This window comes from Lathyrus oleraceus, chromosome 4 (assembly GCF_024323335.1).
Source record: "Lathyrus oleraceus cultivar Zhongwan6 chromosome 4, CAAS_Psat_ZW6_1.0, whole genome shotgun sequence".
Taxonomy (NCBI): Eukaryota; Viridiplantae; Streptophyta; class Magnoliopsida; order Fabales; family Fabaceae; genus Lathyrus; species Lathyrus oleraceus.
Window position 1 is genome coordinate 483,263,592 of NC_066582.1, and position 72,089 is coordinate 483,335,680.

The 72,089-nt window shown below is 35.7% G+C and overlaps 3 protein-coding genes across 3 annotated transcripts; 2 read left to right on the forward strand and 1 right to left on the reverse strand.

The window, feature by feature from the left end:
* Window positions 1-11,971: 11,971 nt before the first annotated feature.
* LOC127138106 (uncharacterized) lies at window positions 11,972-14,179 on the reverse strand. The gene is made up of 2 exons (XM_051064505.1): window positions 14,037-14,179; window positions 11,972-12,962 (listed from the first exon to the last, which is right to left on the reverse strand). The coding sequence occupies exons 1-2, from the start codon at window positions 14,177-14,179 to the stop codon at window positions 11,972-11,974; spliced, it is 1,134 nt and encodes a 377-aa protein (XP_050920462.1).
* A 9,875-nt stretch (window positions 14,180-24,054) lies between these two features.
* Window positions 24,055-26,589, forward strand: LOC127076399 (uncharacterized). The gene is made up of 3 exons (XM_051018042.1): window positions 24,055-24,286; window positions 24,360-24,536; window positions 25,981-26,589. The coding sequence occupies exons 1-3, from the start codon at window positions 24,220-24,222 to the stop codon at window positions 26,343-26,345; spliced, it is 609 nt and encodes a 202-aa protein (XP_050873999.1). The 5' UTR covers window positions 24,055-24,219; the 3' UTR covers window positions 26,346-26,589.
* Window positions 26,590-49,944: 23,355 nt separating this feature from the next.
* On the forward strand, window positions 49,945-52,773 carry LOC127076401 (3-epi-6-deoxocathasterone 23-monooxygenase CYP90D1). Its single transcript, XM_051018045.1, has 7 exons — window positions 49,945-50,297; window positions 50,520-50,844; window positions 51,004-51,399; window positions 51,479-51,568; window positions 51,654-51,839; window positions 52,119-52,240; window positions 52,422-52,773. The coding sequence occupies exons 1-7, from the start codon at window positions 50,083-50,085 to the stop codon at window positions 52,510-52,512; spliced, it is 1,425 nt and encodes a 474-aa protein (XP_050874002.1). The 5' UTR covers window positions 49,945-50,082; the 3' UTR covers window positions 52,513-52,773.
* The last annotated feature ends 19,316 nt before the right edge of the window (window positions 52,774-72,089 follow it).

Sequence of the window (72,089 nt, forward strand, 5' to 3'; positions counted from 1 at the left end):
CAGTGAAGTCGCCAACAGACGAATTCGGTGTCTTATCCCTGCAGAGCTGATCAGAGCTTTGGATTCTTCAATCCCCAGCAGTTTCTCACCACCGTACTTCCCCAAGCGGTTGTTTCAGGACATACACTCCCCAGTAGAGTTGATAGTACCAGACTACATATCCCCAACGGGGTTGACAGTGCCAGACTTTATCTTCCCAGCAGAAGTGGCTGCTCCTTAGAGTTCGATGCCAGATCGATAATCCCAATGCCAGATCCATGGTTTCTTTCCTTGAAGCAGAACCTCGGTACCGTATCAGTGTTTGCTCCCCCTGCTGAGTCATCTCTCGCAAATCGTGGTTGCCAGAACCATTGTAGCATTCCTCAGCAGCAGGCTTCCAATGTCATTCTTTCCCCGATCAGAGTCTCAGTATGGCCAGAACACCGCATGGCTAGTCATCTCCCCACAAAGTTCATTATGGTGTGTATCTCCAGCAACCTGGCCAGGGTCCAGAAGATGGTGATCATTTCCCCAGTAGATCCCCTTGCCTCAGCTTGGCATTCTACCCAGCATTTCGCATCCCTGCATGTAGAATCATATTGCATTGCATCCTTCCAAATCGCGTAGCATTTCCATTTTCATGGAGCATTACGCCATTAAAAAATTCAAACATACGCATGTAAGCATAAAACATTCTCGGTATCCCAAGTGATAAGCTAGAAGTTGTTTCCAATACTCAGACTGAAGATTGTTCATGACTTACCTTTGTTATCCCCAGCAAGTATCATTGGCCCATGCGCCGCCTCTATTATCATTCCCTATTTCTGTCAATGCTGACAGGCATGAAGTTTTCCGATGTTCAGATCGAAGAAGTTTCCGACGTTCAGGTCGATGCAACTTATGGCATTCAGGCCAATTTTCCGGTATCCAGACCGAAGTGGCATTCAGGCCAGTTTTCCGGTATCCAGACCGAAGTGGCATTCAGGCCAGTTTTCCGGTATCCAGACCGAAGTGGCATTCAGGCCAGTGTTCCGATGTTCAGATCGAAGAAGTTTCCGACGTTCAGGTCGATGCGACTTGTGGCAGTCAGGCCAGTGTTCTGATATTCAGATCGAAGTGGCATTCAGGCCAGTGTTCCGATATTCAGATCGAAGTGGCATTCAGGCCAGTGTTCCGGTATCCAGACCGAAGTGGCATTTAGGCCAGTTTTCCGGTATCCAGACCGAAGTGGCATTCAGGCCAGTGTTCCGATGTTCAGATCGAAGAAGTTTCCGACGGTCAGGTCGATGCGACTTGTGGCATTCAGGCCAGTGTTCCGATATTCAGATCGAAGTGGCATTCAGGCTAGTGTTCCGATATTCATATCAAAGTGGCATTCAGGCCAGTTTTCCCGATATTCAGATCGAAGTGGCATTCAGGCCAAGTCTTTCCGATGTTCAGATCGAAGAAGTTTCCGACGTTCAGGTCGATGCGACTTGTGGCATTCAGGCCGATTTTCCGATGTTCAGATCGAAGAAGTTTCCGACGTTCAGGTCGATGCGACTTGTGGCATTCAGGCCAAGTTTCCGATGTTCAGATCGAAGTCATTTCCAGTATTTAGACTGATGAGCGGCATTCAGGCCATGGTTATTTCTGTGTTACCATTTATTTTGGTATCCAAGTTAACATTCTTTTTCGGTATTCAGACTGACTTTCACCGTACCAGACAGATTCTTCTTTCAAGACCACCTCTTTGCCGATTCTGACAGACATTGTTACTTCACTTCACTTCAGTGCAAATTTTTGGGCTTTTATTGTATTCAATCCCTTGATACCTCGAAAGCACGAAAGCAGCTGTCATCTTCTTTCCGGGTCTCCAGTTGATTGAATAGGGGCAGCTATAATACCCCAAAATTTACCCTTCATTTTTCCTTAAAAAAAATAAAATAAAAACGGAAAAAAAACGAAAAAAAAAAGAAAAAAAAAGAAAAAAGAAAAAAATTTAATTAATTAATTAAATAAATAAATAAATAAAATATAACAAATTATTTTGGACTTGGGTCTCCCTCATTTGAGCCCACTACCCACGAAAATCAGTCTATAAATACTGAAGTTTCAGTAGGGGAGTTACATTGGGAGATTCACTGGAGAAAGAAGGAAGAGAAGCAAAACACTCTGAGGTTTCCTTGGAACAAAACCCTGAGGAAAAAGATAGTGAGAGAAAAGCCAACAGAGTTCAGAGCAACCTCCAAACCCTGAAGGGAACTCAACTTGTAAACCTCACGGGTGCAACTCAATTTCAATCAAGCTCTCCAATCAGGTTTGCCCTATATCCATCATCTTTATGCCTTTTATTTGAATGCTCTAAATGTATGAGGTATTATGGGTGAATTTGATACCTTTTTTTGTGAGCCTTTTGTGAATTTTGATGGAATTATTCATGTGGTTACATTTTGATTTAGGGGCAACTCTGGGTTACCCTATTTTGTTTATTCTAACCTGTCTTGTGTTTCCATGGCATTGTTTTCTCTTGATTTCATCCTGCTGCTCTAACCCTTTGTCGAGTTTTGTGAGGGCTCACATGGCTTTCGCAGAGACACTCGCGTGGTTTCCCACTTTATTTGTGGGATACCCCCTGGAGTTTTATTCTGATTATTCGTGTTGACTGATTTCCTTTGACGGTCCAGCTGGAGACATTTCAGGGTTTCTTGCCCCTTTAACTGCTATAGCTTCGGATCTTTATCCGTGTGGTAATTTTTTCCCTTTCTCATACTTTATCGCTTTCTTAGCTGGAAGACCTCGATAGGAGGCAATGTTTGAGCCCCTTGGTGGCATTTTACTTTGAGATACATGTTTTGTGTTTTGTATTCATATCCCCGCAGGTAGCGCGGTTCCTTTGTCAAGGACTGCCTTTTTGCCCTCGAGCATCCCAAACCCTAAAACCCAAAGCAACACGTTTACTCCTTCTACTAAAGGCGAGTAAGTCTCCAAAGGTCGAGCATCCGGTAGATTGCGTAGTAACGTCGTTCGTCCAAAACCCAATCCACAACCCCGTAGTTAGCCAAACTACGGCTTGCTCTGATTCTCATTCCAGATGAGATACGTAGGCATACGATGCGATGCCTTAGCGAGCATACATCCCCCCAACCCATAGGTCAGTCGAGCTACGAAGACTCTGATTCTCATATTCAGATGAGATACGTATGCAGTGGATGCGACATCCGCGCGAGTCATTTTCATTTAACCCCATTTTTTTTGGCAAACAGCACAAGATAAACCCACACCCTTTAGACAAGAACTACAAAAGTGGATCCCGTAGAGTACTACGGATGCGTAGGGGTGTTAATACCTTCCCTTCGCGTAACCGACTCCCGAACCCAAGATTTGGTTGCGAGACCCCGTCTTGTCCTTTCCTTTTTCAGGTTTACTTCGAGCGTTTCCTTTCCCTCCCTTGGGATAAATAACGCACGGTGGCGACTCTTCTGTCATTTTCTTTCGCCGGTTGTTTTTTCGCGCACTGTATTTTTCAGGTTGCGACAGTAACCTGAGAAGCTGAGGACCTTAGTAACCCCTTTTACCCCACTTGGTCTTTAGGATGTAGTGCGATGACTATGAAGGTGTAAATCTGAAATAGTTGATACGCGATACTACACTCAAATTAGATTCTCTTGAGAATATTATTAACTCCCGAGTAATTGGTGTGTTGGTAATATCCGAAAGATGGGTCAATGATTTTTGGGAACCTTTGTAGAACCCGTTGTACAGGTACAAAATAAACCCATAGTACATTTGGGATTGTTAGACCCATGGCCTCATGCTCGCAACGTCGAACCTTTGAACCCTATTTGTGTGTGACCCTTGTTTGTGTGTTTGTGCATTCATGCATCCATGCATCATAAACATCATTTTTTTAACAAAGTTTTCAAGGAGCTTAGGAACTTTTGTTGCAAACATTAGGTTTATCATGGATTTTGGAAGGAAAAAGACTCAAAAGTACACTTTCAAGAGTCCTAAGTTAGAAGACCTAATGAGATTGGGATCTTTGGTTGTTGACACAGAGGCTTTCAGCAAAAGATATGGACATTTGCTCTCTCTTTTGAAGATCAACATGGCAGATGGACTTCTTTCTACTTTGATTCAGTTTTATGATCCCGTGTATCACTGTTTCACTTTCCCCGACTATCAGCTTATGCCAACACTTGAAGAATACTCTCATTTGATTGGTGTTCTTATTTCTAGTCAAGCTCCATTTTCTGGTTTGGAGGAAGATCCCAAAGATCAAGACATTGCAAAGGCTACTCACTTGAAAATCTCAGAGATCAGGGATCACATGACCACAAAAGGAAAAATGCTTGGTTTGACAGCTAAGTTTCTAATGAACAAAGCTCAGTATTTTGCTAGAATGAGGAGTGTGGATGCTTTTGAGGCTGTTTTTGCTCTACTTATCTATGGATTGTTCCTATTTCCTAGTTTTGATGACTTCGTTGCCATGAATGCCATCAAGATCTCCTTAATAGGAAATCTAGTTCCTCCTTTGCTTGCTGGTGCCTATCATTCTATTCATATGAGGAATTCTTATAGTGGAGGAATGATTACATGTTATGTGCCTATGTTGTACAAGTGGTTTATTTCTCACTTGCCTAGGTCTCATGCTTTTTGGGATCTTAAGGATGGTCTTTTATGGTCACAGAAGATTATGTTGCTCACACATTCAGATATTGTTTGGTATAGTCGTGACTATGATGGAGTTAGTATCATTGATAGTTGTGGAGGATTTTCTAATGTACCTCTCCTTGGTACAAAAGGAGGTATCAGTTACAACCTAATCCTAGCTCGGCGTCAACTCGGTTATCCAATGAGAGATAAGCCAAAGAATATTCACTTGGAGGGTTTGTTCTTTAAGGAATGTGAAGATTGCAAAGCGCTCAAAGAGAAGATTGTGCACGCTTGGCGCCATGTTCATAAGTTAGAAAAGAAAGTCTTAGGGAAGACAAATTGTGTCTCCTTAGAACCTTATCTTAAATGGGTGCAAGATAGGGCCATCAGCTTGAAGAGATTCACAAATTGTTTTATATACACATCATGGTATCTTACTTCATAAGAGAGATGAAGAGATTCACAAGCATCAATGTCGAAGAGTCGAAGATTGATGCTCCAAAGAATTGATTCTGAGTTCCTTTTATGTTTTTGGTGTATTTTGCTCTCAAAATGGATATTATAACCTAAAAATATGAAGTACAAAAGTATATATACTAGGCTGAAAAAGCAGATTGTGCTAAGCCCCATCAGAGCGTCCTTCGCACGGCTACGTGACAAAAAGGATCAAACCGCCATAAATCACGCTGAGCGCGCGACCTCCTGCCTGACCATCTTAAAGCGTGCTTTGACCATGCTGAGTGTGCAACCTTTTGTCTTGCCTCCTTTAAGCGTGCTTTGACCGCGCTGGGCCAAAGTTCAATTTCTTGATTTCCAGCAAAAATGCATCTTGAAGCTTTTATTTTGACTTTTAAGTATCCAATGCTTCAGCTATGTAAGGAAACCAACAAAATGAAATGAATATGATCAAGCTTTACAACATTTACACGATAAAACTAAAAACTAATTATTTATACTAAAGTTAAGGTTTTTCCAGGAAATTCCAATTAAACCAAGTGAAAAGGGCCACAAAATACTCTTGATTATATACAAAATCTGGCCCTTATCAACTCTTCCCAACTTAAAATTTTGTTTATCCTCAAACAAGAGTCTCAAAAACCTAAAGAAACAAGTGACTTCGAAAATTTTCAAGTTCAACAAGAATTGAGAAAAGAAAACAAATGCATGGTTTAAATTTAAAAAGTACAAGCAAAATGATGCTTATAACTATACTACACTGACACCATGACCATGAAACAAGTTCTATCCATAAAAGACATGTCAAACATTCTTAAACAATCACAAGCTCAAATATGAATCACACCTAACACACATCTTCAATTTGTGATGAAGAACAAAAATGAGGGACTTAGCTCACACACAACAATCTTGCTAACATCTAGATCAACTTATGCATTCATCTAAGCAATTCAAATTGAAATCATAAAGCGCGAATCACAAAGAATTTCAAGGGTTGTAATGTGGCTTGGTTAACAAAAAAGGGTCATTTCTCAAGGTAATTGAAACAAAGTTACCTAAACCTATGAGAGCATTCACTTCTTAATTTCCTAAACATTCACAGCCTTGTTTACCCTTTTCTTTACTCATGGTTACACCTTTGAACATAATTTTATTTGCACATAATATTTGCCACTTTATCTTTCCAAGACTTTTCCTTTTTTCTTTTCTTTTTCATATTTTTATTTCTTTTTCCACCTCTTTCTTTTGCAATCTCTTAGCAACCTACCTTTTTCTCCCCAACTTGAATACAACCAACAATGTAACAAGAATGCTCCCAACTTTCTTAGGCAAGGGATAAAATTACAACCGTAATTTATTGTTAATGGTTCAAGTGTTTAAAAACAAATTTAGAATCCATTCAAAAATCCATGATGAACTAATTGTATACACAAGTTTCATAGTTCAACACCAATATGGATCCTGAAAATATGGCTCAAAAGGGTTAATGAATTCTCGCTCATTCACATGGTAGGTTACTATTGGTCAAGTGGTTTCACTCAAAATCAAAAAAAAATCCTTGATCATTTTCATGTTTTAGACAATTCAACACAAATGCAAGATTAAACATAAGAAAACCGAGTTAAAACATGCATTGTTGGTCTCTTGTGCATATAGTATAATGGAAGGTCGCCTCATAATTAGGTTATGAACTAAAGTGATTCAAAAAATGGACAAGAATCTCAAAAGAATGGATGACATGTTATTTGCATAAATTACAAGTTTCATATTCATGTTATGTTTTAGAAAGCAATAAACATGTATCTTGCCTTTGTACATCTTTTCAAGCATTATCATTACCATTATATTTGCATACATCACTATCAATCATGGAAGCAACAACTTTGCTTCTTCAAGTCAATCAAACTTGAAACAAACAAAATTTTAAAAACTCCAACAACTTTAATTTAAGCTAAACTACATAATAATAATAATAATAATAATAATAATAATAATAATAATAATAATAATAATAATAACTACACAAATTAAACTAGCAGCTTAATTGCATAAAACCAAAAACCACCACAAAGATTATGGTGTCCAAAAAGTCAATGTGACATGTAATGCCACCAAAGGATTACAAATCCTTATACATATAAAGGATGGAACAAAATCAGTCTAGGCAACAAAAATAAAACATAAAATAACATGATTATCCATCATCAGTCACTCATGATTTTCCCTTCTTCACTTTCTTCTTCAACTGTTTCCCCATTAGTCTCCACTTTAACACCAACTGCTCCCTCCAGCTGAAATGGCATGCCCTCAGGCCAATTAGCATGAGCTTGGAATTCGTTTAGAGTACCAAGTATATGATCAACACGAGGCTTCGTAATTTGCAACTGCAGATGATGCATGGAATCATGTATAAACATGAAAGCTCTTTGGTTGGCTTCAACCATGTCCCATGTGTAGGAACAAGCAGCTTTTCATCAAAAATATGTTGTTGAGCAGGATGGGCTTGTGCATTTCTAACACGGGCTTGCCTTGGCAGACAATGTCTCTCTATGTACTTGTCATTAACTTCACCATTAATGGTTTCATGAACCACATATGGAAGTGAAACACGAGCCTTCTAGCACAATCCCATAACCAAACTTAGAAAAGCTAATGCAGAAGGAGTTCTGTTACCCAAATGATGACCGCTTGAAGTGATCATTTTCATATCATTAACAATTATCCTTGCCACATCAATGAATACCTAAGCAACCCTCTCACCTTTGACCATGGTCATGAAGAAGTAAGGCATACCTTCAATTGGAAACGCGTTTGCATAGAACTCCCGAACAGTTTCGTAGTTCAAGATGGTTGGTGGACTCATCAACTTTTCCCAATTTTGTCCCTTAATGAGAGCTAAACAATCTCTATAATGACCCCAATGATCGATATTAAATGTCCTCTCTGACCAAATACTCCGGCTAGCCAACTCTCTATACCTAAACTCCTGTTCAGCCCCCAAAAACTTGATATGGTTGAAAGGACCGTCTCTAGGTCTATGTGCAGAGGATGTCCCAACAGTTGTGTTTTGCTTTTAGGAAGCGTCGAGTTTAGGACCCATCTGCAAAAATCAGAAAAACCAGCACAAACCCATTATAAACAAATATAAATCTTTAAAAAATCTGTCTGCACTTCCTCTCGATAACACATCAAGGCTAAACATCACAAAAAGAATAGAAACAAGAAGTTGGACAGCAACATGCGTGCTAAGTGCCACATTCTGTGCTTAGTGCAAAAACGCGCTTTTGTGCATTATTTGCATAGAGCTTCTCAACCTAAACAGTCTAAACCACAACTATTCACAAAGCTATCAGTCACAAAGTAAATAATTTCAGCATTTATGTATATTATTCAGGTCTAAACATGGATTATCAATCACAAAGGGAAAATTTTCTAACATGTAAATTGAATATCCAACTTAACATACCTATATGAACAACTTATGAATAAATACGAAATTAACATGAACATACACTGTTAGTTGATGCAGAGAGGATGAATGCATAAACTTTGTGAAAATAAACCAAGAAAAATGCAAATAGGTTTGAGAATGTGAGTAGAGAGAATGAGGGCTAGGGTTTCAAATGAGAAAGAGTGAGGGAAAATGAGTGTTGAGCGTGGACTCTTGATTTGCAGGAGTTTTTTAGACTGGTGGGCATTGGCTAAACTGGGCAAGGCCCAATTAAATCTAATTTATTTTACTGCACTCGCAGACCGCGCTTAACAGGAAATCTAGCGCTTAGCACTCTCAATAATTTAAGCTTTTATCAGACCGCCCCATGTTGCACTTTGAGCAATTAGACCACACTCAACATGTGCAGAGAATTACATAATTCCATAAATGCCTCAAAATGGGCTGATTTTCACCCGATTTTACCCCGACATACCTATACTACTATTGGAAAGCTATAAAAAAACTTACAAAATTGGGTTGCCTCCCAACAAGCATTTGTTTAACGTCAATTAGCTCGACGGTTCTGTGGTGATTTCAAGGATCGCCAAGAGGGATTATTGTTGTCAACCGACCAATCTCACCACCGAGGTATATTTTCAACCTTTGATCATTCACTGCCCAACTTTCTTTTGGGATGGGATCTTCCAACATGATTGCTCTGTAATGCTTCAACTCTTTGATTTGGAAAGGACCCGACCATTTGGACTTTAATTTACCTGGAAACAGTTTCAATATTGAATTGAACAATAGTACCATCTGCCTGGGTTTGAAGTTTTTTCAGACAATTTTGTTATCATGATACCTCTGAACTTTCTACTTGTAAAGCTTATTGGAATCATAGGCTTGAAGTCTCAGTTCATCAATCTCATGCAGTGGTAACTTCCTCTTTTTTTGGATAACTTGGGATAAAAGTTTAAAAACTTCAATGCCCATAAGGCCAATTGGAGCTTTGTAAGCGGTATGATACGCCCACAAAGCTTCATCAAGCTTGAGAGACCAATCCTTTCTTGAAGCAGACATTGTTTTCTCCAAAATTTTCTTTATTTATCTATTGTACACCTCAGCTTGGCTATTTGGTTGCGGATGACATTGTGATACAACTTTGTGTTTAACACCATAATGCTCCAAGGCTTTCTCTAATTGTGAATTGGAAAAGTGTGAACCTCAAACACTAATCAACACTCTCGGAGTACCAAAATGGGTAAATATATTTTTCTTTAGAAACTTGATCACCATTTTTCCATCGGCCTTTTGTGAAGCAATCACTTCAACCCACTTGGAAACGTAATCTACCGCCACCAAAATGTACTTATTTGAGAAGGACGCGGGAAATGGGACAACAAAATCAACACCCCAACAATAAAAAACTTCCACCTCTAACATGCTTTGTAAAGGGATTTCATTTAGTTTGCTTATTCTTCCGACCCTTTGACAACTATCACAATTCTGAGCATGCATGTGTGCATCTTTGAACAAGGAAGACAAATAAAAGCCCGAATGAAGAACTTTTGTTACTGTCCTTAGAACATATAATGACCATCATAAGGTGAATTGTGACAGTGCCATAGAATACTTCTAACTTTCCTCTTTTGTAGAAAACCTTCTCAGAAGATTATTAGCTCCAATCTTAAACAAGTAAGGCTCATCATAAACATAGTATTTTGCATCAGAAAGAAATTTCTTTTTTGACTCCAAGTCAAATCCTCAGGTACCACCCTAGTTGCTTTGTGATTTGCTAGATCGGAAAACCACAGTCTTTCATGTACCATGAGTAATTTTTCATCTGGAAACTCCTCCATAACCTCATTTTCCTGCTTGTTTACCTCAACAGTCACCAACCTAGATAAATGATCAACCACCAAATTCTTTGAACCCTTTTTGTCAAGAATTTCTAGATCAAATTCTTGCAACAAAAGAATCCATCTAATAAGCCTCTGCTTTGAGTCAGGTTTAGTGAGAAAGTATTTTATCACTGTATGATCAGTATAAACAATAACCTTTGAACCTATGAGATAAGACCTAAATTTCTCTAATGCATACACTATAGCAAACAACTCTTTTTCTATGGTAGCATAATTAATTTGAGCTTCATTCAAAACCTTGATCGCATAATGTATAACATGATTTTTTTTTGTCTTTCTTTGACCAAGAACTGCACCAACCGCATAATCAATCGCGTTACACATTAGTTCAAAATCAAGTTTCCAATCAGGAGCAAGATTATGGGTGTAGTTATTAGTTTTTCTTTTAAGTCCTCAAAAGAAATTAAACAAGCATTATCAAAATCAAAAGACTTATCTTTGTTGAGCAGATTGCTCAACGGTTTGGCAATTTTTGAGAATTCTTTGGTGAATTTCCAATAGAATCCTGCATGTCCCAAAAAGCTTCTGATTCCTTTAACTTTCAATTGTGGTGGAAGCTTCTCAGTCACTTTAACCTTTGCTTTGTCAACTTCAATGCCTCTGGAAGAGATCTTGTGACCAAGAATTATGCCTTCAGTGACCATGAAGTTTCATTTCTCCCAATTTAGAACCAAATTGGTTTCCACACACCACTTCAGTACGGTGTCCAAATTCCTCAAACATAATTCAAAAGAAGGACCAGATACAGAGAAGTCATCCATGAATAATTCAATGCATTTCTCGACTAAATTAGAAAAGATGGCTTGCATGCATCTTTGAAAAGTTGTAGGATAATTACACAACCCAAAAGGCATTCTTCTATAGCAAAAACACCAAAAGGACATGTAAAATCCGTCTTCTCGTGATCTTCCGAGTTGACGGTAATTTGATTGTACTCGGAATAACCATCCAAGAAATAATCGAATTCTTGACCCGACAATATTTCAATCATTTGGTCCATAAATGTTAAAGGAAAATGGTCTTTTCTAGCGGCTTGATTGAGCCTCCGGTAATCTATACACATCCTCCATTCCGTCACGGTTCTTGTCGGAATCAACTCATTCTTTTCATTTGTAGTCACCGCCATCCCTTCTTTCTTGGGTATCACTTGCACAAGACTCACTTAAACACTATCCGAAATAGGATAAATCATGTTGGCCTCCAATAATTTCACTATTATTTCCTTGCTACCTCTTTCATAGTAGGATTCAAACGACGTTGTGGTTGAGCTACCAACTTGTAATCCTCTTCCATCATGATTTTATGGATACAATAAGCCGGACTTATTCCTTTCAAGTAAAAAACACCCAACCCATTGCCTTTTAATTTTTATTCAAAACTTAAATCAATTTCTATTCTTCATTATTGGATAATACCTGCGAATAATCACAGGTTTGTGACCGCCCTCTTCAAGAAACGCATACTTCAAGTGTGATGGTAGCATCTTCAATTCAAGTTTAGAGTCATCTTTCAATTCTTCAACTTTGGCTTCAAGAGGAGGAATTTATTCTAATGCCTCAAGTTCTCTTAAGCATTCTTCAATCTCTTTTTCTTCATCTTTATTAAGAACTTTGAATGCATCGGTAAGAGTTTTCACAAGTGAAATGGATAAATGAACTTGTCTTTTCACATCCATAATGGTTTCATTAGTGTCATCCATTCGGAAACAATCTCTTTTATCTTGTGAGTGTTTCATGGCTTTAAAGAGGTTAAAACACACGTCTTCATCTTGAACTCTAACCTTCATTAATCCATCATCAATATCAATCACCATTCTTGCAGTCTTCATGAAAGGTCGGCCTAGAATCAAAGGTGCATTATCATCTTTTTCCATGTTTATAACAAAAAAATCAATAGGAAACAAGAACTTGTCCACCTTTACTAAAAAATCTTCAACTACTCCATGTGGACGAGTGATAGACTTATCGTCCAATTGTAATGTCATCTTTGTTGATTTCATTTCAATGTTGCTTAACCTTTGAACCACGGACAACAAAATCAAGTTTATGTTAGAACCCAAGTCAATAAATGCTTTGCCAATGTATACATTTCCTATGGTGACAGGTAATATAACCCTCCCAAGATCGATTTCTTTCCGTGGAAGAGTTCTTTGAATGATGGATCTACAAGTAGCATCGAGATTGATGGTTTCTTGATCCGTATACCTCATTTTCTTTATAAGAATGTCCTTCATAAACTTAGAATAAGTTGCCATTTGTTCAAGAGCTTTAGAAAATGGAATATTTATCTGCAAACGACTAATATATCCAGAAATCTTGCATAATTCCTTGTATTGTCTTTCTTGGAAGGAGCATGTGGATAAGGTAAGTGTTGAACCAGAATAATCTTCATCTTTTCCTTCTCCTCTTGAATTTTCTTCTTCTTTTCCTCTCTCCTTTTTCTTTTCTAACTCTTCCTTTTCATGTTTCTTATTTTCAACTAATTCTTCCTCTTTATTTTTTTCTAATTTAACCTCATCTTTTCTTCTTCTATTTCTACCACAACTTCCTCATTCTCAACATCATCACCAATGCCTTTTCCAATTTCTCTACCACTACGAGTTAGAATGGACTTACAATGCTCTTTCAGATTATCTTGAGTATTTTCATAAAATGTTCCTTTTTGTTGATCAACTAATTGCTTAGATAATTGACCAACTTGACTTTAAAGATTCTTGATGGCCGCCTGATTGCTCTTTTGATTTTCCATAGACATCTGAATGAATTAATTCAAAGTGTCCTAAATCTTAGAAGATCTTTCTTGGGATTGAGGATTCTGATCAAAATTATGATAAGGATTTTGTCTATTGGATGATACTCCTTCTTGTATCCTCCCTTGGCCATATTGTGCATTATTTCCTCTTTGTTGATAACACAGTTAGTTTGATATGGTGCCTGCCTTTGTTGGTAATGATTTTGATTTCCCATATAATTTACCTCTTCATTAACCGAAGGATAATAACCTATAGGATGATCTCCATTGCATAATTCCCAAGAAACAACTTGTTGATGTTTGATAGAAAGCTCGTGCATCTCTTTGAGTTGTTGTGGAAGCTTTGACATTTGCTTCATAAGTTCTTCCACTTGTTGAGATAACAACTTGTTTTGCGCCAAAATTGCATCATTTGTCCCCAATTAAATAATTCCAGCTTTCTTTTGAGTATACCCTCTATTGTGTTGCCTTTGGTGATCATTTAGTGTCTTTCGGTCAATAATGCCTATTGCATCATCTGCATTCTTAGACATGAAAAAACCACCAACAATTGCATCAAAAAGAAATTTTGGTTACGATTGAAGTCTATTACGAAAGATATGGATTTAAGTAAGTTCATCAAAACCACGATTAGGACATTTTCTTATCATTGACTTGTACCGCTCCCATGATCATTAAGGGATTCACTTAAACCTTGAGAAAATACTGCAATTGAAGTCTTGGCCTCCATAAATTTGTTGTGTGGAAATAATCTATCAATAAATTTCTCCTCTAACATATTCCAATATGTCATTGTTTAAGTTGGTTGATCAAGATAACACTCTTTCGCTTTTCCGATCGAAGAATGAGGAAACAACCTCATGAACACTTGTTCCTCTCCAGCTTCTGGAGCATCAAGTGTGTCGACAATCTCATAGAATTTGTTGAGATGAGTATATAGATCTTCATGTTCAAGACCAGGACTTAGAGCAATCTGTCTCCATCTCATGATTTCTTTCATTTTGTGCAGGTCGAACAACATGAGAATTTCTTTTTGGGCTATTGACACAAGTCCCTCTTATGATTACTTCTTCCACCATAGCTTCTTCACCAAATAGGAGTTGTTAAAGAAGTAGAAGTTGAAGTTCCTTCACTTTGTTTTCCTTGTTTGGCTAGTTGTATTCTCTTTTTGGTTTTGCTATTGAGCTTCCGAGCCGTTCTTTTAATCTCAGGATAAAAAAGAAGTTGATCTTTCGATAACTTTCATCGCATAAATAGAGTTCTGAAACACTAACCATACAAATTAACAAACATGAGATATTTAAAATAGAATAGTTTATAACGGTACAAAATGACTTAAAATAATACAAAGTGTTGATATGCTTGCAATATCTAAATGTTAATCCCCGACAACGACGTCATTTTGTTGAAACAGTTTTCGGTGGGTAAGTATTTTATATCGTCTCCACATGGATTAGTGCGATATCACTTTTGTTCTACAGTTAACAATATTGTAAGTAAGGGTTTCAAAGGGTTTTCGATTGTGAAAAGTAACATTCACTAGAGTTTGTAACAACGATAAAAAATTCGAACTTTAATGATGTAAAAAGTATGTCAAGATTAGAATTCATTAACCTATTTCACATGTATTTGATTAATCTTGACAAAAGGAGGTTTAGATACACATCATGGTAGCTGGCTTCATAAGATGGATGAAGAGATTCACAAGTATCAATGCTGAAAAGTCGAAGATTGATGCTCCAAAGAATTGATTATGAGTTCCTTTTATGTTTTTTGGTGTATTTTTCTATCAAAATGATATTCTAACCTAAAAATATGAAGTACAAAATTATATATACTAGGCTGAAAAAGAAGATCGCGCTAAGCCCCATCAGAGCGTGCTTAGTGCGACTATGTGACAAAAAGGATTAAATCGCACTAAATGTCGCGTTGAGCGTGAGACCTCATGTCTGGCAATCTCAAAGTGCCCTTTGACCATGCTAAGCATACAACCTCCTATCTCGCCTCATCTAAGCACATTTTGATCGCGCTGAGCCCAAGTTCAATTTCTTAATTTCCAACAAAAATGCATCTTGAAGCTTTTCTGCTGCCTTTTAAGTGCTCAATGCTTCAACTATGCAAGAAACCCTACAAAATGAAATGAATATGATAAAATTTTACGATATTTACACGATAAAACTAAAAACCAATTATCTATACTAAAGTTAAGGTTTTGCCATGAAATTCCAATTAAACCAAGGAAAAGGGCGATAAAATACTCTTGATTATATACAAAATTTGGCCTTTATCACCAACTAAAACAAAAAAGGAAACATAACAGATTTATCTATCAGACACCAAAGTCTTCAACCTTCGGCTCTTCTTGTCAATTCTACAACAACTCACCTAAAAACAACAACATAATTGGGGTGATATTACTAAATCTCTGTGGAGTTCGCTATCTTATGGGTCCACTCGGCTCTATAGGATTATGCTACTATTCTCGCACTACTAACAGTACTCTCACATATTAGATATACAACGAGAATTATGAAGCCCACTTCTCAACATACATGAATGTTATACTCACGACAGAACTTGTCATGTAGCTCAAGGGGATTAACCCAAAATAATCATAGAGATTTATTCGTCTGATATGGCCAATGGTATAACCCATCATCCATTGCACGAAAACATTGTCCATCAGATATAGCCAACGACAATACCCTACCTCCACTACGGAGATACACTATTTACCAGATATGGACAATGACACCCCTAGCTTCCACTGCGTGGTGATAATAAATCCATCAAATATGACCAACAGTAGTCTTACCCTCCACTGTATGTATTACACGCTCCTTCAAATATGACCAATGACACTCTTAGCCTCCACTAAATAAAAAGAATCTATCCATTAGATGTGACCAATGGTAGTCATAGTCTTTACTGTATGGATTACATAATCCACCAGATATGGCCAACAATGCTCTTATCCTCCACTGAATGGATATTCCTAAATCCTAAAGTCCTTTCCACCTGATATGGCTAACGACAGTACTCAGCTTCCAGCATGTAGAATACCATTTACTAGATATGGCCAACAATACTCATAGCATACACTACATGTAATAAACTTTAAAAAGTTACATTCACGAAAATTCTAAGGCCTTGACATTCACCTTAGTGTTCCACTTGATTCACTTTAGAATCAATGGATGTTGGTACTCGCTAAACTCGAAGTGCCATCGCACTTCCTATGAATTCAGACTGTTGGATCCTAACTCAATCCTAAGGTATCACTACTCACCAAGCAACCTCATTTAGGTAAGCATATGCATTTTCATAGTGTTATAACATTCTTTCCCTAATTAATCTCTTTTAGGGATAAATTTCTCACTTACCGATTATTTCATCAGGCAAACATATACACATTCCTACAACCATTAAGGTTTTCACTTTAACCTAATGATTACTCTATTATTCACTGGCGATTAAACGATCGGCTTAATCATAATATATCTATAATTCCATGTATCATATAATACATACTTCGGTTATGGTACAAATACAATCTTATAACCAACTACGATTTTGTAAACTGTGTTCCATTTCTAGTGAGTATTCAAGTGTCTTTGTCAGTTATTTTAGACGACACAAGCACACAACGGGTAGAAATACGTTCCATTAACCACTAGGGTATCATACATTGTGTCCCTCTATCGATGAGTATCCAAGTGCTTCTGCCAAGTATCTTAGGCTACACAAGCTCACTGTTCAACTGCATTCAGTGAGTATCCAAGTGTTTCCGTCAAGTATCTTAGGCTACACACTCACATCGTTATTATACGAGACGACACGTCTCTAATTAGCAAGTAGGATTTCATAAGTTGTACACGGTTTCAGGAAAATCCCAAGTATCCTCGTCAATTATTTTAGACGATACTTGCATACCATTTTGTATCATAAGGCGTTGTCATTGCCATATACACCGTTAATTAACCAGGCATAATATTTTTCAATGTGCTCATATTACATTTTTACTAATAGTTATAAAATGTATCTATTTGACTATGATACAAATTGATAGATTTTAAATTGACCAGATAGACACAAATTATAACATATTATTATATTAAAGAATAATCAACAACGATAAGAACGATGTATCATGTAGGATCTGAGATACGGACATAAGAAGAATGAGTATGAGAGGATTATTACCCTCATTGTCGTTTAGGGTTTTTATAGTATGTTAATTGTCTAATGGGGCGACACTTAAATAGCTAAACGGCTGAGGGCAAAGACCTCTCATTGGGCCCAACTGAATGTCCAACCCATCATGGTCCATTCAGACACAAAATCGAGTCAAATAATTCATCAATAATTAATGTTTTATAGGAATTGACCATAATATAATTTATTAATAATTAATTATGTCAATTCATATTTTATTAATCAAATAATTAATCTAACTATATATATATATATATATATATATATATATATATATATATATATATATATATATATATATTCAAAAATGTTTGTTTGTATATATATTGCGGTAGAAGGGATGCGTTTGGCTCACATTCTAGCATTTAAACATATGTTGTATGCTCACGCATGGGAGGTTTAAGCGTAACTTATATTACGGTAGAACATAAATAACATGTCCTTTTTGAAAGAGTTTAAATGTTGCCCTAAGGCGAAAAAATTTATTTGATTGGTTGTGATTGATTTTTGTCTGAGGATGAGTGTTGAAAATTGCCTTAATTTGAATTGCACTAAAGTCTATGGATGAAGGTGAATAATTTGGGCAACTGGGTTAAGCATCCCGTATCCAAAGATATTCAGAATAAGGATAAAAATACTCCCTCTTATTCCTTCTCCATTGCTTAAGGCTCGTGGCACACAGTTCACATTATAACTAACATGTGTTTTGAAAGAGAATAGTCTTTTTGTTTGTTTTGAAAAAGATGAGGCAATATGCTTGAAGGATGAAGCTCAACAGTGATCAAAGTCTTGATGTACTTCTGTCTCCAGAGTCTTAAATGTGGAGTCTTGACTTGAAGGCAAATGCAAGTGTAAAGTGTCCCAATCTAATCAAGTGATCAAGAGACTTATGATTACTCAATTGAATATAAGTTCTACGGGCATCAGAATTTTTTTCAGGATAAAGTCAAAACAAAGGCCAATATCAAGTGTGATTAATTGATCAAGAATGAACTTGATCAACTAATCAAGGGTATGATCATGCTAAAAACTTATTAAGCACATGGATTTATTTGATTAAAAAATAAGGTCATCAAGTTGGAATAAACCCTAATCTTTAATGAATTTAAAATTTAAAATTAAAGAGCTAAATCCAATTAAATTATAAAGTTAAACTTATCCTAATAGGATTCATACATTTTTTAGTGTTTATTTTCTATGTATTTTAACATGAGATTGTATGTGTATGAAAAAAGGTGTGACAAGAAGAAATAAATAAAAACAATAGTGATTAATCAACAATTAACTACTGCAGTAGGGTGCATAGGAATCGGTTTGACTTTGGTCAACTATTTGACCAAAAAGTCAACAGTTGTTCAAAAGTCATCTCTAGGTCAAATGTAGGTTTTCTTGTATAGAATTTACTTTAGGAATTTTTGTAATGTATTTGATGATTTTGTAATGGAAATTGGCCTTTTGAATGTAGTGTATGCCTTGTATTTCAAGAAAGTATGATTTCCCTCAAAAGTTGAATTTGAAATGTTAAGTCTTGAATTTGAACTTGACATCTTTGACTTGAATTTAAATTGCAATGCATTCTTGAATGAATTTGAATACCAAGTCTTGAATCAATTGAGCAACCAAATAACTAACCATGTAAGATCTCAACATAGAATGGTCAACAAAAAGTCAACCTTCCATGGTTGACTTTTCTTGACCAAAATCAACCTTGAAGCATGTCTTCCCAATCAATTGTCCATGATGTACTTATCATAATCAAGATGTCTAGATCAAGGATTGAGGTTTCACAAAGATTCAACTTAAGAATAAATATCAACCACCAATTTGTTGTGTCCATAATCCACAATGTCAAGATGAAGCGTAATGACCATAAACTTGCAAATCATAATTTAGTGCCTTGTATCTTAAATAACGAGAAACCTTTGAACTGATGATGTTATTTTGAAAATGAAATTATAAATGAATGTCTTATGATGGATGATTAGGGCATGTGAATATGCAGATGAAATGAGCCATGGGTTAGATGAAATGGAAAAGGTGGGGCAAAGTTTAGGGTATGACAATTCCCCTATCACTATGAAACCTCTTAATCTTCTTACTAAATTGATTTTAAATCTCATTCACATATACCTTAAACATGTCAAGCGCTTCACTTTTATTCTTCATTAAGTATACATAAGTATAATCAAAACAATCGTCAATAAAAGTGATAAAATAACATTTACTATTTCTAGTTAAAGTTCCATCTAATTTACATATATCAGTGTGTACAACATCTAGGGGATCAAATTTTTTTATTACTGATTTATATGAAGTCTTAGTTATTTTAGCTTGACTACAATATTCACATTTTTCTAAATCATTGACATTCAATTTCAGAATTAAGCCTAAGTTGCTTAAATTAGAAATATTTTCTTTATTAATGTGACAAAGTCTAGCATGCCAAATATTAAAATCACACAAAGAGTAAACAGAAGGAGATATTTTATTCAAATCAACATTCAACTTAAACATGCCATCAGTGGTGTACCATTTTCCAACAAAAATACCATTCTTAGTGGTGGTGTACAAATAAGCCCCAATAGACGGACTAAACTCTGCCTTATTTAAAAAAAACCAGGAACAAGATTCTTCATAATTTTAGGAACATGCATGATGTCCTTCAAGATTAAAGTCTTTCCTGAGGTGAAGTTCAACTCAATGTCTCCAATTCCAGCAATATTAGTGACGTGAGCATCTCACAGTAAAACTTTCTTATTTTTAGCATTTGTCTATGTCTTGAATATAACATTATCATATCAAACATGACGAGAGGCGCCCGTTGTTGGTGTAAGCCCTAGAGGCCAATACTTTTGGTACTTGTATCAAATTATTTATTAATAATAAAAAACTTTTTCTTTATTATGTTTGTTTAATAAAGTCCCTAGAATAGCTCTCCATTTAATGTATCAAGTGTGACTTAATCATGAGATCCCATTAAACATAAGGACATTATTCTTAAAGTATCCGTAGTCGAACTTTATTATGAAGTGGGATAACATTAAAGCATTAAGACTATTATGTATATAGACTGATGATCACATCTCATGGATCATGGATAAGGAGTTAACAAGTCTTAAACATAGGTATGAATATTAAGAGTAATATTTATACTGGATTGACCCGCTATGAGAATACTACATTGAATGTTATGCAAAGTGTCATAAGTTATTCTCATGGTTATAATGGTGTATACCACCATTCGACCTGAAACCACTATGGACTCTAGATGTAGAGTCGAGTGCCTTATTGATGATCAAACATTGTCCGTAACTGGATGACCATAAAGATAGTTGATGGGTACTCCACGAAGCATGCTGAGGGACATGAGTGACCTAAATGGAATTTGCCCATGTAATAGGATAAATTTCTATGAGCCCAATATTGAACTGGACAAGGATGACATAGTCTATGCCTTGTGTTCAATATAGACATAAGGGAAAAAGGGTAATTGTACATATAAGTATTATCACAAAAGGATTTGTCAGATCACATGACATTTTCGTGTCTTGGGTAGCAGTGATGTGTTGCTAGATACCGCTCACTATTTATTATGTTAAATACGTGATTTAATATAACTGCTAATGTCGCGAAAACCTACAAGATCACACACAAAAGGACAGATTGATGAGAGATAGAGTAACTAAGGAACACCATAAGGTACGATGCACTTAAGTGAATTGTAGAACATCGTAAGGTACGATGTACTTAAGTAGAATACGGAATTTGGTAAGGTACCACACACTTAAGTGATTTTGGCATATCATAAGATATGGGCCACATACACTTAAGTGGGCTTTTTAGCTTGCAGCCCACACAAGTGGTTCTATAAATAGAACTCTTGTGCAGAAGCATTTGTGCAGTTGTAATTTCATTTCTCTCTCTCTCTCTCTCTCTCTCTCTCTCTCTCTCTCTCTCTCTCTCTCTCTCATTCATTCGTAGCATCTAACATTGAGATTGAAGGAATCCGTTCATGTGGACTGAGTAGAGGCGTTGTCACCATTCAATGTTCGTGATCGCTCCGTAGATCTGCATCAAAGGTTTCAATCGCCACAAGAGGTAACAATTCTATCACTGATCATGCCCATTCGTAAGGATCACTAAAGGAGAAATTTTTAAATTCCGCTGCGTTTTGGATCGCTCTTCTCCTTCACCCGTGTGTATCTACCAACCATCACTTCCACCAACCATGTTGATTTCGATGATCATATCAATGAATTGCTCATCAGTCAGGTTAACTTGTGCATTAGAGCCAACAACAGGTTTAGGCACACTTTCACATCTCTTACCATATGACCCGATTTTTCGTATTTGAAACAAGTAATAACCAAAGCTTCATTTCTCTGAGGTGGTGGTTTTTGCCTAGAAATATGAGCAGATGGGGCCCTAGAGGGATTCCCATTCTTAATTCGGTTCATAGAATTGCAATTATGATTCTTTAATGGTTTTCCCATAGGCGTCAGAACTGCACCAAATTTCCTTTTGTTGTTAGAAACAACTAAGATTTCATCTTTCTGATCTTGTCTCTTAGCTTTCTCTTCAATTCAGAGGCGTGTGCTCAAACTCTCGATTGAAAACTCTTTTTTTTTTTAAGCAAATTTTTAAAATCTTTCCAACCAGGGGGAAATTTATCAATGATAACAACAATTTGAAACTGTTTGTCGAGGGGCATACCTTCTGTAATTATTTCATGAGCAATTTTCTGAAGTTCGTGGCATTGTGCTTCCACATACCTTTTATATACCATCTGACACTTTAAGTAGCGACTTACAACGCACTTCTTTGTTTCAGCTTCCTCAGTGTCATACGTCTTTTGTAGAGCTTCCCATGCCTGTTAGCAGTCTTACAGTTGTTGTAATAATCATACAGATCATCAGCAATATCGTTCAGAATGTGATTTTTACAGAGATAGTTATTCTTAAAATTCTGTACGAAGATATCAAATGTCGTATGTGATGTCACGACACTAATATCAGGACTTCACACAACAATAATAGTAAGCAGATAACAGATGTCATATACGATGTCACGGCACCAGGTTCATGACATGTCACACCAGAAACCATTACAATGTAAAAAGTAGAAAGTAAATAACGCAAGTAAGTTGTTAACCAAGTTTGGTGCAACGTCACCTACATCTGGGGGGCATCCAAGCCAAGAAGGAAATTCACTATAACAATATTAGTTTTAAGTTCTAAACAACCTCTGGTTTTACAAACTTCTCACCTAATCACTACCCATGGAATTTCTATCTAAGACTCTCCTAGACATGAGACCCTTCTCACTTCCCTTCAATCATACAACCGTGATAACAACTGAAAAACAATCAAAGAACAAAAGACACACTTCCAATGAGGCAGAATGCACTCTTGCTTAAAAGCTCATGAGTGATTCATAATTACAACTCAATAAACTCAGTCCAATTCAAGTATCAAAGAGATACTAGATTGACTCACAAATAACAACGACAACTAAACCCTAACAATGACAATTTCCAGCGCAACTTCGTTCTTTTCTTAGGTTTATAATCACCCTTTAAATAGCCTCAAAATAGCATGAGCTTCGGGCAAAAAAAATTAGCAGATCCAAAACAAATCAAATCAAATCTGATGTCTCCTTAAATATTTTGACATTTGTTCTGCATACTATTTGATCAAATCAAATCTGATGTCTCCTTAAATATTTTGACATTCATTCTGCAGAATCAAATCTGATGTCTCCTTAAATGTCTTGACATCCATTATGCAGAATCAAATCTGATTTCTCCTTAAATATTTTGACATCCATTTTACAGAATTAAATCTAATGTTTCCTTAAATTTTTCGACATCCAGTCTGCACCATCTTCTACATAATCAAATCAAATGTTTCCTTAAATGTTTCGACATCCAATCTGCACAATCTTCTTCATAATCAAATCAAATGCTTTCTTAAATGTTTCGACATCCATTATGCACAATCTTCTCCAAAATCAAATCAAATTTTATCTAATGTTTCCTTAAAATGTCTCAACATCATTTTTATGAAACAAGTGCACAACTAGAAACGAAACAAGAGTTCCTAAAATAAACCTTCTTGGACAGTCATATATGATAGTTGAATATTCAGAGAATCTTCAGATATCTCATAATAAAGTAAGTCTTCCAAGAAGTAAAACAAAACCTATAGAGATGTCCGATCAATATGTCACGACATCTTGCTGTGATACAAGTTCTAATAAAATTGTTGACAATCATAAAAACACAGAACTAAAAATTCTCATGCCATAGGTCGATTTCCTTCATGAGTTGTAAATCACTCGCAATAGATTCATCAATTTTAGCATTTCCATATGAATCCATAAAGTTCTTACCATTACTACTTTAGTAAAAATCTTTAAATTATATTTTTTATTCTTAATATAATAGTCACATTTTATAAGATTTTTTTATATATATTTGACTTTACTTTAAAATAGAAAATAAGTCAACACAAAGAGAAGGCAAAGGTACTATAGTTTATCTCAATAAAAGTTACTTTTAGTTTTTCTATTTTTTTATTGAACAATTTCTTCTAATTTAAATTGAAAATTTAGAAAAAAAAACATTTATTTCTCCTTAAAAAAAGACTTTTGCCACAAGAAAACTAATGTATCATTATTAGCCAACAAAAAAAAAATGTTAAACTAAAGCTAACACATTAAATTAAAAAGAAAAGTTTTGTAAGAAATTTTAGGGAAAAAAAAGAGTTTGGTAGTTTGGTTGCAGTGCATGGGAAGCAGAGTTTGATCTGTCTGGTGAAGAAAAGAATGAGTGAAGGTGGTGCTGCTGCCAATGGTTCTTCTCCAAAGCTTTATGCTCACAAGCCCCGAAAAGGTTTGTTCTCTCTCTTTCTTTAAGAGAGATCTCTTCTCTTGTTTCGATTCATAGTCTCTGTATTTGTTAACAGCGCAACTGAAGCAATTTCGAGGGCAACACAAACCAAAGGAGTTCTCTTCGCCACCGGTGATGGGAACTCAAACGGCTACCCTCCCGCCGCCACCGCCACCGCCGCCCAAGGAATCCTTTATTCGGCGCTACAAGTTCCTTTGGCCTATGCTATTGGCTGTCAATCTCGGAGTCGGAGGTAATTTTTCTTAATCCTCAAAAACCCTAAATTCGATTTTTTTGGTTAGTTTTTTTTTTGTCCTTTTGCATCCTTGAATTTTTTATTCTGTTTGTTGAGAAATCGGGGAGGCTAAATTGAAACTACAAGTTGAGTGTTGTTTAGTTTGGCTTAGCTGTGTTTGGTTTTGATGCATTCTGTATATAAAATGGGGTACCGGTACGATGCTCAATTAGGTGGCATCTGACTTTGACAAGTTGGTTCGGGAGGGTGATGTTTGAGTTAGTTAGATCATAAGTTCTGGGCTTAATGGTCTTCAGACCATCAAAATATGTTGGATGGCTTATTACATTTCGACTTGGTATTTGAATTTTGAATCCAATATATAAAGTCGGAATGTAAGAATGGAGATTTCCCAATCTGCAGTGAGTCCAATTCGTTGAAATCTTAGGGGAGGAGATGGTTATACTAAATGTGGGGTTTGAGTGGGGACCAGGAAAAATGGGAAGAGATGAGTTGGTTATGAATGGGGAGGGGACATGATTTTGCAAGGTAACCAGATATATGGTTTTAATGTAATCGGCCTTGGTCTGGAGCAGGAACTTAAAACTTGTAGCTACTTTTAGTGTTCTTCCTTTACTCTTTGTTATTCTGAAGTTTGATCCATGTTACCGACCCCACTTAGTGGGCTAAGGTTTAGTTGTTGTTTCTGTTGTTGTTATTCTGTTTATACTTTATATTCATCTTCTATTGGTATACTCATGTTTCTGCAATTTGAATTCAACTTTAATGTAGAATCCTTTATCTCCTTTGATGTTATCCGTGTTCTGGTTTGTACCAGAGAGTACCTTATGTCTTTGTTGTTGCGATTCTTGTTTGATTCTTATTTTCTAAGTAATGATGGTTGAGGTTGTTGGTAGCATCATTTCTTAGATCTGTTGGCTAGTTTTCTATTATTGCAAATTTGAAGGTTCTATGGTTTTGGCAATCATTGTTATAATATATAGTTTTCTTTGCATTGATTCACTCAAACATGTTTTGACTAACAAAAATAATCAAGTTCATGCCTATCTAACGTTTGAAACAGTATTATTAGATTACAACTTGCTGTAATTCTTACAATTTCATGATTTATCAATACATCAATATACATATTTACAAAAGATCTATTTCTGTGTAAAGGCAGAGGTGGGGAAGGGAAGAGAGGGAAAGGGGAGAATTTTTTTAATAAAGTGTGTCTGGTTCGACTAGGAGAGTGGAGAAATTTTAATGGAGGAAAGTACAAAATTACATTTTAATTCCATGGTGATATTTAAATTGACATTAAATGAAGTGACATTTCAGTCCAAATAAAGAAGAATTATGATCTTCTTCCAGAACCCTCTGTTTTGGAGGAGAGCTAAAATTGGCTTTTGGAGGAAACTTGTTGCTAGATACGTGACTGACTAATGTTTGAATTCTGTAGTTTATTTGTTTGCAAGAACAAGCACAAAGAAGAAAGATGCTGCGGAGGAGGAAAAAGATGCAGCAAATCAAATTCCAGCTAATGGTACAACAAGTCTCGTTTCAGCTAATGGTACATCAACTCCCATTTCAGTTAAAGATGCTCTAGCTCTTCTTGCTGAAAGATCTGTCTCCCCACCATCTTATGCAAATCCCGCGATCAAACGAGAACCAATTCCGGAAGGCCAACAACGGGAACTCTTCAAGTGGATATTGGAAGAAAAGAGGAAGATCAAACCGAAAGATGAAGAGGAGAAAAAGAGAATTGAAGAAGAGAAAGCTCTACTTAAAAGCCTTATCCGGTCAAAATCTATCCCAAGTATCTAATGATGATGTTCTCCTATCTTTGTCCAAAGCGAAAAAAGAAATCAAGAATGTTTTTGAATTCGGATATACTTGAGTTGATTCCTTCAATGGTTCTCTTTTTTGGTTGCTTGGTTGGTTGATGAATTTTAGATTGTACATTTGTTTAGATTGTCATAATTTGTCATTTGAAAATTTGGGTGTGGCCCATTGTTTATTTCTTAGTAGACAGTTATACAAGAAATCGATGTCACTTGATGTCCTATAATTAGGGGTGTGCATGGTTCAAAACCATAATCAAATTGAACCAAATATATGGATCAGTTTGATTTTTAAAACCGCTTTGATAAAACCGGTTTATATTTTTAAAATCGGTTTATGTTTGGATCGGTTTGGTTAATAACCGGTTTGTACTAAAAAATTAATTTTTGTTTGGATCAATTTTAAAACCAAATTTCCCTCAAATTTAATTTTCATTCCAATAACTTATTAACTCTATCCAATCGCTCTTGAAATCAATCACTATTTTTAAATCTCAATCTGAAAAATCAAAATTAAGTAATTACCTATAAGATAGAAAAAAAATCAATTTTAAAAAAAGAGTTTTATAAATCGGTATTTTTCAAATCAGTTTTTTATTTTCTTTAAAAAAACAGTTTTATAAAAAAAACAATTTTATAAAAAAAACAATTTAAAAAAATTATAAAAATAAATCAAGTTTAAAAAATCATACGATGCAGTTTTATTGACGGTAGTTTTTTGCAGCTTCTCAATTTTATTTAAGAGGATAATGATCAACAATGCCACATTTAATTTTACAATAATAAAAAAGTAAAGTAATTGTCACGTCATAAAAATAACTTACTAGTTGTAAGGAGAAATTAAAATGATAAAATTTTCGTTGACTTTTTTCAAAACTCACAAATAACTAGGGACACTTGTTTTCAGTTTGTTTTCTTTGCAAATATCCAAATATACACGAAAAAAACATTGAAAAACAAATTGTATACTAATACTATATTTTCTATACAAATCTTTAAAAACAGAAATCAATAGAAACAATTCACAACCAATTAAAGCTAAGAAAATGGAAAAAAACAACTCCATAATACAACACATAATTACAAATTTACTACTCACAGAATTTGACTTGAACATGGTTAAAGAACACCAACATGAAAGCAAACATCACAACTTTCGATACCATTTACAATACGATGCAGGTTTTGATGAGTTTGGAATTTGAAGAATGATGAAGAGAAAAAAAAAATGAAAAAAGTTTGGATTTTTGAGAATTAGGGATTCTGAAATTTGTGTTTTAGATTGATTTGAAATGATTAATGAAAAATGGTAACCGTTTACTTGAACCGGTTTGTAATAATGGTTACCGGTTTTTTTTTTTAATTTGATAAATGGATCACCAATTTCAAAATATAATTTTGGGTTGGGTTTTAAAGTTTGGATTAATTTGGATAGGAATTTGGTTCATGGTTATTGGTTATTTTGCACACCCCTAACTATAATACATTTGTTCTGTTATAAGATATCATGTGCATTTTCAATAACCTTGTTTGTTAATGAATAAAACTAGATTTGAGTTGCACTTTAGAGGAATAATCACATGCCAAGTGAAGAGTTTGTTCAAAACTTCAAAACTTCATATGTTGAGGCTTTATGGAGAGATTCACATGGGCGTTATCTTGCATGCTCCAAGAGAATATACAAATAAATGTTCTCAACTATTTTGTTTAGTAATTACTTAAGGCTTAAATATACTGGTCTTTATAATATGTTAGATTTTTTATTAACTAGTAAAATGAAAAATTAGATACACTATGAAAAATATATTCCCTCTGGTCCTATTGATTAAGAAAAAGTAGATTCTTGTTAATGGTCTATGCAAACAGTCATGACAAACTCATCATGTTATTATCAACTTATGGAAGATCTTAATGAACACTACAAGTCTACAATAGTGCGCGGACAAAAACTAAGGGTACATCAGGTCGGGCTTACTTTTGAGATCCTTGGAGAAGAAGTTCTGTGGCACTCTTCATCTTCTTATTTTTTCTCATCTTCAATTTCTGTGGTACTCTTCATCAAATGTTTTAGTTATTTGAGAAATGTATGTATTGAATCACTTTTCTTTTGCAAAATCACCATAGCTCTTTGTGATTTCAACAGATCCACCTGTACTACAGTTATTATTGAACATGTTAGAATAATTCATGTCATGAACTCTTGGAAGTATGCTATAATGAATGATAAGCTTTTAAACGTAAGCTATAAGTAACTTACTCCAACCATCTGATTCACTAAAACGAAAATGGTAAAATCACCTATCATAATTACACAAAAAGCAGAACCAAAAATACTAACTAGTAATCTCTTAAAGGCTATCCGAGACATCCATGTGTACCACCTCCAAAGGAAACGTAAGAGAATGCCCATGCCACCTTGTCTTCTTCCCTCCCTATAGCATATCTATCAGGGTCATTAAAAATGTTGGGTAAACTGTTTGCAAATGCAGGGATGTAGCAACTATATGACCCTTGGGAGTGTCATACTCTTTCCCTTCTCTTGTAGTGACACTTAAATCACTCTGAGCTACGAATCAGTCTCAAGGCTTCTTTAATGCAGCTGTACACTGTGATCAACTCTATCGTCGTCTTTTTATTTATTTATCAAATAACATTTTTTTTTGTGAGCAACAAGACACTTTGTAATAAGTGTGTGAGTTATTTTACTTATAAATGCTTAAGTCTCAACATTTCTAATCAATATTAAGTTTTTCTACACATATTTATTATTCTCAATAGTTCTTTGATTTTTCGGATGCTTCTTTCATAAAGATATAATGTTTGCAAAAATATCAGCAAGCTTGTGGAGAACACTAATTGGAAGCATTATGTTGTCTTCATGCTCATACTTCAAATCAACTTCACCACTTAAAATTGACAGATGATCAGATGCTCAAGCTCATACATCAAATCAACTTCACCACTTAATCCCTACTTTGAGAAATAGTCCTCTAGTTTTGGTTTATTTTTAGAAACAACACAACTCAGCCAAAGAAAGCTACAACATACAAATATATGATTATTAACATAAAGAAACAAACTATCAAGTCAAGTCTAAATAGAATTCAAAAGATTACTCAACTTATCATATATTAGAATATAATCGGGTCGCAGTAAATTTTTTTTGGTTACATTGGGAATTTGGCTCCATGAAAAATGTGGAGTTAATAATCATTGATTACTTTTTCCATTCCATTTTAATTAGTTTTGTGTATGAAGGTGGGTTTAAGCCTTTAAGGTTATCATCCAAGTTTACTACGTCGCGCATGAAAACTTAACATATTTATTCATAAATAAAACAAAAGAAATCTGATTATTTGATAATTTTATTTAATAAGTGGTATTTCATATATTTAAATTAAAATTTAATAAAAATTATTATATTTAAAAAAATTTAAATAACATAAAACAACTGTCCTTTATTTTTAATTTTTTTTACACGATACATCATTTTTCTAATAAATAATAATTATATTTAGATTAATATGATTCTATCCAATGTCTTAATATCATACATTTAGTAAGGATGAGAGGATCGTAATTCATGGCACAAATCACACCCTTCATTTCTATTTATTCTATTAAAGTATAGAAAGAAATCACCGTGTATGGCAAGTATATCTATACCCAATTGAAATGGAAATTAGGTAAACAAAATATTAATGTTTCACAAAAATTGAAGATGACAATTGTCTCCAATTTATTCTTTGTTTCCAATTAAGTGTTTCTTCTCCGAAGAAAATGTCACAATTGAGATAATTCTGTATCAACTTTGGAACTTCTTTTTATTCAATGTTTTAGTCTTCTTTTTATTCAATGTTTTAGTCTTTTGAAATCTGATGCAATTTATAAAAACTTTGTGGCGGTTGTTGGTGATTTGGTTATGAAATTACTCTCCAATGTTTTTCTTTTCTCGGCATATGAGTCAAGACTCTAGGACTCTAGGTCTTTTCCTACCCATCAAAAGAAATTAGGAAAAAGAAGGAGAGTTTGAGACAAGTTTTATCTAGAATATTTTGGGCTCTAAAATCTAATAGTTTTACCTTTCAAATAATAATGACAATTTTTTGAATGGATTAAAATGATTGCAGAATTTTAATTGATAATGTAGAATCATGTGAGACAAATTCATGATCATGAAATTTATTACTATTATAAAATTACTATTAGTTTAAATTATATGTGAATCAATTTATTTATTTATAATAAAATAAGATTAAAGTGAAAATGATGTAAGACTAAAAATAAATTGAGGTGATATTGTGAAAATTTTCATGTTTTAATTAAATGAACTTGATCTCATGCGTTCAATATTTATAGCCATATTATCACACTATTATTATTTTCAATTCAAGTAGTTGTCTCTTTCAATATACATGATATACCTAATACATATCACATTTTTTAAATTTCAATACAATTTGATGTGGATAATTAATATATACAATTTATCTGATATATCTCATTTTTTTTAATTTCAATATAAGTTGTTGATGCATAATTATTATCATGCATATCATATTCTTTTATAAATAATTTTATTAAGACGTATTATCTTAAATGGAATAGATTATTAAGACTGATGAAATCTTTATTTGACACTGTTTACATACTTTTTACACTTTGGTTTGTCTCCTTGTAGGGGAAATGTTCTTAATCGAGAGGCATGGAAAATTTAAAGGATATTTCAAGAAGTTTAAGACTATCAAATAAGTTCAAGAATTTGTTTGTGTACTGATCTACAAAGAATATATGATATACCTTTTAGATTAAAATATTGTTTAGTTTTTACATGATTCTTTCAGATTCATTGATGTAAATAGCATTTTGAAAAGTTCTAGAATGTGATTATGTAGTAATCTACAAAGTATACCTCTTAAATTAGGATATTGTTTAGTTTTTTTTGTTAATTCTGTTTGATTCTTTGACATAAGTATCTTGGGTTTTAATAAGAATGTGAAATGTGATTTGTTTTCATTCATTGAGTTTTTTTATAAATCAACGGACTTTAATATAATAGTGTATAAGTCCAAATTGGTATTTTAAGAATGTCAACAAAAGGGCTCACTTGACAATTGTCCGGTTAAAGTGAGATTTCTCCCCCAATTCTAATGTTCATAATTGTGTTTTGACCAAATTTAAGATATTTGTTTTACATTGAAGTTGCATATCACTGTTATTATTTTGATCACTTGTCTTTTAATCTTTTGATTTTGATTAATGATTTTATTGAGTCTCCTCGTTGATTGCAATTGTCTGAATTGATTTTTAGATATGATTTTTAGATATGTATTTTAGCATGCATAAATCAAAGTATTTGATTATAGCCTACTCAATATGATTGAAATCAATATATTAAGTTTTTTAATCAAGAACTATGTTTGAGAACGATTCAAGCTATAATTATAGTAGAATCTCAAAAATCCTTTGAAATTTTGTAAAATTGAGGTTCTGTATGTGTGATTCTAATCACAAAGTTTGTATGACTCGAATCAGACTCAGTTCATAAAATTGAGGTGTTTTATTAGTTAAAGAGTTTAAACACAATTTACTTAGCGTTAGTTAATTATATGACTAGGGGTATTCTATTGTTTTCGATAACTTGAGTTGCTTAATTGAACATAAGGCAAGTAAAAGTTTTGTGTTTACGGGTTTTACGATTGATAATATCTATTTGTTTGACTTGGATGATATGTCAATGTATGGTACTAAATGTTTTGGCACTAAGAAAGAAGATTACGGGCTATGACATAGAGGTCTAGGATGTACATTTTGACTTAATAAACAAGGTATCATATAAGAATCTAGTAGTTGGTCTACCAAAAATAATTCTAAAGATAAACTTTGTGATGCTTTCCAAATGGGAAAACGAATGATATTGTCTTTTAAATCGAAAAAGGTTGTTTCAACTTCAAAACCTCTCGAGCTTTTCCATCTAGACTGCCCTTCAAATACAATAAGTTTAAGCAGTAACTATTACAAGTTTATAATTATGGACGACTATTCTAGATTCACTTGAACGCTCTTCTTATCCCAAAGCTTTCATTAATTTTTTAAGCTTGTCCGAAATCTTTGCAATTTGAAAAGTATCACACTCCCGTTGTGATCATGATGGTGAGTTTCTAAACCATCAATTTGAGAACTTTTGTAATGAAAATGAGGTTACTCATAACTTATCATGTTCGAGAACTCCATGACAAAATGGTGTTGTTAAGCGCAAAAATCGTGTTTTAGAAGAATTGGCTCAAACAATGATAAGCGAAATAAGTTTGCCTAAGTATCTCCTATTAGTTACTAAAAGGCAGGAAAACCAGTATCTCCTATTTTTGTGTGTTTGGGTGCAATGTTTCATTTTAAATAATGGAAAGGACAATCTTCCTAAGTTTGATGCTAAGTATGATGAAGGTATATTTCAGGGTAGTCGTCTTTGAGTAAATCATATAGAGTTTAAAATCATAGAATATCATCTGTTGGAGATTCGTTCATGTGGCTTTTGATGAATCCTCACCCTGAAAGACGAGGAAATGTTGATTCTATGATATTTCAAGTGTGATAACAAAAAACTGGATCAACGATGACATTCCAAAGAGGATCCTTCTTCATCAACCAGAGCGGAAATTATTAAAGATAAAGAGGAAAGTGAACAAGAGGAAGATAAAAAAGAGACCTCACTATAACTACCTCTAGATTAGATTGTTACCAAGGATCATCTGTGGATAAGATACTTAGAAATATCAAGAAAGGTGTAAGTACAAGATCTCAGGTTAACAATTTATGTAAGTATTCTTCTTTCTTCTCCCAAATTGAACCTAAAACTATATTTAATGCTTTACTTGATGAGGGATGGCTCCTTGATATGTAAGAAGATCTCATTCAATTTAAATAAAATGATGTATGAGACCTTGTTCCATGTCCATCTGAAGGAGTTGAGTATGTGGAGACTTATGCTCATTTTGCTCGTCTTGAAGCAATACCGCTCCTTTTGGCATTTGCCTGCTGCCTGGATATTAAGTTTTATCAAATGGATGTTAAATAAGTTTTTCTTAACAACTTTATAAACAAAGAAGTCTATGTCTCTCAACCACCTAGTTTTGAGGATTACAAAAATCTAGATTACGTTTTAAAACTTAAACGAGCCATCTATGGTCTCAAACAAACTACTAGAGCTTGGTATGAGCGCCTTTGTGGATTTTTGATCAAACAAGGATTTTATCATTGCAAATTAGATACTAATTTGTGTTTTATAAGTAAATCAAAGCATGTTCTCTTATCTTCCATCACCATCTCACCAACTTGTTACTGCATTTATCTGTAACTGTTAGGAGTTGTAATTTGATGTTTTGTAGAAAAGCTAGTATTCATCTGTGTTGAAGTAGCTAGTCAAAGTAGTAAGAGTCATCTGTATTGACAGAGTCGAATACATCATTTAGTTGTTGTGTTGAAGCCAAAATATAACTTATATGTTTTGGGATTGGGTTGTAAGTTTTGAGCTTGGGCATTTGTTACCTATATATAGGCATAGCTTTGTATTTTTCAAATAACAACTTCATTGTAATCACTTAAGCGTTTACTCAATAATATTCTCTCTTTTCTCCCTTCTTATTCTTCTTGAAACCCTAATTGTTCCATCAGTTCCAACAAATTGGTATCAACGAGCCCGATTGTGATTCAGAGAGAACCTGTAATGGCAAACGATAATATAACATCAACACAATTTCCAGCGAATCTACCGATTTTCAAAGGTGATAACTACTAGAGGTGGGTTGCGCAGATGAAGGGCATGTACAAATTTCAAGATGTGTCTGAAATCATGAATGGTGGAGTACCGACATTGGAAGTGAATGCAAATGATTTTCAAAAAGCTACGCACAAGGATCAATGGAAGAAAGATGGAAAAACTTTGTTCTTGACTCACCAATGTGTGGATCCTAACGTGTTTGAGAAGATTATTAAAGAATAAACTTTAAAGGGAGCGTGAGACAAGTTAAAGAACTTGTACGGAGGAGACGAAAAACTGAAGAGGATGAAGTTGCATACATTGAGAAAATAATTCGATATGACTCAGATGAAGGAAGATGAATCAACCTTGGAATAATTTTCGCATGTGGTGTTGTTAACGAACCAGATGAAGGTGTGTAGTGAATCAATCAACGATTTATAGAAGATTGAGAAAGTGTTGAGATCTTTGGCTGCAAATTTTGATTACATTGTAGTGTTTATTGAAGAGTCCAAGAACCAAGTTGAGATGAAGTTGAAAGAACTTCAAGCTTCATTAGAGGTCCATGAGATGAGGCTGAAGCAGAGGAAATCAAAAAGGGAGAAGGTGGCTGAACAAGCATTGCAAGCGAGATTCACCAAGAATTCTGAAAAAGAGAAAGCAAAACTGAGAAAGACTTTTACTAGTGATGAGAAATCAAGCAAGATGATTAAAAAATATAAAAAAAATCAATCATAATTTTTTTTAAACGATGATTAAAGTTATAAAAATTAAAATATGTGAACTAAAATTTCATTTAAGCTTAATTTATATTAAACAATGTTACTCATAATGAAATATCTACATACAAAGTATTAACTTATGAAACACACAGATAACTATACTATAATAAATTGGTACTTTCATTTTCTTTTTAATTGTAAAAACAGTTTATATATAAGTTCTTTTATGATCATATATAAGCATTCATTTAATTAGCAGTTTGGTAATTAATTAAGTTTATATCTAGTTTTCCATTGGGTGGGAGTAATATTATTTCCTTTTGAAACCATGTTCTGCACAAATTTTGGCATTTAAAACAGTCATATAAAATTGGTAGGAAGTTTGTCTTGTATTGGAGCAGCTTTGGTAAGAGGATAGTTTAGTATTTTTATGGTGAAGCCATTGTATCAGTTATTGGTCAGTACGTTGGAACCCTCTCATCATCAACATGTCTCTCCTTAATATCATTTGTTATTTCCAATTTCCTAAACCAAGCATATTCTCCATGAGGTGCTGAATAGCATATTCAACATGTTGGAGGCTTGAGGGAGAGATTCACATGACATTGGCTTGATGTAAGCATGTACAATTCTCTCAAGAAAATTCTCATATCTATATATTCTCAAAAGCCTCCAAAATTCTTTTATTTGCCAAATTTATCATCTTTATAATATATCGATCATGGTCTTAGATTTTATGAGGAGTGTTCTCAGGAAGTTTTATTTTTAATTCTTTTATTGATCAGAGGTTACGACTTTTAGAGATACTTTCGTATTTTAATTGTCTTTTGGTAAGAGTGAAACTGAATTAGAAAAAATCAATTAAATCGATAATTCAAATCAAATTAAATTAAAATAAAATTGATTATTTTCGATTTAGTTCTAAAACCAAACAAAACCAATAAAAATTAATGTGTTTTTATTCAGTTAGTTTTTAAGAACCGCCAAACTGATGAATTGAACCAATGAATATAATTACTCTTTAAATCATTTATTCATCCATTATTAAATTTAAATTTTGTATCGATGCAACCATTCTCTATCTTTGTTTACACTTAATTCCTTTCAGCAAAACGCACATCTAAAACCAAACTCTAAAATATAGAAACTAAAAACCATAAATCACAAAAACTTACTTTTACTGAACTGTTATTCTCGCTGTCCGTCACAACTGTTGATCTCTCTACCGATGTTCCTATGTGTTATGGTCGCTTTCTTCTTGTTCAAATTCTCTTCTTTAATCTTTTTTACCACTTGTATTTCTTCTTCTTCAACAAAATTTTTTACGGTCCTTTTACAAATTTGATGTGAGAAACATTATCAATTGAACATGTGTTCATCATGAATGGAAGATGGAAACAGTTAGTTATGCATCAAGAAGAAGAAGAAGAAAGTAGTTACATTCAAGAAGAAGAAGGAAAAGAAAAATACTGTACCATTCAATGAATAATAATGAGTTATAATGTTGTTTATATATACAAGAAGGTGGAGTAGTGTAAGCTAAGGTGGAAAAACTGTACAATATAAACTGTTAATTCTAATATCCCCCATCAAGGTGGACTTTGGATATTACAAAGGCCAAGCTTGGATAGAAGAGAAGTGAAGAGTGGAGAATGTAAAGGCTTAATGAATACATCTGCCAGTTGTTCTTTAGTAGAGATAGACATCAAGTGAATGAGTTTGGACACAATCTTTTCTCTAATGACATGACAGTCCAATTCAATGTGCTTACTCATTTCATGAAATGTAGGATTATGAGCAAGATACACTGCGGATTTGCTGTCACAGTAAACAGAAGCAGCCTGAGGAATTTCAATGAGGAAATCACGAAAAAGAAATTGAAGTCATTGCAGTTTATAAGATAAGGAGGCCAATGCTCTGTATGCTGCTTCAGTGGAAGAACGAGAAACAATGTTTTGTTTCTTAGATTTCCCGCAAATGAGTGAGGATCCAAAGATAACACAAAAACCTGTAATGGATTTTCGTGTTTCTGGACATCTGGCCCAATCTGAATCTGCAAAACCATATAGTTTGAGAGAACTAGTAGCAGGAAAGAAAACTCCCTTAGCAGGTGCAAACTTGAGGTATCTTAGGATTCTAGTGGCAACTTGGTAATGGGGAGCAAGACGCTTTGCAACATATTGGCTCAAATGCTGTACAACATAAGATATATCAGACCTGCTATTAGTAAGATAGATTAGTCGACCAATGAGTCTCTTGTAAGATGATGGATCAGCAATAGGTTGGCCAACTGAAGCAGACAATTTTAGATTGGGATCAAATGGTATGGATGATGGTTTGGCTGCCAAATAACCTGTGTCTTCAAGCAGATGGAGTGTGTATTTCCTTTGGTTCATGAAAATACCTTTAGTTGACCTAGCAATCTCAAAGCCCAAAAAATATCCCAGCTTGCCTAAATCTTTGATGCTAAACTGTTGATCCAAAAGATGCTTAACAGAGTTAATTTCATCAGGGGAATTACCAGCTAGAACTATGTCATCCACATACACTAGTAAAGCTGTGAAACTGGTGGAGGTGGATTTAACATACAGAGAGCAATCAGCTTGAGATTGTGAATAGCCAAGAGAGATCAAAAAGGAAGAAAGTTTAACATACCATTGCCTACTAGCCTGCTTCAAACCATATAAGGATTTGTGAAGTTTGCATACCTGTGAGGGATTGGAAGTGACTAGGCCAGGAGGTAATGTCATATACACTTCTTCATGTAAATCTCCATGCAAAAAAGCATTGCTAACATCTAATTTCTCTAGGTGCCAACCTTTGATTGAAGCTATAGACAAAAGAATTCGAACTGTGGTTATCTTAGCTACAGGAGAAAAAGTATCAAAGTAGTCTACTCCCTCCATTTGTGTGTAACCCTTTGCCACAAGCCTTGCTTTATATCTTTCTATGGATCCATCTGCCTTGTATTTCACCTTATAGACCCATCTGCATCCAATTGGTACCTTACCAGGTGGAAGATCCACTAATGTCCAAGTATGGTTATCATCAAGAGCTTGCAATTCAACATTCATAACATGCTTCCAACATTCAAATTTGTTAGCCTGTAGAAAACTAGATGGTTCAGGGTTAGAGGAAATCGAGCAACAAAAATGAAGGAAATCTGGGGAGCAATTGCTGTAAGACAGAACTGAAGACAGAGGATAAGTAACTTTAGAAGAGGAAGGATTTGCAGAAGTAGAAAAACAATGATAATCAACAAGATATGAGGGAGGATTAGAGGCTCTAGTAGAGTGTCATATAAGAGGCTGATCATCATTAATATTCATAGGAGGATGAGTATGACTGATGGATAAAGGGGATGGTGGAGAGTTGTGGACATGAGAGCTTGAGCTGAGATTATCATTAATGAGGAGATTGGAAGGAGAGTCTGAGTTGAGAGTATGAGGGACATTGGACAAGGTATTGTCTGATGGTTGCAGTGCATGAAGGTTATTGCCTGATGGTTGCAGTTCAGGAAGGTTATTGTCTGATGATTGCAGTGCAGGAAGGTTATTGCCTGATGGTTGCCGTTCAGGCAGGTTATTATCTGATGTTTCAATGGGGACTGTATCATCACATAAAGGAAAAGCAGGATTTGTACTGTCAATGGGGGCAGAACTTTGGCTGTCTTGGGAATGGATTCGAGTTTTGAAAGGAAAAGTGTTTTCATAAAATATCACACGTCTTGAGAAAAATATACTGTGATGAGTCAAGTCATAAAGGATATAGCCTTTAGTTCCCTCTTTATAGCCTATAAAAACAGTCTTGCGTGCCCTAGGGTCAAACTTGGTTCTATGAGCCATAAGAGATGTAACATAACTTAGACATCCAAACACTTTAAGGTGAATAAGGGAGGGAGGCTCTTGGGTCAATTGTTGCTTTGAGACAATTTTGCTACAGAGATAAGATTGACATTGAAAGAAGGAATGTAAAGGACATTGTGCAGTGTTAGAGATGGTGTAAGTTTGACAGAACCAGAAATTGAAGCAGACAGTTGAGAACCATTAGGTAAAGTGACAGATATAGGAGCAATATTGTGATAACTAGTAAAGGCTGAAAGATTAAAGGATATATGATATGTATCTCCTGTATCAAGGATCCACAAAGAATGAGGCTTACCATTGGCATTGGAAGACAAAGAATTTAGCACAAGAGGAGATGTAGACACTGAATTGGCTGTGGAAACAGGTTTTGATTGTTGAAGCAGTGCCAAAATGTTGTTGTATTGCTCTTGAGTCAAGCCATAAGAGGAATTGATGGAACTTGAACCTGATGCAGGTAACTCTGATGCAGTGTTGGTTGTTGCAGATTGTTGAGAACTGAATCCATTGCCTTTGATCTTGTGTTTGAATCCTAATGGATACCCATGCTTGATGAACAAGTATCAATGGTATGGTTATTTCTCCCACAATGAGTACAAACACGATTTTGACCTCTTGAACCAGCTGCACCCGAATATTTTCCTCTGTATGAATTGAATTTGTTTGGCTGAGCATCATGAGATACACTCAAGGCTATACTCTCTTCATTATTGCCAACACTAGGAAGAACTGCAGAATTAGCATGATTCATTTCTCTTTCTTGCTGAATTACCAGAGAAAAGGTTTTATCAATATCAGGTAACGGATTCATCATCATGATTTGGCTCTTGGAATGAGTAAATTTCTCATTCAAACCCTTAAGGAATCGAATCACATAGTCTTGATCCCTATAACGACGAATTGATCCAGAAGCACCACAAGAACATGGAATTGCACAGGAACAAGATGGAATAGGACGATAAGTTTCCAATTCATCCCACAGAACTTTCAAATGAGTAAAATAATTGGATACATCTAAGGTACCTTGACAGAACATGTAAAGATCTTCTTGAATGTCAGATATGCGGAAAATGTCACTATGAGAAAATCGAACCTGCAGATTCTTCCACACACCCGCAATTGTGTCAATCCATAAAATCGATCGTGCAATTGGTGCAGAGAATGAGCGTTGTATCCACGCAAGAACCATCGTGTTGCAACGGATCCACAACGCATAAAGAACGTCTGAAACAGAGGGTTTTGGAAGAGTGTCGTCGATGAATTTTTCCTTGTTCTTGGAGATCAACGCGATTTGCATTGAACGAGACCAGGTGTGGTAATTTTTGTCATCGAGCGGTGAAGAAACGAGAACAAGAGTCGGATTCTTGTTTGGATGCAGGTAATAAGGATTAGCAGAGTTGGTAGCGAAATCCGTAAAACTCTGAGCAGCCATTGTTGAAGAGTTAAGGAAACAAGAAGGAAGAAAAGAGAAGAACAATGACTACCAGAGCTGAGATAGCTCTGATACCATATCAATTGAACATGTGTTCATCATGAATGGAAGATGGAAACAGTTAGTTATGCATCAAGAAGAAGAAGAAGAAGGAAAAGAAAAATACTGTTCCATTCAATGAATAATAATGAATTACAATGATGTTTATATATACAAGAAGGTGGAGTAGTGTAAGCTAAGGTGGAAAAACTGTACAATATAAACTGTTAATTCTAATAAACATATTCGTGTTTTGTTGGTTCTATTTATTAAGCTTTTAAATCTTTTCTCAACCTTTTGATGCCAAATGTAACTTTTATATTTGATAAAGAATTTATTTCATGATGCAATGAGAACTATGTAATCCTTTCATTTTAATTAAGAGCAGTTTTTAATTTGTTTGAAAATATTGAGTGAAATAAATTATATAAAATTATTATTTTAAAAATAATAACATAAAAATACATAAAAAAATATGATAGAATATATTGATGAATATAATATTTTAAAAAAAATTATAAACTAATAAATCGAACTTAAACCAAATCAAATTAGTTAAATTGATATATTTTTAAAAAATATTAAAAATCAAATCAAATCAAATCGATAAAATATTAATGATTCGAACTTTTAAAAAAAAATCTAAATTCGGTCTAAAATAAGCCAATTACTCCATAATCTTTGGGCTTTAGCCCTTCCTTTTCAAAAATAAAATAAAATAAAATATGAAATACATTAATTTTTTTTTAAGGATATCAATTAAATAAGTAAAGTTCATTGTACCAAAAATATGTTTGACAGAGAGAAGGGCAACGCCGAGCAATCTTTGTTGCTTTAATGATATTAAAATATGTTGATGTTGAATTGATTGCTTAATTTTATGTGAGGTGTTTTAGCTTTAAACTAAGACATAAAAGCTGAACTAATGATTTGAGTTTAACATAAAAAATCAACATAATCTTGAAAGCGGCAATTGTTGACTACAGTCAGAAAGAGTTTATATAGGTTTAAGCAAAGTTGGTATTAAAATTAATCATCTCAAAGAAAAAGTGACTTATGATAGCAACTTTCATATGATAATCATCATTTTACTACATGCAGAAAAATTCCATATTTTATGCTAAAGTTGGATACTTAACTTTCTCTTGCAATTTGCAAGAATGAAAGGAGGCCATGGATATGAGTCAAACAAGGAAAAGGAGAATGAAATATAACACAATTTCATTATATTTGTGTATATTGGATTTTACTAGAACAAATAAATGACGGTTATGAATTAGGCCTCAGATTATGAAAAGTCGAATAGAGGCATGTTGGTTATAAATGATCGATTTAATGATCATAAAACGGTTACATGTACTTATTTCGTCCGTTACAAATTGTTAAATAGATGATTATGTTTATTATGGTCATAAGCCTATTTATCGTGACTATTTAGTAAGTGAGGAAAGAGTAACAATAAAAGGAGATCTTGAAACCAACAAAAAAGGGGGATATCAGCACAATGAATAACATGGAAAAGAGAAAAGATATAGAAACCTTAGTCCACCAACAATGGTGACCATGAATCATATATCAATCACAGACACACCAATCAATCATTTGTGACGTTCCCTAACTAGCATCAGGGAGGTTAATCTTTTAATATTTTTAGCAAGAATATTTGGCGTCCACCGTGGAACTCCGGTAAAACTTTCCCGGACCACACAACTATATCCAAACAATAATCTTTCCAAATCTTCAAACTACTTGAAAATCTCAACCAAATCTTCAAGAACGATTAGTTTCAAGACGACGCCTCCCTCAATCAATCACAAAACTCTCATTATCAAGATCTAAAATTAAACTAGAAATTGAAGATGAAAGAATTCCGTTGCAAGAGTTTTAAACTTTTTCAAAAGTGAAAGGAAGTTGATTTTCACAAAATCAAAATGCAAAATATCGTAAAATTGTGTGAGGTTGTTTTTTTGTGTGTAAAATGATGATAAAAAGATTTTATATGTGCTTGAGATTAAGCACCAAAATGGATAGAAAAAGTTAGTTAAATTTGAATCAAAATCATTTAGTAGTTTTAGTCAAATGAGCAAGTGAAGTGGAACTAGAAAGTATACATTTTTTTGACTCATTTTTCATCCGATTCGAATCAAGAGTAAAGTCTCATTCGAATAAAAAATCCTATGATTCAAATCAAGTGTAAATTCTGATTTGAATTAATTCAAACAGAGCCAAAAGAGAAATGAGAGAAAAACTGACTGATTTGAATCAGGTGTAAAGTTTGATTCAAATCAAATGAAGTATATGTGACCCAAAACTATCTGATTTGCATCAAGCGTAAAAGTCTTATTCGAATCAAGGTGTTTGAAAAACTTTGGTTTGCCCCTGTTCAATTTGATTCGAGTCAGGATATGCGCTTGATTCGAATCATGCACACAAAATCTCAAATTTTCATAATTTTCAAAATACTTTGAGATTTTTCTTTCCACCTAACTTGAACTAATAACACACATGATTCTTATTCCACTGAATCATGCAATTGACTAAAAACATCATGATCAAGCTCAAATATAACCATTGATTTATGCAAGCCAAAACAAATCGATTCAAACATGATTCAAAGATGTGTAATCATGAAGGAAACTCAATAAACAATAATAAACGAAAGTGATAAGACAAGCATCAAAATAAACTTAATGGGGTGCTCCTCCTGAATGTGTTAGACACATGCAACTTCAGTCTCCCCTAGGAATATGCAACTTTATCTCATTCTTTGCCGGCCGTTCTTGCTTAGAAGTCGATGCAATATTAATTTAGAAATATGTATATTCACTTAAAAAGTTTATGATGATGATGAGATAACATTAAATGTTCTTAAAAACATGAAGCAAGAGGAAGAAAAAGATAACCGCTATCAAGTAGGCATGATTAAAACATGCATGAAAAGTCAAATTCCAAGACTACCACAAGAATTTTTTTCAAGAATAACATCTCAAATAGTGTCATCTCCACCAACACCTCCGAGTAGAAAGACTCAAAAATCCATTCCGAAATTCAAGAGAAAAAAGAAAAAGCAACATAAAAGTAATGTAATGGAAATAAGGAGTAACCTATTGCATATAATGGTCTTTGTCTTTGAAAAATATGATTTCTTTGTCTAAAAAATTAAAAGTAAAAAGGTTTGAAATATGAAGTATCCACCCTAACATGGATAATGAGGCGTCAAGCTAATGAGGTTAAACGAGTGATGCTTGGGAGAAAACCCAAATGAGGTATTCTTATCTTATATTTATTTTAGTTTATTTTATATTAAGTTCTTAATTTTGTTTTGTTTTTGTTGGTTTATTTTATGTTTGTTTACTTTTGTCTGGTTATTTGATAGTTCATAGTAAAATAATGGTTGTCTAATAATCAACCAACATAGATATTTTTAGTCCTCATGCATGTCAAATCGCAAAATAATTTTTATACACTTTTAAATGTTCTAATGTGGTTTAATTGAGTTGTGCTGAGAGATACACATGTTTATCGTATCTAATTGTGACATCGCATCAAACAAGATGCAATGTGTAGGTTCTTCATCTCTAACACTCCCGATGAGTGATAGATAAATCCAAACACTTTGTTTCATCATGAGAGAGTATTATGGTTTCTATTCATTATTCAGAACTTGTGTATTGTTCTTAGTTAATTTCATTTGCATTGTTTACGCACACTGAGACAAGTTGTTTCTTTTTAGCCCAGAGCATTTCATTCTAACATTTTTCTTTTTATACCTTGCATAACTCCATTGAGCATGTTTCCCTCTTATTTGTTTTTAACCTTAAGTGTAACATTTTTCCTAAACACTTTCTTATCCTACTTGGAGTAGAAGTATTAAGTCTCAAAGATTTGTCTAATTTAAGCACGGGGTTGTTGTTGAAATAGAAACCAATAAGTTTGGGGTAACAATTAGAAATTGAAAAAATCAAATGAATATGAGTACAAATCTGAAAAGAAAAAGAAGGGAGTTACAAAATCAACAAACTTGAAAAAAAATAAAAAAAATAAAAGGGTACTCAAATAAAAGTTGAAAACCAACTAGAAAACCCAGTTAAAAGAAATATCCAACAATAGTTTTGAATTAGACATTGTCAATGAGAATAATACTACTTACTCTCCAAATATATCCTACGCTAGCCCTAGCCTCATTACAACCATAAAGACATCAAAAAGTGTGTGTATCATTGTATCTCATTCTATGATTAGAATTTATTCAAGCATGTGATATAATGTTGCATATTGTGAATTTTGAGCGTATAAACACATAAACAATTGAGAGATTTTGTGAATATATAGAGAGATGACTGATGAAATAGTATTATCAAGTGACAATGTGGAAGATCGGGCGGCCTCAATAAACATGTGAAGCTTAAGGTAATTGTAAGAGAAGATCACAAAGGAACCAGAAGGTATAATACTTTTAACTCTCAACTTAATTTGAGTTAGTATGCTTAAACATTTTTCTATTTCAAAAAGTTTCTTGAGGAAAAGCAATAAATTAAGTTTGAGGTTGTGATTAGTTACAATTTTACTATGTTTTATCATTGTTTTAGCAATAGATTTGATGTTCAGTTAGTGCTTCAATATTGAATTTGGATGATTTTATAAACTTTGTATGTGGTATACGGACTTTAATGTTTAAGAATGTTTCATGCGTGATATGATCTCTTGGGAAATGGTTAATATGCTTTGTAGGTTGGAGGAAGTCAAAGAAATGACCGGAAAATGAACACGATGAATTTTCAGAAGGATTCATAAAGTCTATTTTTTAGCACATTTTACATCATGATGTACGTGTGATATTTTGATCATATCTAGAGCATCGTAACTCAGATTAACGTGGTATCGATGGAGAATGAAAGTTAACATTAAGGGCTAAAACTCTTATGATAACACAAAAGGATAATTCATAGTTTCCTCCTCTAATCATAAACATATCCATACACAGTCTAGGAGTGCAAAAAGTCAGATTTTATGCCCATATGTGTACCAGTACGCGTATGGCAGCATGGTACATGTATTGGTATACGTATGGACGTCAAGATCTGTCCTAAAATCGCAAAATGTGTATTTAAATTATGGTAGCCCAATTTTCTTGATCTATCTTGCATTGGGGAGGATAATTATATTCTTGGGGCAAGGCAAACACGATAGTATCAGCGGGAAACATTAAATTCAACGAATTCCTCCATTGAAGATTTCTTCTTTGTGATCAATGTGTAATATTTATCACTTTTATTATGTGTTTTATTATTATGAGTAGCTAAGCCCTTCAATGCTATGGATGAATCACCGTTCTTAATTTAGTTTGAATTTCCGTATTGATATTTGTAATAACAATAGTTTTATTCCTACATGATTTATTTCTTTATGTGCTTAAAGCTTTACTCTTTCTGACAAATTAAGAAGTGATTTACGGTTACTTGTTAGAAAAGGCTTTCAATAGTAACACTCGATTGAAATGTTTTATATTATATATCACATAGGATTGGGGATACCATATAGAAACTGTTTTATTCTTGATAATTAAATGCTTGGATTCGTCTACACTTGACTATGACCATATGAATTGATTTGAATAGGCAAAGTATTATTCACTAAAGACTTAGGAATATATACTATTAAGTTCCAATAATATATAGGAATAGAGCAATTTCTTACAAGGTCAATTTAGGAGATCAAACAAGTTCAGGTTCAAACTTTCATTCCTAGCATTCATTTTTCTCATATTATTTTTTATTCTATTAAATTTGCCTTAAATTTACCTTTTGCAAACAAAAAAAATCTCAAAACCCCCAAATATCTTTTTGTTCAACTAAAGTTAAATCAAAGTCTAAAATATAATGTAGTCTTCGAGATCGATATTCCAGGATATCTCAATTAAACTACTTTGACATATTAGTACACTTGCTAATTTATCGATCAGTCGGTCAGAATCCCTAGAGACTACCATGAAACTTCGAGCACTACCCTAGAGAATAAGATATCTCCTAGAGAAAATAAATTGAGACTTAAAGCAATGCCATAACAGGTAAAAGTAATGGTAAGTAACAAAAAATGAGATACACACTGCTAAGTAGGAGCCATGAAGTTTACTTATTCATTAAAGTTACATCGGGTACAAACACCCTGGACATTTTACAAAAATAAGGGAATACACATCCAACTCATCCATAATATATACCATCTCACCATTCACAATATTTTTAGCTAGGACGAACTTGCTATCAGAAATAAGCACATCGGGAAAAAATGTTCCACCTACTGCAATTCATTATCGAAAATACATGCATGATGTAGAAACATCTTCCATTACCTCCACATACTCCTTAGCTTTGAAAATATTTTCAAGACATAACTCCCATTAGTCGTCCTCGGTCTTCTTCCAACCTTCTTAAGCCTCTCTCAAAGAGGCCTACATCGCCTCCACCGTCCTGCTGGAGGAATCCAATGCCTTGTTTTCCCCAACAAAAGCGGCCTCAGTCTTGGTCAATGTTGTATGTGCAAGGGCTGGAGCTTCATCTTTTTTTCTTGACCTCTTGTACAAGTGACTGCACCCTCTCTGAAAATGTACCAAAATACCCAAAAGTTTCTACAGTTGCCCCTATCCCTAAAAGCAAGTTAGAAACCCCCTGGAGATCTTCCAGGTACATATCTCGCTCAGTTATGAGAGCATTGCGTTCATGAAGCACTTCCTTTTTTCCGAAGATGGAAAAGAAAGAATATGTATTCCTTCAGGGCAACACCAAACAACACGACGACCAACACTCGACATGTGTGATACGCCAAACTTTCTAACTCCTTCTAGATAAAGACTTCAACTTTGCTAAAAAAGTATGTGTAATGCTCTTTAGAAATAGAAGCACAAATTTCGCGACCTTTCGCGGATCAGGACACAAAATGATCGAAGTGTCATGGCCACTAGAGTTGACACATTTTCTTATATAAATCCAACCCCCTTCCCCCTCTAAGTTTTTCTTAAGCGCCCGATGTCGGCTAACAAGAGGCCCTTCCTCCTAACGTGGTTGAATTTTAGGACTAATGAGGGGACTCCTCCAACCACGAGCGGCAATGAGCACATAACATTTTTTCTTCTACAACTCAGTCAAAAGAATCACGGACATCCACTCACGCTAGGGTAGGTAAGAAAAGATTAACAAATTCTATAAAGGGCCCCATATTATGAACCTCCCTAGTAATTGGAGCATTTGTAGTACCCACCAAGAGAGGTAAAACCCGATGAGTCTTTTTCATCTATAGCATTATTTTGAAACATTTCATTTTATTTGCAAGACAATAATAGTCAGGTTAGAAAGTAAACAATCAAAGGATTGATAAAGGGAAAAGGGGATCATCCATGTTACTTACCAAAACTAATTTCCCTAGCCTTTTTCGATCCGACATTCACCATCAATGCATATCTATGTACTTCTTCCCTTATTTTCTCGGCGCCGCATCACAAGGGACAACACCATCGAAATAACCCATATTCTCAAGGAAAGATACCAACTGATTTTTCAGGTAAATCTCCCCTTGATACAAAACATCCATTTTATAAATGTAATATTTCAATCTTCCAAGAAATGGCTTTCACGTCATAACATTAAGAATTTTTCCCAGCATTGATAAGCCCCCCCCCCCCCCCCCCCTTCCCGATGGGGTAATAAAGAAATATTTCACTTTTCGAGTAGACCTTAAACATCTTTGAACACTGCCAAAGAGATATTTCAGACCTTGGCCATGTGCTGAGTCAGCAAAGAGATATCATTCTTATATTCAGACCAATACTAGAAAACCTTAATGTAGGCCGAATTCACTAGATGTAATTGTGAAAAATAGATTAATAAATAATTAAACATGTCAATCTTAAAACCTTTGAAGGGAAGGCAAAAACCTACCCAAGAGAATAAGCGTTTGTGAAAGGGAACATCGCACTCGTCGTATTTCTTACTTATGTTATTATTTTCTTCAAGGGGAACCAACCCCAATCTTCAGAAGGACCCACTATCGTGAAGCCGTGGTATAAACCGTCCTCACCAACAAATGCAAATGCGAAATCCTACATCCCCTAATCCACCCACACTGATGAGTTTTCCTTTATTGTCTTCTAAACTTCGGAGTGGAGGTCTTCCATTATAATGGATTATGTCAATGCATGAAAGAAATGAATATAAATAGCAACGCTAGACAAGTTAAAAGCTAAGTGTGGTGTACTTGCTAAAATACATTCGACAACCTAATAATCCACCATCGACGATAATTTCCTCCATTGAATCATATGACTCTCTTCTCTAAAAAACCATAATAAGTAAGAAAATAATATTGGAAGAAAGAGAGCATAAGTGTTACCTTACAAAAGACAAATATGAGGACTCACATGTTAAAAGAAGGGGTGTGAACTAGTCAGAGATGAAGACCTGTGTAAGAAAGTTGAAAGAAATTGAAAACAAAAAGGAAGAATGATTTCTCATATTCATAAGTAGCAAAAAAAAAAGGATTTCAGTAGTATAATAACTTCTTATATGCATTTCCACAAAGTAAACGGTGCGATCTACCACATTGAAAAGTGTGAACCACACCGCCAACAATCGAGATCTTATTGTGAAGTATTTAAAGTACTAAGGTATCCTAGGACACAAAGGACGTCATAACCATCCGACATAGGAACACCCGTCAGGACTTCTCTACAAAACATTGTTGATAAAAAAGATATTTAATGCATTTATTTCAAATACTAGTGACTCCCCCATTGAGACTCTTCACTTACTTTTGTTAACACTCGGTCTAAAGATGTACATGGAAAACCCCTCATTCTACACAATAGAAAAAAGAGCATGTAGAACAACTTTCGATGTCGTCCGCAAAACCCATAACAAAAGGCCCACGAGAGAATATTGAGTTGAAAGATGCATAGAATAGGTGGACCTATGTTCTAACCACAGGCAGACAATTTTGTCCTCCAACACATCAATCATCGTCTGATTCAATCTGACAACTGTCCGCATAACACATCGTATCACCCTGGAACAATTTCAACTGCTCTTATTATATAAGGGTAAAATGCACCATTTTAGATATTTGAATCCATTCTCACTCACACATTACTCCTCATTTTTCTCACTTACCTAGGTATTAAAATACTAACCTTACATATATCCGTCCTACTCTACCGCATCGAAAAATCACTCCGCCACAACGACACACAACTCTATCACCTATCTTTTATTTTTATTTCCTATCAGAAGAGTACATTGCCCCCAATACATTTTAGGGGATTCAAATGATGGGAAAAGATAAGCAAGTTTGTATTATAATGAGAAAGAAAGTTAGATTTAGGCTCTAGTAGCATATAATAAGAGAAAGAATGTAAATGAAATGATGATAACTTGAGAACGTGGATGGATTTATTGAGTTTCACATGAAAGCACGATCTCACCAACCTGTTATTGCCAAACAATTAAAGGAAAAGGGGGGCCAAAATCCAACAATCATTCCCTTACAATAACAATCATACCCTTATGTAGGGACTTATCCTTATATTCTTTCTATAGCATGAAACAAAATCATAAACTAAGCTTAAACCAACCGTGCATTAACAGTTGATATAAATAAACATTCCAAAATTTCAAGATATGAAAGATCTTATTCTCCCACTTTACTTGCATTTATAACCTATTTTTACAAGATTAAATATATTACATCTTACCTTTTTTTCCTCTTGCACGCTTACACACACATGCACATTGAAATTATACATCTTAAAAGCAAAACGAGGTTATGGCTGTGTCCACCATATAAATGATTGATTGTATATATTTTGCATATTTAAGCCAAAGTTAGCAATTAGTATCATAGAGAGTGAGAGAAAAATAATGGACACTACTTGGATTCTGTTTGTGACACCAATTTTGTTGTGCACTTTGATCTTCTACTGCAGAAACAAGCTTAGTCTTAAGCTCAAATCAAAACACAGAAATCAGCTTCCACTAGGCACTCTTGGATTGCCTTTTATTGGTGAAACCATAGAGTTTGTTTCTTGTGCTTATACCGATCGGCCTGAAAGCTTCATGAACAAGCGACGCGCCATGTAAGTTCATCATCATGCATCACTTCATTCATAGCTAACTTGACACAAAATTAAAACATATTGGTGTCTGTTTAGTTGTAAGAGTTTGACTTTATAACCTCGAGGGACAAAATTCAAATCTCTTCTCAAACAGTTGTAAAATGATCATTAGTACTACTTTGAGTACGAGGTTTATTGTTTTTTTTACAAAGATTTTTGGTGTGTTGTTGCAATTTGTTGTAGGTATGGTAAGGTGTTCAAGTCACACATATTTGGAAGCCCAACCATTGTTTCAACAGATGCAGATGTGAACAAGTTCATACTACAAAGTGATGCAAAGCTTTTTGTTCCTTCTTATCCTAAGTCATTGATGAAGTTAATGGGAGAGTCTTCTATTTTGCTCATCAATGGAACCTTACAAAGGAGAATACATGGACTTATTGGAGCTTTCTTCAAGTCTCAGCAGTTAAAGATTCAGATTACTACAGATATGGAGAAATATGTTCAAGAATCAATGGCAAATTGGAAAGAGGACCAGCCTATATACATACAAGATGAAACAAAAAAGGTTACTGTCTGTCTCTATAGGAGTTTGTGAATGTTTGTTTGTGAGTTTGTGCCTATCTTTCTTTGTTTCTTTCTCACATGTGTGATGGTGTCAGAACTTTTAAAATTCACTGTTTTCGAAGATACTAACATTAACAATTAATCACTTTTTTTTCTCCAGATTGCTTTTTATGTACTAGTGAAGGCATTGATTAGTTTGGATCCAGGTGAAGAAATGGAACTTCTGAAAAAACATTTTCAGGAATTTATATCTGGCCTCATGTCTTTGCCAATAAACCTACCGGGAACAAAACTTTATCAATCTTTACAGGCAAAAAGGAAAATGGCGAAATTAGTGAGAAAAACTATCGAAGCTAGAAGAAATAAAGGCATCACTGAAGTTCCAAAAGATGTAGTAGATGTGCTTCTCAATGATACAAGTGAAAGATTGACAGATGATTTAATAGCGGATAATATTATCGATATGATGATTCCTGGAGAGGACTCAGTTCCAGTTCTTATGACTCTGGCTACTAAGTACCTTTCAGAATGCCCTGCTGCTTTGCAACAATTGACGGTACGTCACGTGTCTATGTAACACTCCTTGGACTGATTTCTTGATTAGCTTTTTGTAACTGAACATTGATGATTCACAGGAGGAAAATATACAGCTCAAGAAACTCAAAGATCAGCTTGAGGAGCCATTGTGTTGGAGTGATTACTTATCATTGCCATTTACTCAAAGAGTAAGCAAAACATGTCTCCTTATAAAACAAAAACAAAAAACAGTGATTTATGATTTTAAACTTGTTTTATGTTCCACTTATGCAGGTTATAACAGAAACTTTGAGAATGGGGAATATTATAAATGGTGTTATGAGAAAGGCCTTAAAAGATGTTGAAATAAAAGGGTATTTAATACCACAAGGGTGGTGTGTGTTTGCAAATTTTAGATCAGTTCATCTAGATGAGAAAAACTATGACTGTCCTTATCAATTCAATCCATGGAGGTGGCAAGTAAGAGAAAAATTCTATACTATTTAAATCCTCCTATAGTTTTTATGAAACTTAGTTGCGTGCAGTCACAATCTCGTGACTAGTTGTACGTAGTCAGCCACATTTGAACCGTGCTATTAATATATAACGATCTAAATTTCAAGCATTGAAATCTAAATTTTAAAATTGGTATCAAAATATAGACGGTTTAAGTGTTTTTTTTCCGAATACATAATTTTTTTATGGTTTATTTGCATTTTATGTTCTTAGTCCAAGTGATTTTTTTTTTTTTTACCTTAGAATAAAGAGATGAACAGTTACAATTTCAGTCCTTTTGGAGGGGGACAAAGGCTGTGTCCTGGTATTGATTTGGCTAGGCTAGAAGCTTCCATATTTCTACATCACCTTGTTACTCAATTCAGGTAATCATTTGATCCTAACCTTTAATGTATGATAACAAAAAATGAGTTAAGATTTGTGTTTTTCATTGGACAAGTACATTTGACTACTCTCTCTTGGCACTTTAAGACTTCTGATTAAAGTTAAATAAAAAACATAATGCAATGACAATTAAACATGTTCAGTTTAATGTTTCATATGAAGGTGGTATGCTGAAGACGATACAATAGTGAACTTCCCAACAGTAAGAATGAAAAGAAGGATGCCCATCGTAGTAAAAAGAGTGGAAATTTAAGCTGTCTTAGCTCACAAAAGTTTGAAGCCACTTCTACATACTGATACAATACAACAAAGTATATGAAAAATACACACGTGTGGGGAGTTTCATTAGGTTCTTTGTTTTGTTCCCTTGTATTTGTCTTTGCACATAAAGACAATAGAAAGTTTTGTCTTTTGAGGGACCCAAAGAATTAGGTTTTTACTTTTCACAATTTTTACTTAGTATGCAAGGGAAGAAAAAGTTGATTGTAAGATAAAAACACTTTAGATTATCTTCAATTAGAGTCATATTAATAGTAATTTTACAATTATTTTCGAAGAGATTTGTGTGGAACTTGAAATTGCAAAGTCAAATTTTTACTACCGAGCATCTCTTGTATAGAAAAAATTCTTTTATATTTTATCTTTTCTTTTTTTCTTTTTGTAGGAGAGGATTCAATCGTGATGGATAAGAGAGTTTTGAAAAAAATAGTAATTAAAATAAATAATATTGTATTAACTTTTTTTAAAAAATGTTTTTAAATAAAAACTTATTTAAACGGTCATACAAAGTGTGATGAATTTGTTTTAAATCGTAGAGTCTTTTCACCTGGAAGACATGATTAGGAGAAGAGAAATTTTTGAAATCAAAAGGATGATCAATGTACACTTTCTCTTGGATGTAACCATTTAAAAATGCGTTCTTTCCTTCCATTTGAAAAAGTTTGAAATTCATTAGGCAAAAGAGTGTTAGAAGCATTCTTTTGGCTTTTAATCTATCTACACATGCATATGTCTCATTTAAATCTATATATTCTTGTTGACTGTATCATTTCACAATAAGGCTTGGTTTGTTTATTAAACAATATTATCTTCATGAAGTTTGTTGCGAAAGACCCATTTAGTTCTAATCACTACATTAATCCTAGGCTTGAGAACAATTTTTGAAGTATTGTTTCTCTCAAATTGAATTGACTCTTCTTTCATAGTGTTCTTGCTGAAACATCATTTGGATAAACCTCCTTGAAGCTAGCCAGGTGAGGTCACAATCGTCTTGTCTAGCAGGAGGTAGCTTAGGAAGGAATCGATGGCCACCATTGTTGGTGGTCCAAGGTTCCGCGTATGTTTTCTCCTTTTTGTGTTGTTCATCGATCAAATGCCTCTTTATTAGGCCTCAAGGACTTTTTGTGTTGTTGGATGGTCATTCAGAGCCCGGTAACTTGAATTCGGGATGAGTATGAAACTCGCTTCCTGACTTCATAATAATTCCCCGGGATGCACATCGGTCATATCAGAATCCGAGAAGCATAGTCGACTTTAAGATTTTCGGGGTGTACAAAAGCCCCCCCCCCCATCATGAAGCCCAATGGGATGGAAAAAGAATCTCGAAATTATTTCTTCTTGAATGAGTTGCACTTCCATCTGGTTTGGTTTTATGGAGAAGTCAATCATGATTTTAAACCATTTTTGGACATAGAGAAGTCGGAGAGCCCCAAAGGGATCTTAACCAGTTGGCATCGTAGAACTCAGTGGGTTCTAGGCATAGAGGAGTCAGAGAGCCTAGTGGGGTCTCGACCAATTTGTCATCGTAGAACTCGATAGGTTTTAGACATAGAGAAGTCGGACAATCCCAGTGAGATCCCGACCCATTTGTCATCGTAGAACTCGGTAGGTTCTAGACATAGAGAAGTCGGAAAGTCCCGTGGGATCTCAACCTGTTGTCGTCGTAGAACTCGGTGGTTCTAGACATACAGAAGTCAGAGAGCCCCAATGGGATCCCGACCCATTTATCATCGTAGAACTCGGTAAGTTCTAGACATAGAGAAGTTCGAGAGCCCTGGTGGGATATCGACTTGTTGTCGTCATAGAACTCGTTAGGTTATAGACAAAGAGAAGTCGAAGAGTCCTAGTGGAATCTTGACCTATTATAGTTCCTTTAGCTATGTCAATGTCTAGCTTTGTTGTTAGGATCGTCATAGCCCATATAGGTTTTCGACTAACCAAATAATTAGATGTATATAGGTTGGCAAATAATGATTAAATCTTGTTTCATTCTTTAAAGAATCCCGGTGCGTCGGGATCCGATCCCTAGAGAACTTTGGTGTGACTAAAGTCTTAGTTCATTCTCACTTCACTCGTAATCATTTTGCCATTAGTCATCCTTTGATGATGCATTTTTTAATGTTTGGACGCTTTCCAGATCCTTTGACAGTAATATTTGAGCCCTCATGCATTTTACCTCTTTGACAACAATCAATTTGTTTGATTGAAAATAGAATGCTCGACGCCAAGCGTGTATAGTTTATCTTTAGCTGAGGTTTTGTACCATATAGGTTTAAATCCCTAGTGAGTCGGGCCTTATTATTTGATGAGTATCGTCGTTTTGTACAAACCGATTAACCCTGTGTGGATCATGTTAGATATCTGTGTTTGGTGGGGAATAAGTTAATCAAATCGCTTAAGGTCAGAGGTTTCTATTTACTTGACCGATTTTTCAGAGATTTTTCTTTACTTGGACTTTCGATTTGGTCGGAGGTTTTAATTGACATGACTCAGTCAGAGGTTTCTCATTTACATCGACGATTACATAGGTTAGAGGTTTTATTAACATAACTCGGCGAGAGATTTCTCATTTACATGGTCGATTGCTTAGGTTAGAGGTTTTATTAACATAACCCGGCCAAAGGTGTTTCATTTACATGGATGATTACTTAGCATATGAAGATTGAGAAAATTTTGGGATACGATACTCATGTTTTGAATCCTATATAAATATACTCAGACATGGCAAAACGAATAAGTAAAAAGTATTTAATTAAGTTAGACATGATTGAAGTAACAGTAAAAGTAAAGGAACATGTAAGATGAATAAATATTGAAACTTGCATAAATAAGTTGCTCTGAAGGGATACTTTTGATGTCGCACAATGGTGAATTTGAAATAATAATGCGGGAAATAAATAATAGCAACAACGGGAAATAAAATTAAGCAACAAAAGACTCTAAAAGATACAGAAAAATAAATTGCATAAACACTTAAATGTGAAGTATTAATGTTTTACAAGAGTAAATTTATAGCTTAAAGTAAGTTTGGATGTTCAAAAATCTAAATTAAAGACCTATTTATAATGCGCAAAGTCATACAAACTAGGTGGGAGAAAGTTTTGGAAGTGGGAGAAGAATCTGCGGATACTGGTGCAAAAATTCAGGACGACGACATCATGACAGGCGGGTTGACGATTTTCCCGTCATAACTCTTTCCATCAGATTCATGGATCGTGGACAATAACGGGAATCAGCTGGGCTGATAGTCTTCCCGTCACGGTTCTTTGACTCGCCTTCCTTATTCAATTGACATTTATGTCAGTGATCTCTGTTTGGGTCTTCATAATGCCCGTCTTGAATGGGTTGTGCCCGTCATGACCGTAGGAGACTTAGAATCTGCCGCGTTTTCAGCATTTTTCATCGTTTTAACGTGTAAAGACCTTTAATTTCCAAATACCTAAACTACAAACAAAATACCAACATACAACCACAAAAATGTATGAATCTATTGTAAATCATGTGTAAATCAAACTAATAAAATAGTGCATTTTACATGTTATCAAGATGAAGAACCAAGAAGAAAATTATGGATTCAAATCAAGTCATGTCATCTTAGACCAAGATGTCATATCTAATTACACCTAAGAAGAAAGATTACCAAGCCATGCCCTTGGCAATGAAGGAGGAAGTTGATGTTAATTCAAGTATGAAGTACTTATCCTGACTTAGGTGATGAAATATATTAGATGCTTCCATATGACCTCCTAAAAGTTTAATCGTGAAATATATTAGATGCATTAATTATCTGATTGTCTAAGTATCGATGGGAATTCTAAATGATTGGTGGAATGATAGAGAACAAAGATTAAAGTTTAGCTCAAATTTTGTTCAACTTCTTGATATTTAAATGAACAATGTTTAAGTTGTATGTGATCAAAGATAAAATGTAATTCTCAATCTCAATTGTTACAATAGATAGGACAACTATATATAGCTAAGGCAAGTAGTTAGATCCTAACTAACTCTTCTCAACAACCTCTAACTAACCCCTAAAGTTAGTTATTACAAAGAGAAAACAGAATTTACTGTTTTATTATTTTCATCATCATTTACAGCCCCCCTCAAGCTGGAATGAATATCAATCATTCCAAGCTTGGATTGCAAAATATTGAAAGGACCAGGTTGAAGAGACTTGGTAAAAATATCCGCAACTTGCTCCTTAGAAGTGACCGGCATAAGGTGAACAACTCCAGCTAAAACTTTCTCACGCACAACATGACAGTCAATCTCTATGTGTTTTGTGCGCTCATGAAACACAAGATTGACAGCTATATGCATGGCAGATTTGTTATCACAGTAAAGGATGATAGGTACTGAATGATTGATGTGAAAATCATGAAGAATATTGAGAAGCCAAACCCCTTCACAAGTAGCTTGAGCAAGGGCACGATACTCAGCTTCAGATGAAGATCTGGAAATGACAGGCTGCTTCTTGCTCTTCTAGCTAATGAGTGAAGTGCCAAGAAAATAACAAAAACCGGAAGTGGATCGTCGTGTATCAGGGCAAGCCCCCCAATCTGAATCTGAAAAACCTTTGAGACATAAAGATGTATTAGATTGGAAAATGAGTCCTTGGCCTGGACTATTTTTGAGGTATTTCAAAACATGTAGACCAGCTAACATATGTTTATCTGTTGGAGCAGCAAGAAATTGACTTAGTTTGCTGACAGCATAGGAAATTTCAGGTCTGGTATGTGTGAGATACAATAAACGACCAATAATCCTTCTGTAGGGAGTAGGATTAGAGAGAGGTGTGCCATATGTTTTGTGGAGTTGAAGATGAGGTTGCATAGGGGTGGAACAAGGTTTGGCACCAAGAAGACCAGCATCAGAAATCAAATCAAGAGTGTATTTTCTTTGACATAAATAAATACCATGAGTGTTGCGAGCCACTTCAAAGCCTAGGAAGTATTTGAGAATTCCCAAGTCTTTGATACTGAATTTAGCATCCAAACAAGTTTTGATTTGTAAAATTTCATGAGAATCAGTGCCTCCAACTACTAAATCATCAACATAAACTAGAATCATAGTGAAACCTTGAGAGGAAGTCTTAGTGAAAAGGGAATAATCTGCTTTGGATTGGATATAACCTGATGCAATAAGGGTGTCAGTGAGTTTTGTATTCCATTGTCTGTTGGCCTGCTTCAGACCATAAAGAGATCTTTGTAATTTGCAAACAAGATTTGGAGTAGACAAAATGAGACCAGGTGGAGGCTTCATGTAAACTTCCTCATTAAGATCACCATGGAGGAAGGATGTGTTAACATCAAGTTGGAACAAAGGCCAATTGTGAACAGCAGCAACAACTAAGCAAACTCTAACAGTGGTAATTTTAACAACTGGACTGAAAGTGTCAGTATAATCTAATCCTTCAGTTTGAGTGAACCCCTTTGCAACAAGTCGTGCCTTGTATCTTTCAATAGTACCATCAGCATGCATTTTTACTTTAAAAACCCACCTGCAGCCAATGGCTTTCTTGTTTGAAAGTAAGGGCACAAGATCCCATGTTTTAGTTTTAACCAGAGCCTGCAATTCAGTATTGATAGCAGTTCTCCAAATCTCATCACAAATAGCATGCTCATAAGATGTAGGTTCAGGGTTGCAGACAATTTTAACATGTAATGTTTATGAGGAGATGAAAAAGAATCATAGGAAATAGTAGATGAAATAGGATACTTACAGGTGGATGAAGATGAAGCCACAACTGAGTCAGGATGGTGAAGCAGATTACAATGATAATCTTTTAGATAGTTAGGGGGATGAACTTGTCTATATGATCTTCTTACAGGTATGGGCTCACAGTTACTAGAAGGAAGATGATTGGTTTCATTGGTAGACGAATGTGTAGGATGATTGGTTTCATTGGAATTGAAATCTATAGAATGAGAATTATTCTCAGTATGACCATTGTCAACTGAATGATTAAATGTAGGATTGGGAACTGAATTAGGCCGAAACACATCATCAAACAAATCATCCAGATGTGTAGTAGTGTGTAAAGAGGATGAAGGAAGAGGAAGATTATGTTTATATGGAAAGTGAGACTCAAAGAAAACAACATCTCTAGAAATAAACAGTTCCTTATTATGCAGATCAAACAAAAGGTGTCCTTTCACACCAGGTTTATGACCTAGATTAATGCACTTTCTAGATCTTGAATCTAATTTCTTTCTATTGGATTTTAGAGTGGCTGCATAACACAAAGAACCAAAAACTTTCAGGTTGGTCATGTCAGGTAAAATGTTGTACAGAATTTGGTAGGGTGACTTGTGTTTTAAGAAAAGTGTGGGAAGTCTATTTATGATATGCACAACATAACTCACTGCATGAGCCCAAAATTATGGAGGCAAATGAGCTTGAAATAAAAAAGCTCTAGTGATGCCCAAAATATGTTGATGTTTTCTTTCAACAATACCATTTTGTTGAGGTGTAGCCACACAAGATGTTTGGTGAATGATACCTAATTGATTGTAAAAATCAGGCATCAAAAACTCATTGCCATTATCTGATCTAATGCACTTGACATGACAGTTGAATTGAGTTTTAACCAATGCTACAAAAGACTTGACATGAGAAGTGGTTTCAGATTTTAGTCTCATAAGATACAACCATGTAAATCTGCTCTTATCATCAACTATAGTTAAAAAATACCTATAGCCCATCATGGATGGTATGGCCAATGGACCCCAAATATCCATATGTAATATGTCAAAGGTGGATTGAGAAGCATGAGAACTAGGAGAAAAAGGCAGTCTTTTCTATTTTGCATAAAAACATACATCACAAGGCAATTTGATATTGACAGGTTTGATGAAAGGAAAGTCTTTATTGAGTTCAATCAATTTGGAATTAGAAGCATGTCCTAATCTGATATGCCATAGGCTACATTCAGGATAATGACTATTTGAATTATTAACAGAAGAATTGATACAATGTATGAGAGGTGTTTTAGGTAATGTAACTGAAGGAGAGGTCAAGAGATATAATCCACCATGTAACTCAGCTGTGCCAATCATCTTCAGAGAAAACTTGTCCTGTACAATACATGAATTATCATTAAAAGCAAGTTGACAATTGAGTAATTTGGTTAATTTTGTGACAGAAATGAGATTAAAAGCAAAGTTAGGTAAATAAAGAACATCAGTGATGTAAAAGTTGCTATTAAACTGAATAGTGCCTGAAAGATTAGTGGTAACAAGACTGCCATTTGGGAGTTTGAGGGTAATGGGCTTAATTTGCTTAAGACACTGAAAATATTCACGAGTAAAACAAACATGATCAGTTGCTCCTGTATCTAATATGAATGATGCAGCATGAAATGAATTTGGGATAGTACAGATAGTACCTGATTCAAGGTTAGTTTGAGAGGTTAACTGGTTAATGGTATGAGATTGCAAGTGTGATGAGCCTTGAAGTTAGGCTAGCAATGCTTGATGCTGCTCTGGTGTAAAAGCCAAACCATGAGATGCTGGTGCCCTTGCTTCAATATCAAATCCTGATGTGTTTTCAGGTCTATCAGATGCAGTATTGCATTGATTGATTGCACCTTCATGCTTCCAATGAGGAGGATAACCATGTTTTTTAAAACAAGTATCAATGGTGTGATTAGACATGCCACAGTGTATGCAAACACGATTATTTCTGCCCCTGCCACCAGAATATCTGCCTCCTCTAGTGTTGCCTCTACCACGCATATTGGAATATGATTTAGACTGAGTATCACGATGATGCTGATCAGAAGATGGAGTGACCAAAATCTTGGACTCATCAATGGGAAGATTAGCTTGTCTTTCTTGTTGAACAAGCAAGGAATATACTTTGCAAATGCTAGGGAGAGGATCCATAAGCATTATTTGTGACCTAATATCAGAGTATTGATCATTCAACCCTTTCAAGAAACGAATTACTTGATCACTAGCCTTGTAAGCGCGAATCTTGGTAATGGCAAGACAAGTAGTATCACAATCACATGCAGGAATAGGTCTAAATTTATCTAGTTCTTACCATAAAATCTCCAGTTTTGTGTAATATGAAGAAACAGAAGCATCACCTTGTTTCAATGTGCAGATTTCTTCTTGGATATCAGAAATTCTAAAAACATCGCCTTGATAAAAACGCTCCTTGAGCTCATTCCACATATCAACAGCATTTTCCATCCAAAGAATACTTTGAGCAATTTCAACTTCTACAACATTCTTGATCCAAGACGTGATCATGGTGTTGTATCTGTCCCAAGCTATGGAATTTGGATCAAGATCAGAAGATCGTGGTAAAACACCATTGATGAAATGCAATTTGTTCTTAGAACGAAGAGCCATGGCCATGGAGCGCGATCAAGAGTGATAATTGTTATTGGAGAGTAATGGTGTAACCAGAATCAAAGAAGGATTTTCATTGGGATGCATGAAATAAGGGTTTAGGATATCATTTTGATAACCGTTATTGTTGTTTCTTGAAGATGATTCACCATGATCGCTGCTATTAGAGCTTGAAGATGACATGATGAGTAACAAACAAAGTTGCAGAAACTGCAGAAAGATTGGATCGAAAGAAGAAGATTGAGAAAAATCGCAGCGGAAAGTAGAATCACAGGCTTGTGATACCATGTGAACATACAACAATAAGCTGAAACTCCATAACCAAAAGAAGGGAAAAACTTGGAGAAAAGTTGTATGTGATCAAAGATGAAATGTAATTCTCAATCTCAATTGTTACAATAGAGAGGACAACTATATATAACTAACTCTTCTCAACAACCTCTAACTAATCCCTAAAGTTAGTTATTACAAAGAGAAAACAGAATTTACTGTTTTATTATTTTCATCATCATTTACATAAGTGATATTATTCATTGTTTACCTATTGGTTTTAATATGAGAGTATCCTTGAATTTAAAAGTTTCTAGAACTTGCACTATTTCCCTATAGTTAATCGTCAAATTCTTACATACCGAGGCAATAAAAAGGTCCCGAAAGCCCCTTAGAAATGCACTCATTGTACTTTTATTATATCCCTTGCCAGCACCGTTGAGACTTATTCCTTTATTTGTGTTATAAACAATACTATAAGCCATTGACCTAAATACTTGCTATCACCTTCATCTCCTTTTAGCTAGGATAAAATTATAAGTATGGGATTGATCATGGAATAGCAACATTGTGGATTTGGGGAAGGTGGTATTAGTATAAATGCTAATTGAGAGACTTAGAAAAAAGTTGTGAAAATGATATCTATCACAAAAAATAAATAAAGAAATAATAATATATATATATATATAATATATATATATATATATATATAATATATATATATATATATATATATATATATATATATATATATTATATATATTAAAGAATGAGTATCCTTAAAAATAAATTTCAAGTTTTTATACTTTTGGGACGATTCCGTAAAGTGTAGATTGTGGTAAAAGAAAAAATTTATAGGATAACTCAAATGAGTAAAAGGATTTAGTGTTTATCTCTAAAAATTAAGTCTACTTCGATATTATCTTACCTTAATTCAAGTCATACTATAACTTTTAAGACCTTGAAAATATATGTAGTAATATAGTAAAGTTACTATTGCATGTAGATTGAGTGTACCTCTTAGCTTTTGATGAATTTGTGAGGAAGAGAGAAAATTTTAGTAGTGCCGAAAAATATGGATTTCTTTTGATTTATCCCGCTTGAAGTTTAAGAACGGGGTTAAAACTTGAATATGATCTTAAAACACTTTGAACTTAAAATTTATTATCGAAAAATTGATTACATTGTGGTAGCAATAGAACATTCCAAAGATCTAAGCACCATGAGAATTGAAGAGCTGCAGAGCAGTCTAGAAGCACAAGAGTTGCGTTTGACTGAGAGAACTTCTGAAAGGGAAGTAGAGCAGCAGGCTCTGAAAGCAACTTCTGATAGGAGGTATCAGAAGCAGTCAGAAGCCAGGAGAAGATCCGATGGTGGTCAGAAGTCAGAAAGCTCAACCTATGATAGACAAAAGAATGCTCAGAAGGGAAAAGAGAAGTATGACAAGAAGAAGATCCAATGTTATTGTTGTAAGAAGTTTGGTCACTTTGCTAGAGACTGTTGGTCAAACAAGGAGAGAAAATCAGAAGAAGCAAATATAGCCAGAAGTTCTGATGACGAATCTGTGCTATTGATGGCCTCTGAATCTGATGATATGGATTTGATAGACTGGTGGTATATGGACACTGGCTGTTCAAATCATCTTACTGGAAACAAGAAATGGCTGGTTGACTTTGACTCTGAAAAGAGGACAAAGATCAGATGTGATGATGACAAATATCTTAATGCAGAAGGTATGGGAAATGTCAGAGTGATTCTGAACAATGGGAAAACAACATTGATTCAGAACGTGTGGTATGTACCTGACATCAGAAGCAATCTGATGAGTGTGGGACAATTAATTGAGAAAGGTTTTTCAGTTACCATGAAGGACAATCTTCTGAAGCTGTATGACTGCAATCAGAAGTTGATTATGGAGTCAGAACAGGGAAGGAATAGAACATTCAAGGTGAATGTCAGAACTGCAGACTCAGAATGTCTTAGTGCAACAAGTGCTGAGAAGGAGAGTGAGTTGTGGCACAGAAGATTTGGTCATTTGAATTTCAGAAGCTTAAAACATCTGAATTCAAAGAAGTTGGTACATGGAATTCCTGCAATTAAGAAGCCTGAAAAGTCATGCAAAGTTTGCATGGAAGGAAAACAACCACGATTGCCATTTGCGTCAGAAACTGCTCCAAGAGCAAAACATGCCTTGGGAGTTGTACATTCTGATGTGTGTGGTCCATTTCCAGTAGCATCGATTGGAGGGAATAAATACTTTGTGTTATTTGTTGATGAATTCACAAGAATGACATGGGTATCCCTTATTAAGTTTAAACACGAGGTGTTTGATGAATTCAAGAAGTTCAGAATGAAGGCTGAGAATCAGAGTGGTCAGAAGCTGAAGATTCTTAGAACTGACGGTGGAGGTGAGTATAACTCCAAAGAGTTCCAGAAGTTCTGTGAGGAGAATGGAATTGAGCATGAGGTTACTGCTCCTTATACCCCTCAACACAATGGTCTTGCTGAAAGAAGAAACCGCACTTTGCTTGATATGGTGAGAAGCATGCTAAAGGAGAAGAAACTTCCTTAGAAGCTCTAGGGAGAAGCTGTTGCCACTGCAACGTATGTACTCAACCGATGTCCTACGAAGAAGTTGAAGGAAATAGTTCCAATACAGAAGTGGACTGGAGATAAAAAAAGTGTTAGTCATTTGAAGGTGTTTGGTTCTGTTTGCTATAAACATGTTCCAGAAGCCAGAAGACCGAAGTTGGATGATAGAAGCAAAGTGATGATTCTGATAGGGTACCACAGTACAGGTGCATACAAGCTCTATTGTTCAGAAACCAACAAAATTGAATTCAGCAGAGATGTGATTGTGAAGGAATCAGAATCTTGGAATTGGGATAAGTCTCAATCTGATTCTGATGTTAGAACTTCTGAAGAAAGGTCAGAGTTAAGAATTTCTGAAGTTGGAGTAAACTCTGACGTTGATTTTGATTCTGATAGTGATTCTGACTCTGGAGAAGACTCAGAAGATGAAGGTGACTCTGATGATCCAGACTCTGATGACCCGGACTCTGATGGTAATCCAGATTCTGGTGGCAATTCAGACTCTGGAAATATGCCAGCCCCTGAAGATGGTCAAAGCTCTGGAGGAAGTTAACCATCTGAAGCTAGAAACTTTGAAACTCAAGACTCTGAACAAGTTCAGAGACCACAAAGAATCAGAAACATCCCCAGAAGATATGCAGAATTTGACATGCTGCAAGACACTGAAGTAGACTCTGAAGGAGAAGTTATTCAGTGTGCCATGTTAGTAGACTCTGAACTCATAAGTACAGAAGAGGCTCTTAAGCAGAAGCTCTGGCTGAAGGCCATGAAAGAAGAACTTGATGCTATAGAGAGAAACAAGACTTGGAAGCTGACAGAACTTCCAAAAGACAAGAAAGCCATCAGTGTCAGATGGGTTTTCAAGCAGAAGTTAAAGCCAGATGGTTCAATTGGCAAACATAAAGCAAGGTTGGTAGCCAGAGGATTTCTACAGAAACCTGGGCTGGATTACTCTGAAGTGTTTGCACCTGTAGCAAGACATGAAACAATCAGAATGGTGATTGCAATAGCTGCTAACAGGAATTGGCCTCTGATGCATTTAGATGTAAAATCTGCATTTCTGAACGGTCCATTAGAAGAAGAAGTTTACGTGTCACAACCTCCTGGATTTGTGAAAAAGAATCAGGAAGGGATGGTGTACAGATTATACAAAGCTCTATATGGATTGAAACAAGCGCCCAAAGCTTGGAATCAGAAGATTGATTCATTTTTCAAGAAGCAAGGCTTTCAGAAATGTGAGATGGAGTACGGTGTCTATGTTCAACATACTTCTGAAGGAAATATGACTCTGGTATGTTTATATGTTGATGATATACTGCTGACTGAAAGTTCTGAACAGGAGATAGCCAAGTTCAAGAAAGTTCTGATGAATGAATTCGAAATGACTGATCTAGGCAAAATGACATACTTTCTAGGGATGGAGTTCAGATACTCTGAGAAAGGTATTATTTTGCATCAGCTCAAGTATGAATTAGAACTTCTGAAGAGATTTAATCTGAAGAATTGTAAGATTGCTGTCACACCTTCTGATACAAATCAGAAACTGGATTCTGACTCTGATGGAAAGGATGTGGACGCTACAACCTTCAAACAGTTGGTTGGTTCTCTAAGGTATTTGTGCAATACCATACCTGATATTTGCTATTCAGTTGGGATGGTTAGTAGGTTCATGAGTAAACTTAAGTGGTCCCATTACCAAGCTGCTGTCAGGATTCTGAGGTATATCAAGGGAACTCTGAAGTATGGAGTATTATTTCCTTCTGGAAGAAAGGATGAGTCAAAACTTCTGAGTTATTCAGATTCTGATTGGTGTGGAGACAGAGTTGACAGAAGAAGTACGTCTGGGTATGTCGCAACCTGAAAAATTAAGTGCGAAAAAAAACAACCGGCGAAAGAAAAAGACAGGAGAGTCGCCACCGTGCGTTATTTATCCCAAGGGAGGGAAAGGAAACGCTCGAAGTAAACCTGAAAAAGGAAAGGACAAGACGGGGTCTCGCAACCAAATCTTGGGTTCGGGAGTCGGTTATGCGAAGGGAAGGTATTAGCACCCCTACGCATCCGTAGTACTCTACGGGATCCACTTTTGTAGTTCTTGTCTAAAGGGTGTGGGTTTATCTTGTGCTGTTTGCCAAAAAAAAGGGTTAAATGAAAATGACTCGCGCGGATGTCGCATCCACTGCATACGTATCTCATCTGAATATGAGAATCAGAGTCTTCGTAGCTCGGCTGACCTATGGGTTAGGGGATGTGTGCTCGCTAAGACATCGCGTCTTATGCCTACGTATCTCATCTGGAATGAGAATCAGAGCAAGCCGTAGTTCGGCTAACTACGGGGTTATGGATTGGGTTTTGGACGAACGACGTTACTACGCAATCTACCGGATGCTCGACCTTTGGAGACTTACTCGCCTGTAGTAGAAGGAGTAAACGTGTTGCTTTGGGTTTTAGGGTTTGGGATGCTCGAGGGCAAAAAGGCAGTCCTTGACGAAGGAACCGCGCTACCTGCAGGGATATGAATACAAAACACAAAACATGTATCTCAAAGTAAAATGCCACCAAGGGGCTCAAACATTGCCTCATATCGAGGTCTTCCAGCTAAGAAAGCGATAAAGTATGAGAAAGGGAAAAAATTACCACACGGATAAAGATCTGAAGCTATAGCAGTTAAAGGGGCAAGAAACCCTGAAATGTCTCCAGCTGGACCGTCAAAGGAAATCAGTCAACACGAATAATCAGAATAAAACTCCAGGGGGTATCCCACAAATAAAGTGGGAAACCACGCGAGTGTCTCTGCGAAAGCCATGTGAGCCCTCACAAAACTCGACAAAGGGTTAGAGCAGCAGGATGAAATCAAGAGAAAACAATGTCATGGAAACACAAGACAGGTTAGAATAAACAAAATAGGGTAACCCAGAGTTGCCCCTAAATCAAAATGTAACCACATGAATAATTCCATCAAAATTCACAAAAGGCTCACAAAAAAGGTATCAAATTCACCCATAATACCTCATACATTTAGAGCATTCAAATAAAAGGCATAAAGATGATGGATATAAGGCAAACCTGATTGGAGAAGAAAAATCAAATGGCAGGGTTTGCTTGAGCTGAAAGTCTGTGAGTCAGAATGAACCTTTCAGAGTTGCCTGGAGGTTGCTGCAGAGTAGCTTGTAGGTTTCCCTTCAAGTTTTGTCCAGTGTTTTGTTCCAAGGAAACCTCAGAGCATTTTGCTTCTCTCCCTTTTTCTCAAGTGAATCTCCCAGTGTAACTCCAAGTGTGTTTTCCTCTACTGAAACTTCAGTATTTATAGACTGATTTTCGTGGGTAATGAGCTCGAATGAGGGAGACCCAAGTCCAAAATAATTTGTTATATTTTATTTATTTATTTTAATTATTTAATTAATTAATTAATTAATTAATTAATTTTTTTTAATTTTTTTTTAAGGAAAAATGAAGGGTAAATTTTGGGGTATTACAGCTGCCCCTATTCAATCAACTGGAGACCCGGAAAGAAGATGGCAGCTGCTTTCGTGCTTTCGAGGTATCAAGGGATTGAATACAATAAAAGCCCAAAAATTTGCACTGAAGTGAAGTAACAATGTCTGTCAGAATCGGCAAAGAGGTGGTCTTGAAAGAAGAATCCGTCTGGTACGGTGAGAGTCAGTCTAAATATCGAAAAAGAATGTTAAACTGGATACCAAAATAAATGGTAACACAGAAATGACCATGGCCTGAATGCCGCTCATCAGTCTGAATACTGGAAATGACTTCGATCTGAACATCGGAAAATTGGCCTGAATGCCACAAGTTGCATCGACCTGAACGTCGGAAACTTCTTCGATCTGAACATCGGAAAGACTTGGCCTGAATGCCATTTCGATCTGAATATCGGGAAAACTGGCCTGAATGTCACTTCGATCTGAATATCGGAACACTAGCCTGAATGCCACTTCGATCTGAATATCGGAACACTGGCCTGAATGCCACAAGTCGCATCGACCTGACCGTCGGAAACTTCTTCGATCTGAACATCGGAACACTGGCCTGAATGCCACTTCGGTCTGGATACCGGAAAACTGGCCTGAATGCCACTTCGGTCTGGATACCGGAAAACTGGCTTGAATGCCACAAGTCGCATCGACCTGAACGTCGGAAACTTCTTCGATCTGAATATCGGAAAATTGGCCTGAATGCTACTTCGATCTGAATATCGGAACACTGGCCTGAATGCCACTTCGATCTGAATATCGGAACACTGGCCTGAATGCCACAAGTCGCATCGACCTGAACGTCGGAAACTTCTTCGATCTGAATATCGGAAAATTGGCCTGAATGCCACTTCGATCTGAATATCGGAACACTGGCCTGAATGCCACAAGTCGCATCGACCTGAACGTCGGAAACTTCTTCGATCTGAATATCGGAAAATTGGCCTGAATGCCACTTCGGTCTGGATACCGGAAAACTGGCCTGAATGCCACTTCGGTCTGGATACCGGAAAACTGGCCTAAATGCCACTTCGGTCTGGATACCGGAAAACTTCATGCCTGTCAGCATTGGCAGAAATAGGGAATGATAATAGAGGCGACGTATGGGCCAATGACACTTGCTGGGGATAACAAAGGTAAGTCATGAACAATCTTCAGTCTGAGTACTGGAAACAACTTCTAGCTTATCACTTGGGATACCGAGAATGTTTTATCCTTACATGCGTATGTTTGAATTTTTCAATGGCGTAATGCTCCATGAAAATGGAAATGCTACGCGATTTGGAAGGATGCAATGCAATATGATTCTACATGCAGGGATGCGAAATGCTGGGTAGAATGCCAAGCTGAGGCAAGGGGATCTACTGGGGAAATGATCACCATCTTCTGGACCCTGGCAAGGCTGTTGGAGATGCACAGCGCAAAGAACTCTGTGGGGAGATGACTAGCCATGCGGTGTTCTGGCCATACCGAGACTCTGATCGGGGAAAGAATGGCATTGGAAGCCTGCTGCTGAGGAAAGCTACAATGGTTCTGGCAACCACGATTTGCGAGAGATGACTCAGCAGGGGGAGCAAACACTGATATGGTACCGAGGTTCTGCTTCAAGGAAAGAAACCATGGATCTGGCATTGGGATTATCGATCTGGCATCGAACTCTAAGGAGCAGCCACTTCTGCTGGGAAGATAAAGTCTGGCACTGTCAACCCCGTTGGGGATATGTAGTCTGGTACTATCAACTCTACTGGGGAGTGTATGTCCTGAAACAAACGCTTGGGGAAGTACAGTGGTGAGAACCTGCTGGGGATTGAAGAATCCAACGCTCTGATCAGCCCTGCAGGGATAAGACACCGAATTTGTCTGTTGGCGACTTCATTGGGGAAGATATTCACGATCGTCCGCAGGGGATTTTAATGGAATGCCCCGAAGGTATCTGTTCTGAATAGACGATCCAAAGCACTTAAAATTTACAGCAATTTTAAATGTTTATTAAGCATGTACCTGTAAAGCCCTTACGTGTCATGATGCGATGTTTATCAAAAATTCGAACGTCATTTTTGCAAACAAAACAGTAAAATGAAAATGAAAACAGAGATATACTGAATAACATGATTTTATTGATTGAATGGCCTCTGAATAGGCATTTACACTAAGAAGCGATCCCTGGAAAGAGGTAATCGCACAATAGATAAAAACAGAAATTAATCTAATGGCAATGTGAAATGGATTTCTATTGGGTTCCAATTCTGCTATGACTTGCCCGTCTTCAAGATCCTCCAGATGATCAGCTTTCTGAAAGAGTGATTGGACTGTTTCCTATCCTTCAAAAATTTCCAGTCATTGGCACGAGATGAGATTCAGAACTACTCAGAACGCAGTCATTCGCTTAATCCCTAACTTTTGCCTGGATCGCCCTTTTCGGGTTTTCTATCCACCGGGATACCCATTTTTGCCTAAGTTGCCTTTTCAGGTTTTCAACTTACCGGGTGTACGATCTTTTCATTTTTAATCCCTAATTTTTGCCCGAACCTTTTCATTTTCTTGGTTCGTCGGGATGCCCATTTTTTGCCTGGACTATTCTTTTTACTGTCCAGCGGGTCTATTTTATGCGAAGTATTTTTTAACTGCGTTTGAGTTCACAGGGGAAGTGAAGTTTTCACCATCCATAGTTGCAAGCATTAAAGCCCCACCATCAAAAACCTTGGTGACAATATACGGTCCATCATAGTTAGGAGTCCACTTGCCCCTGTGATCTGTCTGAGGAGGAAGGATCCTTTTCAACACTAAATCTCCGACTTGGAAACAACGAGGACGCACCTTCTGATCAAAAGCTCTCTTCATCCGACTCTGATACAACTGCCCATGACAAATGGCTGCCATTCGCTTCTCTTCGATAAGACTCAACTCATTGAACCTTGTCCGAATCCATTCAGCTTCGTCTAGCTTGACATCCAACAAGACTCTTAGAGAAGGAATCTCCACTTCAACAGGTAGGACTGCTTCCATACCATACACCAGGGAGTAAGGGGTTGCCCCAGTCGATGTACGTACTGAAGTGCGGTACCCATGCAAGGCGAAAGGTAGCATCTCATGCCAATCTCTGTACGTGACGACCATCTTCTGCACAATCTTCTTTATGTTCTTATTTGTTGCCTCAACAGCGCCGTTCATCTTAGGGTGGTAAGGGGAAGAATTGTGATGCTGAATGTTGAAGTTCTGACACAACTTCTTCATTATTTTGTTGTTGAGATTAGAACCATTACCAGTAATGATTCTTTCGGGAATCCCATAGCGACAAATGATTTCTTTCTTGATGAAACGGGCAACCACATGCCTGGTGACATTCGCGAACGACGCTGCTTCGACCCACTTGGTGAAATAGTCGATGGCAACAAGGATGAAGCGATGCCCATTGGAAGCAGTCGGCTCAATCTTTCCAATCATATCAATGCCCCACATGGCAAACGGCCACGGCGAAGACATCACATTCAGAGGATTCGACGGTACATGCACCTTATCAGCATAAATCTGGCATTTATGACACTTCCGAGCATATTTGAAGCAATCTGATTCCATGGTCATCCAATAATAACCCGCTCTCAACAATTTCTTAGCCATTGCATGTCCGCCGGGATGAGTACCGAAGGAACCTTCATGAACTTCCTGTATTAATATGTCCGCCTCGTGTCTGTCCACGCATCTGAGCAAAACCATGTCGAAGTTCCTCTTATACAGCACATCGTCTTTGTTCAAGAAGAAACTGCCTGTCAATCTTCTCAAAGTCTTTCTGTCATTGTTGGATGCCCCTGCAGGGTATTCTTGATTCTTCAGAAAGCACTTGATATCGTGATACCAAGGCTTGTCATCGACTACCAGTTCAGCAGCAAACACATACGCGGCCCTGTCAAGGCGCATCACATCGATCCTGGGAGCATGGTTCCAACGAATTACCTTGATCATGGAGGATAGAGTAGCAAGTGCGTCTGCCATCTGGTTCTCATCACGAGGTATATGATACAATTTTACCGTTGTGAAGAAAGTCAAAAGTCTTCTCGTGTAATCTCTGTAGGGGACCAGAGTGGGTTGGAGAGTATTCCAATCACCATTCACTTGATTGATCACCAGCGCTGAATCTCCGAAGATGTCCAAAGTCTTGATTCTCAAATCAATGGCTTGCTCAATACCCAAGATACAGGCCTCGTACTCAGCTTCATTATTTGTGCACTCAAAAGTCAAACGAGCGGTGAAAGGTATGTGGGCACCTTTCGGAGTTGTAATGACAGCGCCAATTCCACTTCCTCTAGCATTGACAGCCCCATCAAACAACAAAGTCCACTTTTCGTTTGGATCAGGTCCCTCCTCAACAACTGGCTCTTCACAGTCTTTCATCTTGAGGAACATGATGTCTTCATCTGGAAAATCAAACTTCATCGGCTCATAATCATCAATCGGCTGCTGAGCAAGATAGTCTGACAGAATACTCCCTTTGATGGCCTTCTGTGACGTGTACTGAATATCATACTCTGTTAAAATCATTTCCCAACGAGCGACCCTTCCGGTGAGAGCTGGCTTCTCGAATATGTATTTCACTGGATCCATCTTAGAAATCAACAAGGTAGTATGGTTCAACATATACTGCCTCAGTCGGCGAGCAGCCCAGGCCAAAGCACAACAAGTTTTCTCAAGCTGCGAATATTTGACTTCACAGTCGGTAAACTTTTTGCTAAGGTAGTATATGGCATGCTCTTTTCGACCAGACTCGTCATGCTGTCCCAATACACACCCTATCGAGTTCTCAGTCACTGATAGGTACATTATCAGAGGTCTCCCAGGAACTGGAGGTA

Bases quoted from the DNA above. Each gene is read 5' to 3' on its own strand.
- LOC127138106 (XM_051064505.1), bottom strand. From the start codon at position 14,179: ATGAAAGAAATCATGAGATGGAGACAGATTGCTCTAAGTCCTGGTCTT. The intron at 12,963-14,036 runs GTTGTTTCCTCA...AAGTTGTGGTAG, and splicing joins GAGGAACAAGTGTTCATGAG to AAATAGAAGAAGAAAAGATG.
- LOC127076399 (XM_051018042.1), top strand. From the start codon at position 24,220: ATGAGTGAAGGTGGTGCTGCTGCCAATGGTTCTTCTCCAAAGCTTTAT. The intron at 24,287-24,359 runs GTTTGTTCTCTC...ATTTGTTAACAG, and splicing joins TGCTCACAAGCCCCGAAAAG to CGCAACTGAAGCAATTTCGA. The intron at 24,537-25,980 runs GTAATTTTTCTT...TGAATTCTGTAG, and splicing joins TGTCAATCTCGGAGTCGGAG to TTTATTTGTTTGCAAGAACA.
- LOC127076401 (XM_051018045.1), top strand. From the start codon at position 50,083: ATGGACACTACTTGGATTCTGTTTGTGACACCAATTTTGTTGTGCACT. The intron at 50,298-50,519 runs GTAAGTTCATCA...AATTTGTTGTAG, and splicing joins ATGAACAAGCGACGCGCCAT to GTATGGTAAGGTGTTCAAGT. The intron at 51,569-51,653 runs GTAAGCAAAACA...CCACTTATGCAG, and splicing joins CATTGCCATTTACTCAAAGA to GTTATAACAGAAACTTTGAG.